The following is a 72089-nucleotide window of genomic DNA, read 5'->3' as shown; positions in this document are numbered from 1 at the left end:
GCCATTTCCAGCCCTTCTGCAGAATGGACAAAATGTGGGCCCTTTACAACTGTACATCTTGACCATTCCTTGTTGATTGGTCTTAATCTCTCACACAAATGACAGTTGAAGTCTCCTACAAGAATAATGTATGGGTTCCTAGCAGGTTTGTTGGAAGCTGACTGTGCCTGTAGCTGGGCGTCCAGTTCTTTTATGGTGTTTGTTCTGGTGTTTGTTCCCACAGCGTTATACCAGTTTACCACCATAATGTTTAGCCCTTTATTGCGAAAGCCTATTGCCTGCATATTCACTGAATCCCATTTAAGATTGGACCATGTCCCTTGTATCCGGAGATCTACGTAAGTGAGTAGCCCACCAATTGCTCTCCCTGATGCCCCCCTTACAGCTGATACAGCAAAGCATTTGAACCCATCCAATGTATACTGGGCGTGATCAATTGCCCAGGTCTCCTGGAGACATATAATTTGGAAGCTGTTTATATAATCCCTCCATTCCTGGCATTTGAACTTGGCCGCCACCCCAGCTATATTCCAGGATATAACTTTCAGACCATCTGGTTATCAAACCTTATTACGTTGCCCCCCATTACGTTAGGAGCCATAGGTTTTCCCGATGTTAATGGGCTATCGGATGTGTGTTACCTTCCTTTGGCTCTGCCCGGTTTTCTTTTCCCTTAATGTCTCCCAATTCCTCTGTTGTAGCGTTTAGGGTAAGATTCCTGGCGCTTCTGACCTCTAGCACTACAGTAGGTGTGGTGCTTGCTAATTGCGGGGATCCTTTCTCTGAGGGCGCACTGACAAGTTTGGATGGACTTTGTTGGTCCTGGACGAGCTAATCCGGTCCCTCTATTATTTATTAATGAAGTGAGTCTGTCAATTTTTGAAATCAAGGGTTTGATTTGAGAAATGATAGACTCTTCCAAGCCTGCCTTGAGGTCAGCAACCATATTGGCTATCCAACAGGGTATGCCCGGCGTGGTATTAGACATTGGGGTAATCAAATTATGATTAGTTTTATGATGAACCCCCCCCCCTTTTTGGACTTATTTCCATGGGCTTTATTCCTTCCTCTTGTAATAGAGTTATCCGGATTCGTCTTTTCTGGGTTAGGTGGCGAGGACACGTCCAAACTGAGCGCCTGTAGATCTCTGGGTGTGTTTGTGACTGCCTGTGCACATGGTAGCTCTACATAAGAAGAGGTTAGGGAAAAACTTGCTTCAGGTTCATCCGCTATTACTACCACGGGGCCATCCTCAGAGTCCTGGATCGCTATTGATGGTGCTAGTGAGAGCCGTCTTTCGGTATTTACTGGCAGATGCCACTACCCCTATGGTTTGCTGCAACATCCTATAAATCGAGGTTAGGGTCGGTAAAGGCTGTGGCGTGTTCACTTTTGGTCTTGTGTTAGACCTTAAGGTAGGCATCCTGGACGTTTTGGCCCCTTTCCTCATGCCTAAACAGTCTATACTTTTGTATCAAAATCCCCTTAAGCGGTATCAGTAGCTGCCTGGATCGAACATTAGGGCTTTAAGAGGGGTAAACAAAATCTGGGGATAGTTGTACAGTACCTTTGTATGAGCCGAGACTTTGTAGCTTCAGACCTGGAGTTAGAGGGGCGGCCCAGCCGAGCCTTGTCCGGCCTTGGAGGGCCGTAGAGGGCCTGCCCTTTGCCCGGGCTTAGCCCAGCGCTGCTCCCGCGCACTCCCGCGACGCGGAGTACACAGGTGATTTTAAGGCGCCTCCTGGCGCGTCATCCCCCGGCGTCAGCTGCTCAACGCAAGGGCACTTGGGAGATGCAGTCTCTCCGTGCCCCTCGATCTCCCTCCTCTGCTGTCGCGCCGAAGTTAGAGGAGCGCCGACAGCAGTCAACAAAGTCAGTCCAATCCTGAGCCTGAGTTTTCTGGGTGTCTCTGAACATCAACCTGTACTGTTCAGTTGTTAAGCCAAACCCATCAACCAGTGCATTTTTCAGGACTTGGTAGTCATTAGCATCCTCATCTCTAACAGTGAGGAGCTTATCTCTGCCTTTACCTTCAAAGGAGAGCCAGAATATAGCTGCCCACTGCCTGGGGTACCTGCTGTACTTTGCAGGCCCTTTCCAGAGCAGTCATCCATTTGTGGATGTCATCCCCTACCTTGTAGGGGGCACTATTTTACTAAGGTGTCTATTATCAATTTTTACCAATTTCAAATCTTTATTTCGATCATGAAAGATTATAAAAGATATACACAAGATAAAATAGTCGTAAAAATGCATGTAAAACACGATAAGAACAGTATACAAAATATACTATATAAAGTACAGTTCTAAAAAGTGGCTATGCCAAATACGAGGGAGGTGGAATAGGTGTTCAGAGTGTTGTAGTGTCCTTAATTATTCGTGTACGTTCCCACCACATTGCAGTCAAAAATGTTGCCATAGCAAACACTGTTGGCGAAGATAGATCCGACTTTAGGACTCTATAGGCCGGAGCGTATGTTCTGAAGCCCAAGTTTTTTAAATGAGGAACCAGCCAATGTCTCCTAATTCTAGTATAGGCTCCACAGAACAGAACCACATGCAAGTCGCTCTCCGATTTGTATGCACAGGCCGGGCATGCCCCTGTCTCTGATCCACCTGTCCAAGCCTTTGTAAAGGACCTTAAGGGGAGAGATCCATACCTCCACTGCAGGAAGATCTTCCTTGTGAACACTGGTGTCATGCCATCCAAAACACATTCATGACTATATGAGTCTTTGATTTTAATGAAGAGATCAGTTAAGGATCCTTCCCGAGTGGTATCCAGTGTTTTTTGGAGCATGTAGTTGTAGAACAAAGTGGACAATGTTTTTCTGGAAATCCTTGTGCACGCACTTTCCGGATCCGTCCATAAGTCAGGCACTCCGAGAGTCACACACATTCTCCTTATGTACTTTAGCCAAGGAATTTTGGTGGCATTAGGTAACATGAGAAATTCCTGGAGCTCTGCTCTGTAGTTGGCAAGATCCTGGCTACTCCACAGGCGACGCCAGTAGGTCAAGGGTTTGAGGCCCAGTTCTTCCGTGATAGGTCTCAGGGCCAGGTCTAGTCTTAATGGGAGATGTGGAGTACTTGGGGGGAGGGCAACCAACTGTCTGATGAATTTGGTTTCTATGGTTTGAATAATGTGTGTCGAGGTGTGACCCCACAGCTCGCTTCCTTAGATGATTCCCCCCGGGGCCTGAGCTTTATAAATATGAATGGCAGGTGCCAGCGGGCAAAGTGGGGATTTCCTAGCAATTCTCGTGATGCCTCCAGCCCTCTGCGCTAGTTTCATGCTAGCTTTTGTTATGTGGGCCGACCATGTTAAGTTCTGGTTTAGGGTTATCCCAAGATATTCTATTGTGTGCACCCTTTCTAGATACGTTGTGCCCAGGCGGGGATTTGGGCGATTGTTGGCCTTGGGGTTGAGAATCATGAATTTTGTCTTTGTGGGGTTGATTTCAAGGCCCCTTTCATTACATAAGCCCAGGAAGCCGTCTAGGACCCTCTGTAGCCCCATTATCAAAACTCCTGTCTTTATCCTTAGGGATACTGCTGCCATCAGTGGGTTCTAACTCACTCAATTTTTGCTCCCTGGCGAAAGCAAGTCTCTCCTTGGCAAGGGCTACTTCTTCCCTTTGGATCCTCAGATTAGCCTCTTTCATTCTTGCCTGGTGCTCTCTCCTCTTAGGGGAAGTCATCCTCCTTTGAGCAGAGCCCTGGGAGTTAACATAATACCTGGAGTCTCCAGAGTGAGACCTTTCTCTTCTGTTTCCAAAGTTAAATCCATTTGGGGGTAGGTTTGGGGCTCCCCCATTCCTAGCTCCATGTAGGCTTAAGTTGGCCTGACTAAGTCTCCTGACTTGGGTCTGGTCAGTTTCTACCTCTTCCTCAGATTCATCTCCTTCCTCATCTTCATCCTCATCCTCATCTACATTTTCTGTATTAGGGGGTTAGAGTCAGGGTTACCTTCTAAGGGGGGCAGGCTTCCATCTGCTGGGCCTGAGGAGCCTGGGTTAGAGGCCTTCTGGACATCATTGGCTTCTAGGAGTCCTAACAGATAAGGAAGGGTAGTGTTGGAACCCTGTTTCAATTTCCAGGAGGTACACAATTGTCTCATCTCCTGGAAACTGAGTGCTGCACATCTGGAAAGTGCCTGTGGAGGGTCACTAATCACAAGGGGAGTCACTGTGGATTCTCCTGTGATAGACATGCTTTCTAGTGAGGTGTGGCGTGTGCACCTACCTACACTATGGGTTTTCCTACTGATCCCTTGCTAAGAGTTGTAGCCAGGGTGTGCTAGGCCCTTTCTACTACAACAGCTGGTTCAGTAGAACTCAGAGTATTTCTAAGCTTGTTATATGTACCTATGGTACCTTATGTGATCTTTCAAATGATATCTCAAGATTATATCTGGTAAAAACAACAGCGAGCTCAAATCCCAACCGCTGCACATCAATGTGAGAGGTTGGTCTGATATATGATGCTCACTAGTTCTAGTGATCACCTTGTATCAGTCCAAACAACCCTTATGGTGATTGGTTGTAAGTCAACCTTATAGACCAGCTAGCCTAATGGTAGCATGGACAGAGCAGTCTTAGGCTAAACTCTTTTGGCATGTGAAGCCAGCTGTTTTACCACATATAACCCCTTGAATACCAGATGAAAGGACACCACACAGGTTGTTATGAAAATAAACAATATATTTATTACTAACAAACACCTCTGAACTCTTTATGAGATCAGAGGGCTAAGCACATAACAATACTCTTCAGAAAAATACAGTAAGTCGCACAATTACAATGGTGCCCTAGGGGCACGACAAACCATATACTAAGTAAATGGGTTAAGTAGAACGATAGAAGAAATGAGTATGCCCAGAGGCTGTAGAATCGCTGGGGCTACACTACCCTAACCATAGGTAAGGAGCAGGAGGCCCACGGGATGCGTGTACGGTGCTAGAACACACACGCGGGTTTCAATGCAAAGTCAATGGGCACAAACAATTTACAAAATAGGTAAGTAAGGACAGTTCCGACTGGTTGAGACTAAAACTAAAGGATACCTGGACACTAGGAGAGTCAATCTACCTATGAGCACCGAAATGCTCTCGTTACCTCACCCACGGGCTGCGGGTGCATAGGTGTGAAAGTGTGTCGGGTTTCCGCGTTGAAGTCAATAGAGCCTTGGAGAAAGATGCTGCAGGCGACCAGGATGGAGGTGTCCGGATGGATCCAAGGACGGATCGAGGAAGTTGGAGACCTGAAAGCAGAGGGGACAATGTTCACAGCCACTAGCCAGTGACCGGAGTTGGAACCAGGACGGAACCAGATGATGTCGCATGCAATCAGGTGAAAAGGAGACGCTTGACTCTGCAGCCACGTGGACCAAGAGGCGTGGAGGACGACCAGGAGGCAGGCATGAGCTGTCCCACGAAGGCTCTTGCTGTCGGCGGTGTCAGCTCCAAGATCGGAGACAACAGGCCTTGGCAAAGCCAACCCACATGAAAAGTGAAGATGGCGTCTGGTGCGGACCAGGAGGGTCCGGGGTGCTTCTCTCTTGGAAGGAAGCAAGGGCCAGTCTGGAGCAACCATACCAGTGGTGTAGAATTCAAAGGTCGTCGTCTAGGAGGCCACTAGCCAGCTGGCAAGTGAACAGACAACGCGTCGAGTAGCAAACAAGCAAAAGGGCCCCATGCAGATCTCGTGGATGCTGGAGGGCTGGTCTTTGGTGCAGGTGCTGCTCGGAGCTGGGGCTTCTCGATCCCCAAAGCACTTACTCGAGGGTGCCTCAGAGGTCGTGCTGGAAGCAAAGTGCAGGTCTTCAAAGATGGCCGGTCCCACGTGTCTCGTCGCACCCATGGATCTCGGCTGTGCTTCAGATGTAGGTAGAGGTCGGAGAGGTCTGGGAGTCCGGGTCAAGTCGAGCTCTGAGGTCTGGTTCCGGCAGGAAGGATGACAAAGTGAACCGCTAGGACGCTTGGTGGTGCCTGCTTGTGCAGGGTGGTCACTCCTTGGCCACAAGGGAGATTTCTTCAGTCTTCTGTGGAGCAGAACGTCGAAGTCCAGAGTTTCTTCTTTGTAGAGTTGTTCAGGATAATCAAATTTGGAATGGGACCAGCTCCTACCTTTTCTGCTGAAGGGGGCTGTACTATCGACTAGGTCCCTCCGATGAGTGGGACCAGGAAGGGGGGCGGTTACACCCCCTATCCTTTGTCAGGTTTCGCACCAGAGCTGGGGCTGGAGTGCACCAGCAACTGGTTTGAACCGGGGTACGCACAGGGACACCTTGTGTGCCCCAGGCATGTCTCATTCCTTTCAGCCCTTCCTACCTCAATACACAAAGTCCTGTCTGGGGTGGTGCTAGCACCTCCCAAGGCAGGAAACCCTTTGTCCAGGCCTTCCATGCTGGAAGGACTCCCAGCAGCAGGAGGTCAGACTTGTGTCTGTGGTGGCAGCATCCATTTTGTGATGCTGAGGCTCGGGTTAACTTTAACCGGGGTTACAGTTATGGACATGTTGTATCCCTCTAGAAGGGTGGCATGCTACCCCCGTCGCCAGAACTTGCGAGGGGGTAGTATTCCAAATCGTATGACACCTTACTCGGCATGTTTTGATAATGCTATGTCAAAGTTTGCAATAACCGCGAGGATTATAATGCACTTAAGAGTATATGGTATAGCGTTATCATGGAACAGCTACAAGGACATGGTTCAGAAAGCTGCAGACAGGCTCAGCTCATGCTAGAGCACCATCTCACATAATTCCAAGCACTCTGCCTCCTGAATTAATAAGCCCTGCCATATAAGTGACTTATAGGAATCTATGTGTACATTTTGTGGTTAGATATAGGGATACTATATCTACAGCAACGGGTGATTACACCACCTTGCCCCAGCTGTGTCACCAGCCAGTTGTGCCTCTTTGGATGGCCAGTCAGGGGTGGCATAATACATGCTTCAGCCCCTGGTAGGCCCAGGGTACACCTATGCCCTGGGTACCTAAGGTACACTGCACAGGGGCTGATAAGGTGACCCAATACCAATTGGTAAATGCACCTAGAGTACATGTGTGTCAATTTAGAGAGAGAACAGCTAGGCTGTGGGTCTGATTAGCAGGCCCACAGCCAGGGAAAGTCGTAAACCAGTGAAGCAAAAAGCAAAAATCTGGGGTGACCATAGGATTGCAGACCCTACTCTCCTACATACTATACCAAGGGACGGATACTTATTGATACATCATGCTAATAACATATATGGATATACCAAATATTATACTATGGGACTGGGAAATCGGATTTTTATCCCTCACGCACACACGTTCACTCTGGCTTGGCAGCCGCCCGCCGCCAATTCCCACATGGCACCTGACACGTGAATGTTTGGAGTGACTAAGTGTTTGCGCAAGAGCAAAAAACTCACATCAGATCTATTTCCACAAAAACACCAACAGAGCATCTACCAGGGCAGTAGAATGGGACACATTCAAGGTGGTGATTAGAGGGACATGTATTCAACACATCTCGTATGTAAAACACTAGAGCGGCGCATATTAGAAGAGGAACAGAAGCTAGCAGCATTGACACAAGCAGCAGATAAAACCGAAGAAACACTGATACAGGTAGCAGATGCCATTCCGCTTATACGGAGTGTTAGACCTGTCTGCCCTTTGGGTAGCCCGACCAATTAATTATTTATTTTGTCCCCTTTTTGCCCCTCAAACCTTTTTTTTACCTTTTTTGTCCACTGGATTTTTGTGGTATTGACTAGGGGTTAGATGCTCTTTCTGCCTCATAGTCCTTTTTCCTGAGGCCTAGGTGCCTCTTCTGACTAGAAATATGGGTCACGCAAAATGGTGGCTATTAACTGCCACAACTGCCAACTCAGGGACTGGGCCCATAGGGTAGAATAGGAACCTTCCAGAACCTTCTGGCCTGTTCTGGACCCCTGGAACTAGGGGTATAAATAGGACAACTGTAGGGCGACCATTTTGTCTTGTCAGGAGGGACAGCTGGAGTACAGGCTGTGGGTCTGGAAGGGGTAGGGCCTTCATAGGGTGGACTACTTTTCAAAGGTTGCCTCTCTACCGGGATCACCACCCCCATTCCTGTTGACCTGACCTAGTTAGTTACCGTCCTGTTGACCCTGGACAGGGAGTTACCTCAAGTTGGAAGTAGAAACTGACCCTAGCTTGAGGTGAGGCACAGGAGATCTCTGCTGAGGGGAGGGAAGTGAGAAGCAGCCCCCCTTTTCCCCCCTGTCCAGTATTGAGGGCTAGATTGACCCTTGAAGAAGTTGGAGGACTGGGTCCCTAGAGCGAGGGATTTCATCTCTACCCCCTTCTCTGACTGTTGTGCTACCTGCTGTCTACGCTTAGCTCCTGACCTCTCACCTTTGTCGAGAGGCGCTGCCAGGGATTACACCCCCCCCCCCCCCCCACCTTTGGAGTCCGAGGTGGGGAGAGTCGGAGCTCCGGTGGGGTGTTCCGCTCGTCCTGTGGCCCATTGTTGACGGGTCAGGCTGGGGACAGTTAGCGCTGCAGTGGTGAGGCCGAGCAGAGCGGGTGGCCAATCGAGCCTGAGGCAGCGCGCTTCTGCGCATTCTCCAAACGAAGTCCACTTTCCCTGTCGCGCAAAGGAGGGCCACTTCTTGTGCGAGTTGTGCGGAGCAGCCTCCGCTCGGGCCGCTACTCTTCCACTTGTGAAGAAAATGACGTAGGCGGCCTGAGGCGGAGTTCGGAAGGAGCGGGCCTCGAAGGCCGTCCCCGTGCGACCTCCCCTTGGGGCTGGCTTGGGTAATTTTCGGCCTGGCCCTCGAGGGAGGCGCTGCTGGGGAAGAAGGTGCCTACCGAGGAGAGCTGAACCTCAGGGCTGGAACAGTGTTGAGGGACAGACTTCATTACTGACTTCCACAAGTAAGGAGTGAATCGGGAGCTGTTGGGGGTCTGAGGCCTTTCGCCTAAAGAGGTTCCAGAAAGGAGAGTCTTCCCCCCCCATTTCTTCTAATTCCTGTCTGGGAGCACAGAGAATAGAGGCGGGAGAGAGTTCTTGGAACTCAGTGAGGAATTGTTGCATAACTTTTTCTTTGCAGAGTTAGGAGGGGAGAACCCCCCCCCCCCTGTATTATCCGTGACAGTAAACTGATATAGTCTAGTGAAGCAGGTTGAAGGATTTGTACCAATCTCTGGTCCCAAGGAGAACCATCTGTTTTTCTCTTCCTTTATAGTCAACAGACTCTGCTTTACATGGTGCCAGGTTAAATAATCCAGTAATGTCTGTATGAAAGTATCTAGCTTTGTGGTAGAGTACCCCTTGAATTAAGAAATAAGGAGTTACTGAAATCTGGTGAAGGAGCGCGGGGACACGCCGTGATGGCGTCACCAGGCGCTTTATAAACTCCTTTGTTGTTGTTGTTGTTGAGGGAGAAGTAATTAATGTAAATAGAGTAAAACTGTCAATGAGGTAAACCAGAGTATACAGTATCCTTGTATAACACAGCGGATGTAATCCTTTCTATTTGAAGAAATACCTGATTCACAACATCATAACCTGAGCTCAAAGAGAGAATTGTTTTTGAACCTGGTACCCCAGTTTCTCATGTGTTCCCAAAAATAAGTGTAACAGGAAATAGCCTGAAGGTTGTGTCATTTGAAGATTTGCAACAGTGGAACTAAATTTAAGGAAAGATAAAGCTTTTCTACTTTTATAAAAACTAAGGCGTAGTGTCATTTTTGGGTGGATGGGCACTGAGTTATTGAGTGGGTGTGGCGCAAATTTAACACATGTACCTCTGAGATAGGCCTTCCTACTTAGTGCCAAGCTACCCTATGTGACTTGGAGACCCCCAGGTCCAACATATTTGGTGTCCAGCGGTGGGATGAGAACTGTGTTTGCGTCCACTCTTTAGTAACAAAGTGTACTCCACAGGCCTACACCTGGAGTTTTCTCCTGGCGGACTTCCTAATTACTTCTTTTGTTTTTTCCAAATTTACTCCTGGTGGTGGGTGGAGGTAGCTTCGAATTGTCCCTTTTGAACCAATTCTTCCCGAGTGGTTGTCCCTATATCGCTCATTAGCAAAATGGAATTTGCTCTGGAGGAACTGGAGACCTATACTACAGCCCAGCTTAGAGACTTTTGCCAGAAGATGGGAGTGTTTTTTAAGCGTGGTGCCAAGAAGGGGGAACTCCAGACCAGCTTGAGAGCATGGGTGGCAGCGCACCCAGAGGGGAAGGAGGAGGAAGAGGGGGAGCGGGACGCGGTCATCGGGATAGATGAGTTGTATCAATCTGAGAGGGGAAACTTGTTGACAGGTCCCAGAATACTCTCAAGAAAGGGCAGCAGTGTCTCCGCGAGAAGTTTGACTGAAGCCGAACTAGCAGATAGGAGGGAGGAGAGACAGTTGAGATGGGAGTTGGCGAAATTGGAGAAGGCAAGAGAGGAGAGTAGGTTAGCTCACGAGTTGAACCTCAGAGAATTAGACTTTAAGGCCCGGCAAGTAGGGACTTCCAATTCTCAGAATGGTGGCAGCGAAACAAGAGAACTGACCAGGGAATCCAGACCCTACCTACCTAAAGATATAGTTGCCAGTTACAGCTCAGGGGATGACATCGCCAAGTGGCTGGCTGCCTATGAGGTCTCCTTAAGAGCCCATGGGATCCAGGAAAAACACTGGGGGGGTGGTTTATACAAATACATGCCTCCTACTGGACGGGATACACTATTGGCCCTAGAGCAGGATGAGCAGACCCACTACCCCACCATGAAAGTGGCGCTGATCAAAAAGTTTGGACTGACCCCCGAGAAGTACAGGCAGAAGTTATGGGGAAGTCAAGAATTAGGCACATAAAATTGGGTGGATTTCCTGGACTATGCAAGGAAGGCCCTAGAGGGTTGGATACAAGGCAGCGAGGTGAGGGACTATGAGGGGTTGTACGACCTATTTCTCAAAGAGCACCTACTCGAGAAATGTTTTCCCGAGCTGCGTCAACACCTGGTGGACAGCAAGCTGACTAACCCCAGAAAGCTTGCAGAGGAGGCGGACATCTGGGCAAGTACCCGGGTGTCATCAAAGGGGACTGGAGGGGAGTCCCAAAGGGCCGGACAGGGCGCCCCCCAGAAGAAGGAGGGGGGGAGATAAAAAGCGGGAGTTCTCTAAAGGTCCCCAAAACAGTTTCCAGAGTAAGGGAACAGGATTCACCCCTAAGGCTAACCCGCCCAGAAACCCTCATCCTGGCCAAAGTCAGCAGCCTAGGGTTGTCCACTGCTTTGAGTGTGGTGGTGTTGGACATTACAAGGGAGATGTCAAGTGCCCGAAGAGACCACCCCCTCCCACTGGAGGAAAAGCCCCAGGAGTAGCTAGTGTAGTGCTCGGGGAGGAGTTGCCCTTAAATAAGGGGGTGAGTGGGCGGGTGTCACCTTAGTGTCCCTGGGAGATCGGGAGATGGTTCCTAAGATCCAGGTGCCCTCAAATACTGTAAAGTATGGGCAATGGGTCACCATCAATGGCCAAAGAGGGGAGGCTCTGAGAGACACAGGAGCCAGTATGACTATGGTAAGGAGTCAACTGGTGTCTTCAGAGCAGGTGATTCCACATGTACTCCATCCCGCCGCGATGGCTGACGGCAGATTGGGCTACTACCCTGTGGCCGAGGTTCCCTTTGAGTGGGAAGGGGTTGCAGGTTCACTTCGAGTTGCCGTAAGCCCTGCCGTGCCAGTCGATTGTTTGCTGGGAAATGACATGGAGCACAATGCTTGGAGAGAGGTGGAATACCGGACTCATTCGGAGATGCTGGGTACACCTGACTGGGCCTGTGCAAGCACCAGGTCTGAGACTGCCCAGAGAGGGAGTTCACCTGGGCTGGAGCCTGGAACAATGGCCCAGCCTGCTGCCAGAAAGGGACAGACCCGAAGACAGGAGAAGCCTGCTTCGGCTTCCACGCCCCATTAGACAGATCGTCCACCTGCGGTGGTGGACCAGGAGTCCGTGGAGGGGGAAGTAGTCTCCCTAGAGGACCTACCCATCCCTGCTGAGTGGCATGTGGAGGGAGGGCCTACCACGGAGGAGTTCTGTAAGGGCCAGAAGGAGTGCCCTACCCTTGAGGGACTGAGGCGACAGGCCGAAGCCCAGGCAGCAGGGAACGTTGCGGGACACTACCATATTTACTGGGAGGACGGACTTCTCTACAGTGAACCCAAAGTACCTTTGCCCGGTTCATCACGGGCCTTGGTAGTCCCTCAACGATACCGAGCCTTTCTTCTAGAACTGGCTCATGAGATTCCCTTGGCAGGACACTTAGGTCAGGACAAGACCTTTGCCCGGCTTGTTCCCTACTTTTACTGGCCTCAGATGAAAGTGGCTTCTGACACATACTGTCGGACGTGTGTATCCTGTCAAGCCAATGGGAAGACAGGAGTGAAGCTGAAAGCTTCCCTGGAACCACTTCCTGTCGTTAGCACCCCCTTTGAAAGGGTGGGCATCGACATTGTGGGGCCATTGGATCCACCAACTACAGCTGGTCACAGGTTTATCCTGGTTCTGGTGGATCACGCCACGCGGTACCCAGAGGCAATTCCTCTGAGGACTGTCACTGCACCTGTTGTGGCTAGGGCCCTGATGGGGATCTTTACCCGAGTGGGTTTCCCCAAGGAAGTTGTGTCCGACAGGGGGACCAACTTTATGTCAGCATACATGCGGGCAATATGGAAGGAGTGTGGAGTGACCTACCGGTTCACCACTCCGTACCACCCCCAGTCCAATGGACTGGTAGAGAGGTTCAACAAGACCTTGAAAGGCATTATAAGAAGTCTGCCTGAGAGCCTGCGGAGGAAATGGGACGTCCTCCTACCCTGTTTGCTATTCTCCTACAGGGAAGTGCCGCAGAAGGGAGTGAGCTTCAGGCCCTTCGAGCTTCTGTATGGGCACCCTGTGCGTGGACCTCTCAGCCTGGTGAAGGATGGATGGGAAAAGTCTCCCAGGAAGCCCCCCCAGGACGTGGTGAGCTACATGCTGGCTTTCCGGAGCCAAATGGCAAAGTTGTGGAAGCAAGCTTCTGACAACTTGGAAGCCAGCCAAGCAGTAATGAAAGAGTGGTATGACCACAACGCTCACCCAGTGGAGTTGGAGCCTGGCCAGAAAGTGTGGGTGATGGAACCTGGAGAGTTGAGCGCTCTCCAGGATCGCTGGACAGGCCCCTTTGAGGTATTGGAGAAGAAGGGTAAGGCCACCTACTTGGTGGATCTTAAGACCCCTTGACAGCCCCTACGGGTGCTGTATGCCAATCGCCTCAAACCCCACCATGAGAGGCCCGTGGTCATCTTGATGATGGTGACTGATGGAGGAGAGGAAGAGGAAAGCGAGCCTCTCCCTGGCCTGTTTTCGTCTCAGGAAAAGGATGGGTTGGTGGAGGGAGTGATTCTCTCCCCATCCCTAACTCCTGAGAAGCGGGAGGACTGCCGCCAGATATTGGAGCAGTACTCTACGTTGTTCTCCCTTGTCCCGGGAAGGACCCACCTGTGTACCCATGATGTGGACACAGGAGACAGCCCACCAGTGAAGTCAAAAACCTACCGGCTGCCAGACAAGGTGAAGGCCAACATCCACGGTGAGATTACCAAGATGCTGGAGCTAGGAGTTATTGAACCTTCCAGTAGCCCCTGGTCCAGTCCGGTGGTTTTGGTACCAAAAGCTGCCCCACCAGGCACCACTCCGGAACTGAGGTTCTGTGTGGATTACCGGGGACTGAACTAAGTGACCAAGACTGATGCTCATCTGATCCCTAGGGCGGATGAATTGATTGACCGGCTGGGAGCTGCCCAATATCTGAGTACCTTTGACCTTACTTCAGGGTACTGGCAGATCTCCCTTACAGATGGAGCAAAAGAAAGGTCAGCTTTCTCCACGCCTGAGGGACACTTCCAGTTCTGCGTGATGCCCTTTGGGCTCAAGAACGCCCCTGCCACTTTTCAGCGGCTGATGAACCAGGTCCTCTCCGGAATGGAGGCTTTCTCCGCTGCTTACCTGGATGACATTTCCGTCTTCAGCAGCAGTTGGGAGGACCATTTGCGTCACCTGCAAGCTGTTCTCCAAGCCCTGAAACAGGCTGGCTTGACAATCAAGGCCAGCAAATGTCAGATTGGGCAGGGGTCGGTTGTGTACCTAGGTCACTTGGTGGGTAGGGGAACAGTGCAGCCCCTTCAGGCAAAGATTGAGGCAATCATGGCCTGGGAACCCCCCAAGACCCAGACTGAGGTCCGAGCTTTCCTGGGCCTCACAGGTTACTACCGTCGCTTTGTGAAGGGGTATGGCACTATTGTAGCGCCCCTCACAGAGCTCACAACCAAGAAACAACCTCGACGGGTAGTCTGGACAGAGACTTGTCAGCAAGCCTTTGTGAAACTGAAACAGGCAATGTGTGCAGCACCGGTCCTGAGGGCCCCAGACTTCTCCAAGGAGTTCATTGTCCAGACAGACGCATCAGAGCATGGCATTGGGGCAGTGTTATCGCAACTCAATGAAGAGGGCCTGGATCAGCCTGTAGTCTTCCTGTCCAGGAGACTACTTCCCCGGGAACAGAAGTGGAGTGCAATTGAGCGGGAAGCTTTTGCGGTGGTATGGGCTCTGAAGAAGCTGCGGCCATACCTGTTTGGCTCGCACTTCCTGGTTCAGACTGACCACCGACCCCTCCGTTGGCTGATGCAAATGAAGGGGGAAAATCCCAAGTTGTTGAGATGGTCCATCTCCCTACAGGGAATGGACTTCCGGTTGGAACATCAGCCTGGAGTGGACCATGCCAATGCAGACGGTCTCTCTAGGTATTTCCGCCTTAGTGATGAGGACTCCCAAGGGGTTGGGTAGCTCTCCCCACTTTCAGCTGGGGGAGACGCGTGTTAGACCTGTCTGCCCTTTGGGTAGCCCCACCAATTAATTATTTATTTTGTCCCCTTTTCGCCCCTCAAAACCTTTTTTTTACCTTTTTTGTCCACTGGATTTTTGTGGTATTGACTAGGGGTTAGATGCTCTTTCTGCCTCATAGTCCTTTTTCCTGAGGCCTAGGTGCCTCTTCTGACTAGAAATATGGGTCACGCAAAATGGTGGCTATTAACTGCCACAACTGCCAACTCAGGGACTGGGCCCATAGGGTAGAATAGGAACCTTCCAGAACCTTCTGGCCTGTTCTGGACCCCTGGAACTAGGGGTATAAATAGGACAACTGTAGGGCGACCGTTTTGTCTTGTCAGGAGGGACAGCTGGAGTACAGGCTGTGGGTCTGGAAGGGGTAGGGCCTTCATAGGGTGGACTACTTTTCAAAGGTTGCCTCTCTACCGGGATCACCACCCCCATTCCTGTTGACCTGACCTAGTTAGTTACCGTCCTGTTGACCCTGGACAGGGAGTTACCTCAAGTTGGAAGTAGAAACTGACCCTAGCTTGAGGTGAGGCACAGGAGATCTCTGCTGAGGGGAGGGAAGTGAGAAGCAGCCCCCCTTTTCCCCCCTGTCCAGTATTGAGGGCTAGATTGACCCTTGAAGAAGTTGGAGGACTGGGTCCCTAGAGCGAGGGATTTCATCTCTACCCCCTTCTCTGACTGTTGTGCTACCTGCTGTCTACGCTTAGCTCCTGACTTCTCACCTTTGTCGAGAGGCGCCACCAGGGATTACACCCCCCCCCCCCCACCTTTGGAGTCCGAGGTGAGGAGAGTCGGAGCTCCGGTGGGGTGTTCCGCTCGTCCTGTGGCCCATTGTTGACGGGTGAGGCTGGGGACAGTTAGCGCTGCAGTGGTGAGGCCGAGCAGAGCGGGTGGCCAATCGAGCCTGAGGCAGAGCGCTTCTGCGCATTCTCCAAACGAAGTCCACTTTCCCTGTCAGGAGGGGCCTAGGATCGCGCAGGCCCAAAGGAGGGCCACTTCTTGTGCGAGCTGTGCGGAGCAGCCTCCGCTCGGGGCAGCTACTCTTCCACGCATGCGCAGGAGCGCCGCTTGTGAAGAATACGACGTAGGCGGCCTGAGGCGGAGTTCGGAAGGAGCGGGCCTCGAAGGCCGTCCCCGTGCGACCTCCCCTTGGGGCTGGCTTGGGTAATTTTCGGCCTGGCCCTCGAGGGAGGCGCTGCTGGGGAAGAAGGTGCCTACCGAGGAGAGCTGAACCTCGGGGCTGGAACAGTGTTGAGGGACAGACTTCATTACTGACTTCCACAAGTAAGGAGTGAATCGGGAGCTGTTGGGGGTCTGAGGCCTTTCGCCTAGAGAGGTTCCAGAAAGGAGAGTCTTTCCCCCCCCCATTTCTTCTAATTCCTGTCTGGGAGCACAGAGAATAGAGGCGGTAGAGAGTTTTTGAAACCCAGTGAAGAATTGTTGCATAACTTTTTCTTTGCAGAGTTAGGAGGGGAGAACCCCCCCTCCCTGTATTATCCGTGACAGTAAACTGATATAGTCTAGTGAAGCAGGTTGAAGGATTTGTACCAATCTCTGGTCCCAAGGAGAACCATCTGTTTTTCTCTTCCTTTATAGTCAACAGACTCTGCTTTACATGGTGCCAGGTTAAATAATCCAGTAATGTCTGTATGAAAGTATCTAGCTTTGTTGTAGAGTACCCCTTGAATTAAGAAATAAGGAGTTACTGAAATCTGGTGAAGGAGGGAAAAGTAATTAATGTAAATAGAGTAAAACTGTCGGTGAGGTAAACCAGAGTATACAGTATCCTTGTATAACACAGCGGATGTAATCCTTTCTATTTGAAGAAATACCTGATTCACAACATCATAACCTGAGCTCAAAGAGAGAATTGTTTTTGAAGCTGGTACCCCAGTTTCTCATGTGTTCCCAAAAATAAGTGTAACTGAAAATAGCCTGAAGGTTGTGTCATTTGAAGATTTGCAACAGTGGAACTAAATTTAAGGAAAGATAAAGCTTTTCTACTTTTATAAAAACTAAGGTGTAGTGTCATTTTTGGGTGGATGGGCACTGAGTTATTGAGTGGGTGTGGCGCAAACTTAACACATGTACCTCTGAGATAGGCCTTCCTACTTAGTGCCAAGCTAGCCTATGTGACTTGGAGACCCCCAGGTCCAACACGGAGGTACCTGCAAACCTCCGACAATATAACTTTAGAGCGCATGCTGCATATACATTCAAAAACACATATAACACCACAAAACAGAAAAAATACAACTGTTTTGGAAAACTGCCCTCACTCACACACCGAAGCGTGTGACATGCTTCATCATCGGGTCTGCTTACAAAACGCCCTGGTGTAGCCACACTCAGGACGGAGCATAAGGGAGGGGGTAAACATAAAAGACCAGAAGTCACAATACAAAAACAAACAACATATATATAGAGAGTGATCACTGAGTGTTACCCTGTGACTAGGACTAGTGATGAGACAAAGTGCAGTTGATAGGAAAGTGCTTTAAAACTGGTTTGAGGATACCAAATAAACCTTTATTAGTGGGTTCCACAACTAGGATTAAAAGAAAAATAGGATGGGAAGTGTTTGAAAGAGAAGATTTAAGTTCTCAAAACACCACTCCTGGTACTGCTTGTGCCAACATGTTTCGACCGACTTACTGTGCCTCAAGAGATCACCCCGGTCTTCTTCAGGACGTATGTCGTTCCCAGTCCTGATAATGGCCTACCCGCAGTTCGGTCAAAGTGCCAAAAGACTGATCACACAAGGTTTCAACGAAATCATCACGTGTGGCGGGAATTCACAACAACAGTTGTATTTTTTCTGTTTTGTGGTGTTATATGTGTTTTTGAGTCTCTCCACCCCTCCTTGTGTGTATAACGTGACTTAGGGGGTTTGGGGTGGTAGAGTTGTAGATACGGTTGACCCTCTCCCCTTATTTGTGGTTAGTGCATATACATTCAACCCAGGAGCAGAGGACTAACTGTGGTATTGTATGCAGATTGATGCCCAGTTAGTGGTGGCACTATCAGACGACTCAATGCAGGACGCGCTTAAGTTCAGGGATGATTTAACAGCTATAGCAGATTGGATGACCGCCAACAGCCTCTAACTGAATGCAAGTGTTAGACTAGGCGTCATTGGCGTGGGTCTTCCTTCCCCTCTACTCTTCCTATCGCACAAGTTACTACTTACATTAGTTAGTGATAGATTCCTTACCTTAGAATATTCCCCAGGCGTCAGCCTGGATCCAGAAAGTTTTGCTTAGCAGTACCCCTGCGCGTCAGTAGGTGGCGTCGTGCGGCTCCGCGTCCGTCGCTGGCATCATATGCGCCAAGATGATGTCACGGAGACTACTTAGGCACCACCCATGCGTGCTGTACACGACTTTCCATGCCGAAAGCAGAGCCATGCAAGAAACTGACCATTGGTGCATAAAACTAGGGACCTAAAAGGGGATGACCTTAACCCTAGTAATCAGTTCGCAGAACAGGGAGGATGGGTGGGGTGGTAAGGAATCTATCACTAACTAATGTCTCTTACAGATATATTGTTACACAAGTAGTAACTTGCGCATCTGAAAGAGACACGTTAGTGATAGATTCCTTACCTTAGAATAGATACCCCAGCAATACCAACTCCAGTGGTGGGTCTGCAAACGAGATTACACCAGAAAGTCACAGAGCACGGAACGACCAAAGAAGCCGTCTCTCCGGACTTGACTTTCAAGGCAGTAGTGCTTGGTAAACGTGTGCAGCGAGGCCGCCGTAGCTGCCTGACAAATGTCCTGCAAGGGAATGACACGTCCCATGGCAGTAGTGGCTGCAGTTGCCCAGGTCGAATGGGAGCGCAGCCCTAGAGGAGGCCCCTTTTCGGCCAAGGAGTAACATGCACAGAACGACCCACCAGGAGATGGTTCGTTTGTGCACAGCCCGACCTTTTTGGCACCCACGTAGCCAACACAGAGCTGATCATCCACCCGGAACTGCTGTGTATGCTGCAGATAGAATGCTAGCACAGGTTTTGGGTCCAGACGGTGGAGCCTCTCCTCTTCCCTGGAAGGATGCGGAGGTGGAAAGAAGGTGGGCAAGAGATGGTCTGCCCGATGTGAAAGGGCGTGACAACCTTTGACAAGAAAGAAGGACGGGTCCGCAAAACCACCTTGTCCGGATGAACAGAAAGGAAGGGAGGTTTGGAAGAAAGAGCCTGGAGCTCACTCACTCTTCTGGCGGAGTTGATAGCTACCAGGAAAGCCGTCTTTAAGGAGAGAAGACGTAAGGGACAGTTATGAAGGGCCTCAAAAGGAGCGCACATCAGAAAGGTCAAGACAAGATTCAAGTCCCACTGAGGCATTATGAAGGGTACAGGTGGGAACGTATGCGAAATGCGTTAAGGAAACGGTTAACAACCGGGGACTTAAACAAAAAAGGCTGATCTGGAAGCCGCAGAAAGGCGGAGATGGCAGAAAGATAACCTTTGGGAGTGCCCAGAGCAGAGCCCTGCTGGGCTAAAGAGAGAAGGAACAGAAGAACCGCAGAAAGAGGGGCAGAGAGATGATCCACAGCCTTCGCTGTGCACCATGCTACAAACTTGTTCCACCTGCAGGCGTACACCATCTTGGTGGAGGGATGCCTGGCTGCTAGAATGACATCACAGAATTCGGGAGGAAGATCAAAAGGTGTCAACTGTCGCCGCTCAATCTCCACGCATGGAGGTTGAGACTGGTCAGGTTCGGGTGGAGGACCGTCCCCTGCTGCTGCGACAGAAGATCCTCCCGAAGAGGCAGACGGATCGGGGGATCGATGCTCATATTGAGTAGCACGGGATACCATACTCTTTGAGCCCAGTCCTGAGCCACAAGAATGACTTGGGCCCGGTCGCGCCTGATCTTCTTCAGCACTCTGGGCAGAAATGGTATAGGCGGAAAGGCATACAACAGACGGCAGCTCCACTCGTGACGAAAAGCGTCTCCGAGCGAGTGCCGCCTTGGAAATTCCAACACGCAGAACTGATGACATTGCGCATTCTCTTCGGTGACGAATAGATCTAACCAAGGCTCTCCCCACTGCAGAAAGGGACCTTGCGCCACGTCCGAGTTCAGACAACACTCGTGATCCATCATGCACCGGCGGCTGAGTTCGTCCGCCCTGGCGTTCAGAGAACCTGCCAGGTGTTGAACCACCAAGGTTATGCCTTGATGTTCCAGCCATGTCCAGAGGTGCAGAGCCTCTTGACATAAGGTCCAGGACCCCCATCGCCCTGTTTGTTGCAGTACCACATGGCTGTGGTGTTGTCCGTGAACACCTGCACTACACTTCCCCGGACAGAGTGAAGGAATGCCTTCAGTGCAAGTCGGATCGCCTGCAGCTCCAGAAGGTTGTTATGGAGCCGGGACTCCGCCGGAGACCAGAGGCCTCTGATCTCCGCCTTCCAAAAGTGGCCTCCCCATCCCAGGAGCGACGCATCCGTCACCATTGAGTTCTCCGGTTGGGGAAGGGAGAGTGATCTGCCACTAACCCAATCGCGATTCGTGGGCCACCACTGCAACTGTCGTGCAGCGCCCTCTGAGATCTGGACGTGATCGGACTGGTTGCCCTGATGCTGTGCCCACTGGAACTTCAGGTCCCACTGCAGAGCCCTCATGTGCCATCTGGCATGTGTCACCAGCAGGATGCAGGAGGCCATCAGGCCCAGAAGCCGGAGGGTCATCCTGACTGAAACCTGGGATAGGGGCTAAAAGAGCGGAATCATAGCCTGAATATCCCAGACTCGCTGTTCGGGAGGATAAACCCGAAACTGCGTAGAATCCAGAACCGCTCCGATGAAGGGGAGCTTCTGAGAGGGACTCAGGTGCGACTTCAGCACGTTGATTAAGAACCCCAGCAAATGCAGGAGGTCGGCCGTAGTCTGGAGGTGGTCGACAACCGCCTGGGACGAGCCCGCCTTCAACAGCCAGTCGTCGATGTAGGGGAAGACTGACACCTCTGACCTGCGCAGATGAGCCGCGAACACCGCCATCACCTTCGTGAACACCCGAGGGGCACTGGTAAGGCCGAAGGGGAGCACAGCAAACTGAAAATGCTCCCGGCCTACCGTGAACTGCAGGTAACGCCGGTGGGCCGGCAGGACGGGGATGTGAAAATAAGCATCCTGCAAGTCCAACTCTACCATCCAGTCTCCAGGGTCCAGGGCAGACAGGACCTGAGCCAGAGTCAGCATCTTAAACTTCTCCTTCTGGAGGAAGCGATTGAGGACCCGGAGGTCCAAGATGGGGCGCAAGCCCCCCTTGTACTTTTTGGGACCAGGAAGTAGTGGGAATAACAACCACTCCCTACTTCCTGACCGGGAACGCACTTGATGGCCCCCTTGGCCAGGAGGGCTGTGACTCTCTGACGGAGAAGAGCCAAATCATCCCCCGACTTGCGAAGGTACCGAGGTGACATGTCTGGAGGGGAGAACAGAAAGGGGAGAGAATAACCTTGGCAGATTATCTGTAGCACCCACTTGTCCGATGTAATTTCTTGCCAGTGGTGGAGGTGATGGCAAACCCTGCCACCCTTGTGGGGTGGGGTGCTCCCTGAAGCTCGGATTAGGAAGGTTTGGAGGCTGAAGCAGCGGGGGTGGACTGACCCGCGCGCTGGTTCCCCGACCCACCCCTGAGGAATCCACAGCAGCGGCCGCGCTGGGGCTGGTTCTGCACCGGCTTGGTAGAGGAGCAAGCTTGAAAGCCACTGCCCTGGCCACGAAAGGAACGAAATACAGGAGCGGCAGGGGTCTTTGTAGAAAGACCCAAGGACTTGGCCGTGGCCCGTGAGTCTTTAATGCGCACCAGGGCATTGTCGGCCTATTCGCATATCCATGAGCGAGCCCTGGTCATCGGGCAAGAACCCAATCGAACGCAGCCAAGCGTGGCGCCGCGATGCTACAGTCGTGGAAACTGCCCTGCCTAAGGAATCAGTTGTGTCCAGACCACACCTGATGGCAAGCTTCGCTGCGTCCTTGCCCTCCGCAATCGCTTGGGAAAGGACAGCTTGGACCTCCTCAGAACAAGGAGGCAAAACCTCAGCCACTGAATCCCACACTGCGTGGGAGTAATGGCCCAATAAGCAGGTGGTGTTAACTGACCGCAACCCCAAACAGGGCGAGTAGAATAACCTCTTGCCAAATTGGTCTAGCCTCTTAGAGTCCTTATCCGGTGGCGCTGTGGGAAAGGCACTCAGCGACGTTGAGGCCTGAATGACCAGGCTCTCAGGTGTGGGGTGAGTGGGATCACCAGGCGCTGGGCAATGACGCCTGGCGACGTTCTTATCCACCGGCGCCCCCAAGTGCCCAAGAGGACTTCGGTAAGAGCCTCTTAAAAGAGAGCAGTGGCTTCGACGATGTAGACCCCATCTGGAGCAGCTCCGTAAGGAGATTAGTCTTAAGGGCCACCGTGGGGAGGTCGAGATGAAGAGCCTCTGCAGCACGACGCAGCCCCATGGTGTAGGAAGCACCCGCCTCCATCGTAGGTGGTGGAGAGGCAAACGCCAGGTCAGAAGACACATGAAGCTCGCCCGCATCCTGAAGGTCGTCCACACAATCCTGCTCGGAGTCACACTGCCGGGCAAGGGGTCCTAAAAAGGCTGTCCATAGCAGCAGGAAACTCTTGCATCTGTTTGGGAGTCGCCAACGGACCCGGGTATGGCGGGTAGGCTATGGGACTCCCAGGCTCCAGAGGAGCCGCAGGGGCAGAGCCCCTGTCCCCCTCGCCCACCTCTGAGGAGCGACGGGGTGACGTCGGAGAGCCAACACGCTTCTTCGACTTCTTTTTATGGTGTCGCTTACAGGAATCTGAAGGCAAAGATAGATCCCGAAGAGTGATGGCTCAGGACCCGCGAACGGCCCCTAGACCCATAGCGGCGATGAGGAGTGCCGGACCTCCAGCAACTTCCGGCGCCGCACTCGCAAGGCCTTCGGGGCCATGGCTCGACAGCCTAGACAGTCCCGGGCGTCATGGTCGGTCTCCAGGCAGTAGAGGCACACATCGTGGGGGTCAGGCCACCGACATGTTACGGCGGCACATCCCACAAGATTTAAATCCGGGCATCCCTATGTGCACCAGGAGGTAAGAGGGGGAGACAAAAGTCTCAAAAAGGTAGTCAAAAATTGACTGGGTACGTGCTCAATCCTGATCTGCGCTTTCGGCGCGGAAAAAGAAAGAACTGACGTCAGTGGTGGCGCCTAAGTAGTCTCTGTGATGTCATCTTGGTGCATACAACGCCAGCGACGGACGCGGAGCCGCACTACGCCAACTACTGACGCGCAGGGATACTGCTAAGCAAAACATTCCGGATCCAGTCTGAAGCCTGGGGAATATTATAAGGCAAGGAATCTATCACTAACGTGTCTCTTTCAGATTTTTATATTGGCTGGATTTAGATGTCCTGGGCGCCGTGCCACTGCTACTCAGTGCCACAGCACGAATTCTCCCTGTAAATAAATTACTGTATGAATAAGGATAACCATAATGCCTACATCTGTGTAGCCTGTTTAAATATTGAGTTCCCCTCTATTTCTCTGTCGCTACCTTGAAACAATCCATTCTCATAGGCTAGGATGGGCCGGTTAAGGATTACTTTCTATCATCCTATCTGGCTCTAAGAACCTGATATGAACTTCGAGTTTGATATGTTTATGCTCAGGACATTGAGGGACACCTTTTAGTAAGGACCATTTATATATAACATGTTTTGAAATGCCTTTATTGGAAACACTGTAGTTTCTTGCCTAAGCTTTACTGCTATGGCGAGGTTGTGTATTAGTCGTCTGGTTTTGGAGCAGTAGGGTCAGCTGGGTATGACCTGGCTGGAGAGAGAGATCGGTATTCAGAGCGTGGGGAGGGGTGACTCTTTGATCCGAGCAGGGCCATGCCCGGCAAGGTGAATAATGGCACCACCTCCCACTGGGTGTCTGATAGCAGACGCCCTCATTCTGAAAGGGCAGGATGTCGCCTCGTCAACCAAGTGCTCCCCGACCCCACCGAACCGGTTCTGACTGGAGTTTGGTTAATTTGCGACCTTAGAGAACAAAGACTTTATAGGTATAAAATGCTGCGCTGGAACTTTGTCCAGGTGTGTTCCTTGAGGATGTCAAGACAAAACTCTGTCCAAGTGAACAGAGGAAAGGACTTTGAAACTTTCACCAAGCTTGCCGAAGAAACTACCCGAGGGTCTAATTCGAGAGCGGCTCCTGCAGAAGTCTCAGGGACATTAGACTTCACCCCGTCAGCCGTCGGAATTCCTGTGCAAGGAATTCTCCCTGCAGGTGAGGCCTCCGTCGAGTAATCCGGAGCCTCTAGTTCTACTGCGAGAACCGCAGACTGGGTACCTTGGATACTTTCTCTGATCCTGTGTGGGCCACTGCAGCTAAGAGAGAGCTGCCGCCGCTGACAGCCCGCCTGAATCTAAACCTTTGAATCTTTTTCTAAACCTGTGTGGGCTGCTGCAGCTAAGAGAGAGCTGCCACCGCTGAGAGCCCACCTGAATCTGAACCTTTGAATCTTTTGCTGAACCTGTGTGGGCCACTGCAGCTAAGAGAGAGCTAAGAGAGAGAGCCCGCCTAAATCTGAACCTTTGAACCCTTCTGCTAAACCTGTGTGGGCCACTGCAGTTAAGAGAGAGCTGCCGCCGCTGAGAGCCCGCCTAAATCTGCATCTTCATCTCTTCCGCTGGATCCGTGTGGGCCACTGCAGCTGAGAGAGAGTTGCCGCCACTGAGAGCCCGCTGGAATCTGCACCTTCGAGCCCTTTGCTGAATCTGTGTGGACCACTGCAACTAAGAGAGAGCTGTAGCCCCTGAGCGTTCACCATTGTGCCAGCCTGGCCGAGACCATTCTCTGTCGCGTGGGCTGCCGCAGCTGAGAGAGCGCTGCTGCTGCTCAGTGCCCGCACCCTTTTCAACTTTGGCATCATTGTGGCTCGTCCTGTGGGCCGCCACAGCTAAGAGAGAGCTGCTGGTGCTGAGTGCCCGCACCCTTTGACACTTTGCATCATCGTGATTTGTCCTGTGGGTCACCGCAGCTAAGAGAGAGCTGTGGCCGCTGAATGCCCCCATATTTAGCAACTTTGCATCATCGTGATTTGTCCCATGGGCCACTGCAGGTAAGAGAGAGCTGTGGCCGCTCAGCACCCGTAACTTTGCATTATCATGGTTTGTCCCGTGGGCCGCCGCAGCTAAGAGAGAGCTGTGGCCGCTGAGTGCCCGCTCCTTGGGCAACTTTGCATCCTTGGGATTTGTCCTGTGGGCCACCACAGCTAAGAGAGAGCTGCTGCTGCTGTGTACCCGCAACTTGTTCACCCTTGTGGAGTACTGTCGTTATCGTCTTGTGGGCCTCAGCAGCTAAGAGAGAGAGCTGCTGCAACTGTGACTCCACCACGGAGCTGCACGACGAGAGTCATCGTAACCACCAGCCCGGGCCGCCGCAGCTGCGGGCTGCTGCCGCGGGCTGCCGCCGCTGAGATCCCGCCTGTCCCCGAGTGCCCGAATCATTGTGGGTGCACGCTGAGTACCTCAGCATCCAAGACTTGTGTAGTGTCGTTCCTATATCCCTAATAGGCTCTGCGCATTGGAATAACATACACTATAGATTTGACACAGGACGAAGGTCAGTATGTCTCTGTTGAGTATATTAAACTTAATTGTGTGTGTGCCAGCTAACTCAGAGGTCACTAGAAACTTTCTTGAATAATCAAGAAGGGATTAGTCTCTGACAACTCAATAAACATGACAACTTTGTTTCCCCTAGAACCGGAACAATATCTTCAGAGTCGTGGAAACAATAGATAACTAGTCAATCGTGCATGCTTCATTTCTACAGAGTTGCATAGAAATAGAGAGACAGGCGTTTCAATAAAAAGGGTTTATTGAACAATCTTATTTCTCATGCGAGACATATGAACTGCTACAATGGTTAGACAAAGTGCGAAGTATAATGCATACAGCGTAAACAGTAATATAAAATAATACTGTGACAGCATTGTCTGTTGCTAATACATATATAAAAATACTTACATAAATAACACAGGCTAAAATACTCAACTAGTGCTTCTAAATATTCCTACCCCAGTGTACTTAACCTAAGGCTAGTACGAGGGAAGAAGTAGATGCTGTTTTAGCATAGATTTGGTTTTTGCCAAGATTTGCCAAAGGTTTCTCTAAGTTCTAATCAGCTCCATACCTTAGAATGAGAGGTTGGTATCTCTTTCCTGGGAATCGATTTCCCAACACCCCGCAAGGGGAGTCAGAAACACTGGAGCTGGATTCTCGGCAGGAGGATGACAGCGTCTAGTCAGTGCGTCAGCTGGGGAGTTGGCTTCATTCGGTACTTGCTGTGGTGAGCCGTGTCGTGCAAGTAGGTAGTCGAACTGCACCGAACAACACCGTGCTTTGCGATAGCAAGTGAAGGTATATTTATACTGCGAAGGTGTTTAGGAATGCCAGTATTGACGTAAAAGTCAGGAATATGAACGTCATGAATGAACCACTAAGGAATAGATGTTCATGCATAATAAATGAGTTCTTGGAGAAATCAATATCCAAGCAAGGGGAAGTCCCTAACGGCTTAAGAGTCTGGTTTTCCAAGAACTCGTTGTGACCTAGATGAACGGATGGAAGTAGCCATGCCTGTATTTGGGTAGCATGGACTATGCCTAAATAAGGACTGGATTTCTATGCCTATATAAGGGCAATGTGAAGAATACTTATATAAGGGCATGAATCGCGAAATGTATACATATTCTAAATTGATACACAACACCCACTCCACTTTCTTATGTACGACGTTACTAAATTCTAAACATGACAACATATCTAAAATATATCTATACACAAAGTGCTAAAAACATGTCCAAAATACATAAAAAAAATGCATTAGAACTGGTCATAGGCATAAAAATGCATTGGTGCTGTACACATTAAAGCAATGTATCATTCCAAGCATATATCTACATTTTGAATGCTAATTGAATAAATCATGAAAATATACATTTATGAAATGGCTCGTAAATACAGAAGAAAAGGTGCTGAAACCATTTTCATGGAAGATTACATAATCATTTGTTTATGGACAGGGTCAAATATTGTCTCTGCAAGTTTTCAAATAATTCTTGTTCTCTATGAATAGTTCTACTATAAGCAGATTACTTGTGCCAAAATATGAAAAGTACAAATTTGGAGAAAAAAAATGTATCATAGGAAAAAGTTCCAAAGTTAGTACCTTGTTTTGAAACAATTGATGGTCATATTCAAAGTCTCTCCAACACTGTGTGCCAAATTCAAAAGTCAGTGTTAGGGCTTGGAGAAAACATGAAATCTTCTATGTCTGTTGACAAAAAGTCATCTACCATTGTAGGTGAAAGTTGGATTACCTTGTTTAGAAGATTAACCGCACATGGATGGGAAGCATCGCCTTCAGCATTGGTCGCATCAGCAATGTTCGAATCAGTTGTTACCTGCGCGGCTGTTGTTTCCTCTTGTACCTCAGCATCAGCATTTGCGTCTGTGAGATCTTAATGAATGCGGTCATCAGAATTGGTTGATGCTGCGGACAACACAGAGCATGGGCCGTTACCGGTCCAGCAAAGTATCAACATCCGTTGGCATGACTGATGGGGGTGTCAGACAGGTGTCTAGCACGCATTCTTCTCCGCATAGCAGGCAGCGTAGAACAGGTAAGATGAAATCTTGCCAGATTGGTCTGAATGACAGAAACCATGTGGCATTTAATTCTCGTAGACGAGGTAGTCCCAAAATGTGGACGATGCGCTCACAACACTTCATCGCCAGTAGACTTGTCTCCATGGAGAACTGGGAGTCGCTGGTGAATTGGCTTGCCATATTGTAGCAGTTGGAGCAAAAATAGTATCCCTGCAACGAGTCCCAAAAGGAGGGGCAATCCGCCAAACACAGAGTGCACGAAGTCCGAGGACTGCTTGAAATGGTGCTAACAGTCCGGAAAATACGGTCTTAAATACGTTTATAATACCGCTAGTATCAGACATGTTTAAGATACGACTTAACATTTCTGAGAAATGTATAGGGCCGTTTGTATTCAAAAGGGCATGTATCTCGACAGAAGTCCGTGTGACTTGTAGATCATAGGTTTCTTTGGCCGAGGTCAGTGCCACTGTTTTTTGCAAAAGAATGGCTTTCATTCTGCTTAGAGTATCAATTCGTATAGAAGAGATGTTCAGTGAAGGCCAAAGTGGCGAATCCCTGGTTGTCTTGATTTTTGGAAACAATACTTGCATAAAGCAAGTGAACCTGGCTGACACAGTTACTAGATATGGTATACCTGGCAACATGCCACAGCAGCTGTGATCGTTCAACATGAGGTAACTCCCATACAAAAGTTGTCCAAAAATTTGATCAATCACTGCCGCTGGTGAACTTTGCAGGTGACAGGATAAGTTGTTAGAGGAACCATCGCAGCCCCCGTGTAAATTATTACCCTGACAAAGGAGAGAACCGCTTAGTGCATTTTCACAGTTTGAACCGCTAATAAACACTTCACACCCCCCACTCCAACATCTGTGTGTGTATGGTAAATCCCAGGATGTCTTGATGTACTCTTTACCCAACCTTTCATATGTGGCTGCTGGTATGACTTTTAGGCAATACTGAAAATGGAAAATTGTAACAGGAAGAGTGATTGTTCCATGTATAATCCATTCAGTAGCTGGTTTTTCTGCTACCGTAAAAGGCAATCTTTCCAGTTTTTCAATGCTCAGCACTGCATAGTCTGCTCTCCTCTGTGCCAGTTTGATCTGTTTAGCAGTGAGATTAAATTCTGAAAACAGTGACGTAGTATTCATTAAACGCCAAGGCACATAGCCTGAACGAAGGTTTTGTAATGTCCAGTATGATAGAACGTAGCTGAGTTTGACCATGTTGCAACATTACCAAGTCTTGTTCCATGATGTCCATGGCAGAAGACACTATGCTGTCCAATGAATATACCCTGGATGAAAGAGTCGTTAACCCATTGTCAACTACAGAGAGAGATTTCTCTAAATTAATATGATCAATTTCTCGTATTCGTTCTGTGGTAAATAAAATATTACCCTGGCATAATTTCTATGCATTAACAATTATCATGCATCAAGTGAGAAGCAGAGTCCGTGGTATCTGAGTTAAAATGGGCTTTATTCCAATAACTCGAGTTAGGGGAGAAACTGTTCCATCACCTCTGAGGTTCAGGAAGGGTCTTCTAACAATTATTTACAGAACATGTTATATATTCATTTTCTCTTGTACATAGGAGCAGGCGCAAGACAGAAAATGTGATAAGAGCATGTAGGCGTGCATGAGGGTGTGTACTTGATGAGTCACAGGTGTGTGATAGGTAGGTGTCATAGGTGGGTGGGTACTTAGAGGAGGAGTTTGCATGACCAGCTCGAACTTTGTCCTACTTGTGTGCAACTTGGGCATGACGTGCAATTGACGTGTAACTGGGAGGAGGCTGACTTTCAGTCTAGAAGAGAGATCTCTTGTGTCAGGGTGACTAGCACATCTTGTACAATCTGATATGATAGGGGATGTATTATCTGAAGCAAAAGGTTGCTCACCACTAAGAATCAGAAAAAGCATATATTTCTCCGTTCATTGCATGGGGGCTGAGACAGAGGGCTAGGCCCTATCTGTCGCGGACGGGTTCTGTTTACTTTTCCTCACCGGGCAGGGATGCCACTCTGTACAGCAAACAGATAACTGTTATCCATAATACTGTCTTGGCAGGCTTCTTGCTGACGTGACTGCAGCTCAGTATGCCAAGAGTCATGAAAACATTAATTCAGAAAGTGGTTTCAGGCTCAACCACAAAAAAGGGTTAGTACGATATTTATTTAAAAGTGCACAATGCAAAATGCAAATACATGGGCCTTCATTTTAGCTTAACGTTTGGGAGACTTGATGACTTGACTTGGAGGACATGAGTGCAGAGGCCTAGTGATTCAGGCCACTACAAGGAAATGCATGGATGGCATGCACATACATGTAACATAGGGTATACGTAGGGGACATCTTGGTAAGGCAAAATTTCATTTTCCTCATTCCCTCCTTGTCCCCTACTTAACCCTTCAGGATACATCTATATTCATGAGACCGTATAGTTGATCATACAGAATCATTTGTTCATCTTTTATCCTTTGTTTACGTGGATGTGGAATACAGGCAGTAGCACACAGGCCGCAAATGGCCAGGCCACACTGCAGACAGAGACAGCAACCAAATACCATAAGTAGGGCCATTCCTAGGAAGGACATAACTTTCCATCCCCATGCCGATATTACACCCCAGAACCAACTGGACCAAGTCCATGTGCCTGGGTCTTGATGTATGACATTAGCAATTTTGTGGAGTCTTGTTATCGCTGCGTACACGGATGGCGCGTTATTTGGGATGAAAACGCAACAACTAGATCGGATCACCCTACAAGCTCCGCCTCTATCCGCCAGGATGACGTCAAGAACGAGGCGATTTTGTAAAACGACAAGTCTCATAGCAGATTGCTCCTGGGTTAAGTTCGCCAGGGCAGATGCAGTCACATTCACTACTGCTTCCAGGGTTCTTGTTAATTTGCGTATCAGCTTACTATTTTGGACGGGGCCAACGAAGAAAAAGAAACCTTTGTTGAAGTCTGTATATTGCTCCCAAGCTGTTTCAGTCTGATCAATCCCTGCAGAATCTGTCTCTCTCTTTTGTCTAACATGTTCTAGTTGTGAATCTCTGTGATAATGGGATGGGGCCAAGAAAACAGGTGGCAATAGGAATGCTATATAACAAGTCCCACCCCAGTCTAAGGGCAGATGTACATAGGCTGTCTGACCCCAAATGAAATAGGTATGGCGTGATGTTTTGAAAGAAGAAAGTCCTTTATCATTAAACTCTACTACAGTGTTACACTCGCTGTGTCCCATTTGTACTGAGCCTTTCTTTTTAACACATAAATCACCTTTTGCTGGCAGGACTGAAATAAACGGTGGACCTGTATTTTGCTTGGGCTGAACATTTAACATTATAAAGTTAACGGATGCATTTCCCTGCTCATACTCTTCATTTTCTAGATCAGTTCCCTTCCTTTGGGGGAATCCGTCTTTGTCTGGAAAACATGCTTCATTCATTACTTTATTCAGGTTTCCATATATCCAGCCACCTGGATAAGCTATGTACTTTCTATCAATTGAGGTCATTAAAGCAAACCATGCTCCACATGAACCATTGTGTGAGAACGATAAAGGGTAGAAGGGCAAGACTCCCTTCGTCTCTTGATAAGGTGGCATTTAGCCACATACCCAGCAATCTGTCGCATTGCTGGTCTGGTGAGAATGGTGTAACATACGAATGAAAGTATTGTTACGTAGTGCTAGTCGATATGACAATTCATGAGGTGGCAGTTCACTAAATGTATGCTCTGCGGTGCTATTACTGGAAGAATGTATATGTGAGGAAATAGGGAAAAAAACATGTAGCAATATACTGACACAGATTATAACAATGCACAGAATAAAAAGAATGATCAAGGTAACTATACATCTACTGCGTAATATCTTGCAGTATTTTTCCTTCTTATCTCTCTTCTTGCTATTCTCGTATGTGATCTTATACATGTCAGAAATCTAGTCTAACCGATTCACCACCGAGTGGACTTAGACAATTAAACTACGTCTGACTTACTAGATCTTAATTTAGATTTATACTCCTGCTGAGGGGTCTTTTCTAGCAAAGGTCAGTGTTCTTTATAAAAGTTCCAAAGTTCCAAATAGTCCAAAGTATCTTTTGTAGTGATGAAGGTGAGTTCGGCCTTTACGTCCTTCCACCAACTTCGGCGTCTTCCAACGTGGCTCAAGGGGGCTTGAACGATCAAAATTCCGGACACAAGTATAGAATCTTCTGGTGCTTATGGCATGTTCCTTGACCTGGGTGTTGTCAGGGAAGGCGGCAGCAACCTGTGAACAACAAGAGAGTAGTGCAGACATCAAGGAAGCCAGGTAATCTGTCAGCATGTTACTGTCAACATCAGTTATTTACTTAAGCATAGGTGTACCCCACATATTTGGCGGTCTACCGAAAACTACTTCATAAGGAGATAGGCCTGTTCTGGAATGAGCTACCATTCGCATGTAAAAGAGGGCAACCGGCAAGGCCACCATCCAATCCACGCCTTTTTCTGTACAGATCTGAGCAACATTTTTCTTAATTGTCTGATTATGTCTTTCTACAAGGCCTGCTGCTTCTGGGTGTCGGACACAATGGAACTTCCAGGTATATCCTAACAGAAGAGACACTTGTTTCATTAGTTCAGAGGAGAATGGCTGGCCGTTATCTGAATAGATCACACGCGGCAATCCATACCTGGGGAAGTACTCGCGCACTAACTGTCTGGCTGTTGTTACAGCAGTATAATCTGGAACTGGATAAGCTTCTGTCCATCTAGACAGTGCACACACAACGACCAAGACATACTTGTAACCTCTACATCTGTCCATTTGGATATAATCCATCTGGAGAACCTGAAAAGGGTGGTCAGGAGGATGAAATCCGCCTTGTTCCACCGGAATGCCTTTACCTGGATTGAACTGGCAACAGATCATACATGTTCGCACTTTGTTTCGCTGCTGCACGCATGTGCTTGTTAAACCAGATGTTCTGTAAGCTGTCTAGCATTGCCTTTTCTCCTAAGTGTGCTGGACTATGAGCTGTGTTTATGATTACTTGTACCATAGAATCTGGGAGAAACCATGTAGCTTTTCCCTTAGTCATCCAACCTTGGTCAGTCTGAACCCCTCCTTGTTCAGTCCACTTCTTTATCTCATCTGTAGTGGCATGTGTCTGTATGTCGAGTACATCTTGTGTATGGTCCCTGACTGTCATACTTTATGTCAGTAATGGTACCTCTGTCCTTGTCGTGTCTGTTGGTGTCTGTGCTGTAAGTTTAGCTGTTCGGTCTGCCAGGTCATTACTCTGGGAAATGGTGTCTGTAACTTTGGTGTGAGCTTTATATTTCAGGATAGAAATGGCTGTAGGTAAATGTATCGCTTCCAACAGGGCTTGAATAAGCTGGCCATGCTGAATCTTGGCACCATGAGAGGTCAAGAAACCTCTCTCTTGCCACAGGACCCCAAAATCATGAACTACGCCAAAAGCGTATTGTGAGTCAGTATAAATGTTTACTCTCAAGTGCTTAGCTCTTATGCAGGCTTGTGTCAGAGCAATGAGCTCTGCTGCTTGTGCTGACAATGTGTCTATTTTCTGTGTCTCTATGACCTCTGTAGCAGTGGTCACAGCATAGGCTGCTACTAATTCTCCTGCACTCGTTCTCATGCATGATCCATCTACATACATGCTTTCTACAAGAAGATGGCCGCCGAATAAGAGCTCTGGGAGAGAGCTCCTGGGGTAGGGATCACCGCAACCGGTATAAATCCCAAAATACCCTGAAGAAAAAGACGAACAAAAATCTCCCTTGCCAAACTAAGGGATGAGGAGCTGAAGCAAGTGGCTACAATAGCGGAACAAGCAGTGTAGCGAGCGCACCAGACGACAACCCAAGAAGACCGGTCAGCAAATGGCGGACACACACTGACCTGAAGGACGGAGAGCCGCCGGAGAGGAACTGCCCATCCGTGGAGACCGCCGATGTAAGAAGACGACCCCCGGGTAGGCGTTGAGGCGGGAGTCTCCTACGAGGACCATCTCATGCAGGAGGAACGTCTTGTAGCAAGCTAGCCCCAGCCGGAGCCTGTCAGCGCATGCGGAGACGAGCGTCTTCGGGAGAGACGTCGGAAATTGCGGCAAAGGGACAGGAGCAAGTCGGCAATACGGGGCGGGGGCCCGCGGAGGTCCTTGCGCTCGGCGGTGAGTGTGGCGGGTCTTTACTTTTACTAAATCAGGAAGAGGGAGTCAACCGGGAGCCTGTACTGTGCCTTGCCTGACTTTAAAATGGCGCCCAAAGTCAGACCGGACCTACAATAACGCAGCGATCGAAGTACTCGAGTGCTCCAAGTGGGGCTGAGCAGACAAGGAAATAATATAATTTAATTTATCCAATTAAATTATCACCTCCTGAACAGGGAAACACTAACACCTCAGCGAAACAACAAGCAAGGAATAAGATCAATCGACCAGGGAAGAAGGACTAATTGGAGTAGTGGAAAGAGAGAAAGTCCCAGTAGTGGAAAGAGAGAAAGTCCCCCTCTGCTCCTACAAGAACCAGCCCGACAGCAGCCATCTTACACTGTCTGGCTGCTTTATCTCATAACCCAATGACAATAAAACTTGGAAGGTAACGAGAGAACTAAGAGCTCTCTAACTGTGTCCAGCTGGAACTATAACTGACTATACGGATACCAGGAGTAAACTGAGTTAATATCTTCACACAGCAAGCCTTTATATAAGACAAGACAAGACTCAGAAAGTAAGCACAGAAGGGGAACAAAGCACCATCAGCAGCTCTTCCTACCCGGAAGCTAGCTGAGGAAAGAATCACTTGAAGACGTGTTACATAGAGCTAGTATGAGTGGGCGAGACCAAGAGACGGTAGGCTTGAAAGCTCAGACTATAAAATACCCACCTAATCTATCTAAGAATGCAGCTAAAAAGTTTAAACACGACACCCTGAGAAAAAACCAAGATATACTATTTACAGACCTTTATTTTAATATCACCAATGGCGCCTCAATGAATGACCTCATATTCTACACGAACAAAACAACAAAATGGCGCAACACCTTCTCAAGGATGCTTGCCATAATAACGACTAAAAACATCCCTTATGGCATAAAAATGATGACTGCACCATCCTACAGATGCAGAGCAGAACTAAGTATCACCATCTACAAATCGGGCATAGTACTGATACAAGCGGCAAACAGAGAACTGGAGAAATTTGCCAAGATATTCCAAATACTGAAAGATTCAATAGAAGACACAAGACACCAACTACACCAGATCCCACCAGGAGACACTCCTGTCTCTGATGATAACAACAGTGGAGTCATTAGATATAGGGGACACCATGATCAAAGCTCGACACGAGATGATAGTCCTGACATAGCAAGATCCAAAGAGGTGAACACGACAGAAAGAATGGATAGATCTATCAATCAGACAAACAATGAACAGAACGGACCCCAAAGAGAAGAGCCGTCCTCGCTCAGGAACGAAGAAGCACCCATGGTAGAACATAAATCAAGCTCGAGAATAATGCCGTATGACAGCCAAGAAGTGGACGAGGGAGAAGATATCAGCCCCCCGACACCACCCTTGAGTAGAACACCACCACCATGCAGACGCTCACCCATAAACGCACCCTTGACAACACACTACGGAGCGATCAATGACGACACCCCCAATAGTAACGGAAGGAATAATCAAACAGGGGTTACAAATGAAAGGGATACTGAGAAAAGAACAGATCCAATAAAAAGAAGAACAAAATACAAGCTCCGGAACAATAGATCTGCCTACCCTAAGAAATCACACCAGAACAGGAAAGATGTTATTATGCTCCAGAATCTGGTAAACAAGATGGCACAAATCACTATAAATACCTCACAGACAATGGTTAAAATTGAGGAGACAATGATGAGCATTCACTCCAAGGTCACGCACATCCAAAACGTGATACACCGCTCACAAAGAAAGAGTAACGAAACGATCTGGCAGTTGAAACACAATGACAACAGACCGAATAGGGCAAAACCTTTATCAAAGGAGGAAACTCTGGCCTTAACACGATCGTATGGAATACCGGAACATGAGAGAGAGGAAAGAATCGAAACAGTACCACTTGACTCAAACAGAGCAACGAGAAAGAAGGATAGAACATCTAACCCCCATAATCTACGACAGGTACAATTAACAGCCACAGAGAATAGGAATGGAGACCTCAGCAACATAGAAAAACCATTGACATGTCTACTACTCAATTGTCGGTCGGCAACAAAACATGCGTCGGATATAGCTGACCTCATCATCAACAAGGATATTGATGTAGCAGTCCTTACTGAAACATGGCTTACGGAATCCTCATCCCCGATCATGGATCTCCTAGTACCACCCCAATTCAACATTCTGAGACTCGATAGACCCATAAAGTTAGGAGGAGGCATAGCCTGCATTCACAGATCCGATATTGAGGTCAAACAAATCCAAGCTGACCCCTTAGAATCAAGCGAATACCTAGGTCTTAATCTCAGAACAACTACCAAACAAAGATTTAACCTCCATTCTTTTTATCATCCACCAGGAGACAGCGAAAAGTTTACAGAGGAGCTAATGGAGATCATAACGACCAACTCTAATGACGGCATCAATAATATATTTCTTGGCGACTTCAACTTACACTGGGAAGACCACAACGACAAACTGGTCAAATCGCTGAAAGATTTCCTTGCTGAACTGAACCTTACTCAACTATGCACACAACCCACACATTCGAAAGGAGCGACATTAGACTGGGTTATTGCGCGAAACAAAGATACAACAATCCTCGCTATAACACCATGCGACTGGTCGGATCATCATGCCATAACTTTCACGATACCTATAATGGTAAAAGGCACAACCAGACAACCCCTCAAGACCAAAAAATGGGTTAGAGACACAAGAGATGCAAACTTAGAGCTACTAGTGGAAAGCTGTGTAAGAGATCTAAAACCTCATAACAACCTGCAGAACGTAAACGAACTGACCGAACATTATATAACAACGGTCGAAAATATTGTCAATAACACCATGCCACTAAAACTGAAAAATATCTCGGAGAAGACAAAAAATCCATGGTTTAATGAATCGCTAAATGAAGAAAGACGTAAATTGAGAATGGCCGAAAGGAAATGGAGACAACACCCTTCATCCCCAGAGCTGAAAGCACTCAGAAATATCAGAGGCCAATACAATAAAATGATCATCAAATCAAAACAGGAATTCATTCGGTCTGAACTGGACAGTGCTAAAAACAGACCACGAAAGCTCTTTGAAATCCTAAAGCAACAATCAAACAAATTAGCCAAATCTGCCCATGAGAACTCAAAAACACCCTTAACTTGTGAAGAATTCTCTACATTTTTCACAGAAAAGGCGAAATCACTAGAAGTAGAGCTCAAGGACGCCGTGACAAACACTCCCACTGAACAAATACCTACCGCCGTTACAACGGAGAGCACCATAACAACAAAAAATGAGGCAAGCTGGGATACGTTCGAACTATATGATCAGCACAGTATCGCCAAAACGCTGTCCAAAATAAAACCAAACAATCACTATCAAGATCCCCTTCCCGCAAAATGTGTAAATGAAATCAACCACGTTGTGATTCCAATATGGACCGAAATTGTAAATGCCTCACTATCACAAGGGATCCTCCCAGACTGCCTAAAAACGGGTCAAGTTGCCCCCATAATCAAAAAACCCACAGCAGATAGATCAGACCCAAACAACTTTCGCCCAGTGACCAACATCCCACTACTGGCCAAACTAATAGAAAAATGCGTACAGAACCAACTAAGCCAACACATCACCAAGTTCTCATTGCTTGACGAATGCCAATCAGGATTCAGAGCCGGACACAGTACGGAAACAGCGATCCTTCATATTGTCGACGATGCGCTACAGGCACTTGACCAAAACAGAGCATGCCTACTGATTCTCCTCGATCTATCGTCGGCCTTCGACACCGTAAATCACGAAGCATTATTGTCCAGGTTACGGGACAGGATGGGTCTGACAGGAATTGTGCTGAAATGGTTCATCTCTTTTCTACAGAACAGATCACAACGATTCCTGGTCAACCAGTCACTTTCACCTCCATGCCCTATTTCAATCGGAGTCCCTCAAGGATCAACGTTATCCCCAGATCTGTTTAACCTTTACGTTGAACCGCTCACAGAAATTCTCCAACAAGCACAGATATCGTATCACATGTATGCAGATGACACGCAAATATATCTAAAGATCTCTTCCCTAAAAGATCTGGAACGAGTGAACAAGGCTTTAAAAATGGCTCTGCAATGGTTAATCACCAACCAACTGAAACTCAACGCCAACAAAACGGAGTTCCTACTAATCTCACCAGCAAGGAGCCGTACGGAAATAAAGGAGTGGACGAAAGTGGTAACTGCACTAAACTGCACCCCAACATTAATCAAGTCAGCGAAATCTCTAGGAATCACTCTGGACGAGAATTTAGATATGAAAGCCCACATCAACTCAATGGCCAAGAATGCCCGATTCCACCTGAACTACTTAAGGAAACTGAAACCATTCATCTCAGAGGCGGATCTCAAATTAGCTATCCAATCCTTAGTTATTTCTAGGATTGAATACGGCTGCACCACCTTAGCGGGATTACCAAAAATGTCCACAGCACCACTGAAAGCATGCCTAAACGCTGCGGCAAGAATTATCACCGGATCCAGGAAATATGACCATATATCGCCACACCTGAAAGCTTTAAATTGGCTACCCTATGAAGCAAGAATCCAAATGAAGATAGCTTGTATCACCCATAAAGCGCTACACCACAACACTCCAGGATACCTAGCGAAGAAAATCGAGCTATCGGGAGGGAATCGACCAGCGAGGAGTACTGGAGAATTTCTATTACGGCCAGCCTTTTTCCACAAGAAAAAAACTTATGATAGAGCGTTCTCAGGAGCTGCCCCCAGAATATGGAATTCAATTCCTCCTATCATCAGGAAGATCCAAAATGTGGCATCATTTAAGCGAGAAGTAAAGAGCTTTCTGATGAAGAAATACACTACCTAGAATAGATCAGTCATGATCTGACAATTGACCTAAATTTCATACTTGTTTACACATTCTTTCTCTGATAGAAATAGTTCCACCTCTCCCTTTATTTATCATTTACCTCTTATTATCTACCTCATACTTGTTTTCCGTATAACTGTCTGATATATATGTCTACCTAGAATAGATTGATCACGAAATGTCAATGACCCAACTATTGTGATAGAAGTATACCCACCATTGACTATATTCATCATCTACCTCTTATCATCTACCTCATATTTGTTGTCTGTATAACTGTTGATATATATGTCTTTCCCTACGCCTTCATATGTTATTCGTTTTTATGCCCATATAACTGTTTTAGATACATGTCTGTTGCATACGCCTATATGTTAAGCGCTCTGATACCCACGGGTCTTGTTCGCGCTATACAAAACTTTCTAATAAATAAATAAATAATAATAATAAATAGAGCGTCAGGTCAGGGTCTGGGAGTACAATATCTGTCAGGTCTTGTTTTGGTCTTGTCACTATATTCATTACTTCCACACAGTCATGTGGTGGTGCATTTACTGTACTTGAGGGCAAAAGTGTTGCAGGATTCAGAATGTTACAACGTCTGATCTCTATGTGTGGCTGAAATAATGTCAGTTCATATCCTGTCAGTCTCGCTACAGTCAAATGTAAAAATAAATAAAAATATGGCGCGTGACATAATGCTCTTTTTAATTCCTCAAATGCCAAGGTGTGTTCTTGTGTCCAAGGGAGGACAGTCAAAATGGCTGCCTCCTGTGTAGTTAACTGTATGAGTGGTTTGGCTAGATATGCGTACTGGGGAAGTGAGGCCAATAAATGCACGAACTTCCTTTTGTGTCCTGGGCTGTGAAAGGTTAGAAAGTAACTGAATACGTTCTTGTGTTAGCTGTCTACAACTGACTACCCTCCTTGGAAAGCAAGTGTGACACCACTTGCTTTTCACAGAACTGCAACTTGGAAGGGGACACCTTGTGCATCAGTGCTGTGTTGATAGGCATATAAATACTGTCTAGCTGTCTCTTCAGTGCTTGACTGTAAATACTAGGGCTCACTGTCATCAATCTAGCAAAAATAAATTATATAGAAATAAATAAACAAATAAAAATGAATTTTCAATTCAAAAGCACAATTTTTATTTTGGGGAAACCTCCTTCCAAAAGCTCCATAGTTTATAAAAATCCTACTCTAAATCTTGGGAACAGTATGACCATACTACCTACAATATGTTCTCTAAATGTATTTGAATAAAATCCAAATTATTCTAGCATAGACAGAAGGCTGGAGCCTCGCTACTCCTCACTCCTTTGAGAAGCAGCCCCTCCCTCTAGAAAGATGTTCGCGCTCGGAGTTTTGAATCAACTCCAAGCCGGGCTTCACTGTGACCTAAAATTGAATGACTGCCAGATGCTTAACACATTGCAAGAGCAAAACTCCTGCCAATTATTCTGTTTACACTACTGAGGGACAAACTATTCATTTGCAAGCGTGACTTATCTGAAGTCAATGAAGCTTTTAGTGTTGACTGTAAGGAAGAACAATTTTTTGTACACAAGTCAGAGGGGCTGGGGAGGTAACTTCGCTACGAACTCACTCCTTGCTCACCTACCCCTCCCCTCAGAGCCAGGAACTGGCTCAGTGTCAAACATCACTAAGAGGAGACAAGCCTCTCACTCGTCTCTGCTTCTCTAAAATTGGGTCGCTGCCAACGCTGACCTCACTGAAAGAGTCAAGCGTCTGCCAAGAAAGCTAGTGTCAGTCGGAGGAGTGGCCCTCCCTTTACATAAACAAAGGGATCGCGGAAAGAATTGGGTTATGGCCAATAATAACAAGACAGGCACGGCAAGAGGGAAAAACCCTCCCTCTACATAAACATATACTGGGAGCCAGGACCTTCAAGGTCGAAAAACACATTCTGAGTAATTCAAAACATATCTGATCCCCCAGGCCAGAGAGCTAAACCAACATTCTCTAATTTCACTGAAGCCAATTTAAAACGTGGTAAAAAGCTTTCTAAAATCAGTAATTAATAAGGACATATTTTCTGTAACTAAGTGACATGCTAGCACTTTAAAATAATTCTGTACTGCTACTTAAAAGCTCCACTTTCTAATAAACACTTTTGTCTAACTAATTCAGCTAGAAGGCAAGACATTTGAAACATGGGCATTTGTTTAGCATGCAAATTAACACACAAAAAAAAGGGACAATTTGCTTCTGCACACAAGGCTATGCATTTTGCAGTTGAGAGAAAAAAACGAATTATCATGGACTGTTAGGTTGGGACTGTTCTCTGCATATATCAATGAAGCTTCTCCACTAAATGTTTATCTGAAACCATCTGTGTAAGCATTGTAGCCTAACTGACCTCTGAATCAGACATAATAAATCCTATTTTCCAAGTCTTGTTTAATGAATACTGCTTTTACCGTGCAAGATTATACCTTTCTATCAGCAGCCTGTCAAAGTACATAGGTGAGCCTTGAAACTAAATGAATGCAAATTAAACTAATGTAGGGGACACTTAGCAATGCATTAAGATGGTAGTGTATTATAGCTATCAAAAAGGGCCACGTTCATTAATTTACAAATAGCCACTTTCCTAAGTGAGTGGGATAACTGTCACACGCTATTCTAAAGGGCAGCTTGCATTGGGAAAAATAATAATTAATATTTTGCAGAAACATTCCTATTTAAAAAACACACGGGTGTATTACACTAATTACACTAATTTTCTTCTCAACCGTGAAAACATTAAAGCACTCTCCGACTGGTTTATTTACAACTACCAACCTCTGAGCCAAACACATTAAATCAAGTGTTCCAAGGCAAACCCTTTACAAATACACTTCTTTACTCTCCATGCAAGATTTTACCATTCAATCTGCAAACTGACAAAGCACATAGGCAGACCCAGAATGAAAAAGTCAAAGAAACCTTTTTCTCAATTTTCAGAAATACGCCCATTGGATAACATGGCAAATCGCACCTCCACACAAAACATGCTTTTTCCACCACTTCCACAGCTCAGATCCCTTTCAAATTTGGCATCACAGTAGTCCACGCTATTCCCTAAATCCCTCCACTGGAAGGGGTACGAATTTCCGCTCAAAAACACGCCCCCCGCAAACACCAAAAAACGCCAAAATCCCTCAACACCTTGTTAAACAGCATGTTAAAACAAATACTGCCTTCTCAATATAAGATATTAACTCTTTGGCAGCTGAAGCACAATCATTCCCCAATGACTGCAGTACATGGGAAAGTCATGAACTCATCTCTCCACGTTATCACATAACACGTACGCACATCTTCAAAACATTTTCTCTAAGCACTTGAAAGAGATCCAGCTCTCTCCTGACTAACGTAATGATAACAAGCTCTGCACAAAACATAACCACATGGCGCTATTCACAAGCCATATTCACAAGAAACTCAACAAGTCATAATAATGACATGCTCTTCCTAACCATATTTACAAGGAGCTATTTACAAGGAACTCCACAGTAAACTTATTTCTACATACTCTAAAGGGTACAGGTGGTGGAACAGCGTTCGCGACCTACTGGGTCTTTCTGAGGTGGTCACTTGAGCTAGTTCTTCTGACAGGGCGGGATAAATACCAGTAACAATGGCATTTCTTTCTCTAACAGTCTGTTCTGTCTTGACCCGTTCCCCCTTATCCCGTAGTTCTTTTTCTTTGGCTTTTTTTTTCTCTGCTTGTTTAGTTCTCTCTGCTTTATTGAATTCTTTCTCTGATCTCCTGTGTCACTCTTTGCGCCATAACTCAATAGCGTCTTTCTGAGAGGGTCTTGACTTCTTTTTCCAAATGGCGTCTAGCCCATGCTTATTATACATAAAATGACCAGGTGTGTCTCTAGGCGGGATGTTAACTGATTCTTCTAGTATACCTTTCCTGGTCCCTATCTGACGTAATTTTGAGAACAATACACAAAAAATAGACTGTAACAATCAACAATCATTCACACTAAAACAACATAACATTGAAACACTAAAACAGATACCATTACAGAGAGTTAAACATGTACTTGAAAAACTATTTTGTGCACTGGAAATACAGTACAACCATACCGGTCCCAAAAAATCGAGACACGTCTTTACCGGGCCCACGTATAACCGTGGACCCGTCTTGACCGTGCCCACGTTTTACCGTGGACCCGTCTTGACCGCGCTCGTGTGAACGAACCCGTCTTAACCGTTCTCATTTAAAATGAGCCCGTCTTGAAACTTGATACATTCCCCATAGTGGTACTCACCGGGAAAGCAGAAACTTGAAACTTGAAGGCCTCGGAAACTTGACTTGACTACGCTTGCGCCTTGGAACAGGTGGACCTCTGGAGACCTTGGACCTTGCTCTCTCACGGGTTGGGCTCTGGTTGAGACGATCCGCGTTCCTCACCGCCTCGTATGGATGCCTGGTCACAGTCCGTCCTCCTCCGTGGGCCCGAGGGAGTAGCGGGAAAACCCGATGGCGTGCGCACTATGAAGTCCGTCACGGCTGTAGAAGGGGGCAAAGCTGGACCTACACCTCCGGCGCGTGGGGAAAGGGATAGTACCTGTTCGGGCGCCAAATTAATGTGGTAAATAAAATATTACCCTGGCATAATTTCTATGCATTAACAATTATCATGCATCAAGTGAGAAGCAGAGTCCGTGGTATCTGAGTTATAATGGGCTTTATTCCAATAACTCGAGTTAGGGGAGAAACTGTTCCATCACCTCTGAGGTTCAGGAAGGGTCTTCTAACAATTATTTACAGAACATGTTATATATTCATTTTCTCTTGTACATAGGAGCAGGCGCAAGACAGAAAATGTGATAAGAGCATGTAGGCGTGCATGAGGGTGTGTACTTGATGAGTCACAGGTGTGTGATAGGTAGGTGTCATAGGTGGGTGGGTACTTAGAGGAGGAGTTTGCATGACCAGCTCGAACTTTGTCCTACTTGTGTGCAACTTGGGCATGACGTGCAATTGACGTGTAACTGGGAGGAGGCTGACTTTCAGTCTAGAAGAGAGATCTCTTGTGTCAGGGTGACTAGCACATCTTGTACAATCTGATATGATAGGGGATGTATTATCTGAAGCAAAAGGTTGCTCACCACTAAGAATCAGAAAAAGCATATATTTCTCCGTTCATTGCATGGGGGTGAGACAGAGGGCTAGGCCCTATCTGTCGCGGACGGGTTCTGTTTACTTTTCCTCACCGGGCAGGGATGCCACTCTGTACAGCAAACAGATAACTGTTATCCATAATACTGTCTTGGCAGGCTTCTTGCTGACGTGACTGCAGCTCAGTATGCCAAGAGTCATGAAAACATTAATTCAGAAAGTGGTTTCAGGCTCAACCACAAAAAAGGGTTCAGTACGATATTTATTTAAAAGTGCACAATGCAAAATGCAAATACATGGGCCTTCATTTTAGCTTAACGTTTGGGAGACTTGATGACTTGACTTGCAGGACATGAGTGCAGAGGCCTAGTGATTCAGGCCACTACAAGGAAATGCATAGATGGCATGCACATACATGTAACATAGGGTATACGTAGGGGACATCTTGGTCAGGCAAAATTTCATTTTCCTCAGTTCTGCAGTCTCTGCTTGCTTAATCTTTCATATTTAGTTATATGCAGCATATATACCGGCATATATGAAACGTTTTTGACGCGGTTTTCTTTGTCCTAGCAAGAATTCCCTAAGATCTGCGCCATCTTTAAGTAAAGATAAGTGTTTACACCCTTAAGTGTAGCTGTCTGTAGCCATCCCTACACTGTATGTTGTTACTATTACAGGATGCTGTCTTTGAACGTATCTTGGGTCTGGCCTATTGAATGTGAAACCATGTGTTTTGTTCAGGAATCTATCTTGACAGTTGTTTGTGTCTGTGGGCCAGATCAACAATTTATTCCAATCTGGATATGTTCTGTTGCGATGCAAAAAAGTATGTACGTCGACCTCCCCCTCTGAAGTGCCATCACTTTTAGGTGTAGGTGTAGGTATGGACAGATTGTTCATGTCTTTGATCTTGGCTAACCCAAGGCAAGACATCTGTTGGACAGTGTCATTCCAAATCATAATTTGCTCAGGGATGATACAGGCTCTAAACAAAACTTCTACCCCCTGCACTTGCCAATCTTTTGTACCCCAGGCAGTTTTTGTTTCAATGTTGTCTTTTCAAAAGTCGAAACCTAGTCTAGACATTTGGGCATAAAAGGCTGCAGCATAAATCTGTTTGGTATTTGTTAACATACTTTTCATTCCTGTTTTGTTTACATTTTCTGGATTGGATACATTGAACCCTGAAAAGAATGGAAATTTCATAGGAAATATTTTTGAGCTACCCTTTGGTGGTGTAGGACAATGTTCCCATTGGTTATACATTAATACATTTCTAGGATTTGCAGATTTGTGCAAGAAATGATGACCATAATGGTTATAACAATACATTTGTTCATAGTCTGAAGAACCTTCTAAATATGTATCATTTGTAAATACTGCAGACATTTCTAAATCTGACATCATATTATTAACAGTTTCGAAGTCCCAATCATCAGAAAAGGTGCTAGATGAAACAAAGTCACTCAATGAAATCTTGAATAAGTGTAGAATCTTCAACAGCTCCGACGGGGCAAAAATGTCATATTCTGTTTTGTCCCAAGCTATACCATCTGGAATAGGAACGGCTCTGATGATTACTGTTGACAAGTCTCGTTGTTCACGATGGGATGATTTGTGTGGCTTGAGGAGTAAGATGACTTTCTTACTTGCTGTGTCCATTTCTACATATCTTCCATTTATCAGCATACCCAGAGTTATTACCAGAGTCAACCATAGTAGAAAAAAAAAAATACCCAACACAATCTAAAGTTCAATCCATGGTGAAATCAGATAAGTCTTTTTCAGGTGCTGAAAAAGGTCAGTTGCTTGGTCTTTGAAAGTTTTTTTCGCGGGTGTCGTTTCAGGTTCGCTGGGATCCTCAGAAAACGTATCAAAGTTAATTAAATAGCCAGAGGCAGTTCTGTCAATGGTTGGGATTGCATCCGGATTTGTTGAAATCGCTGGAACCACTTGATCACTTGTTTATTCTTGGTAGACAGGTGTTTCTTGACAAACTGTCATTTGGGCCTCAAGAGGAACGAGTGTTGCTCAGTCCTTCTTTTCTTACTGTAGATTCCTCAATGGTGATGAGTCTCTCAGATTAAACCTCTTGGATCGTAGCTAGAGGAATGTGTCTGCAACTTGGTTGGAGTCCACATGGCCTACTGTTTAGTATCGACCACATAGTATGGTTTGATCAGGTCGATAGACACAAACCCGTTCTCCTTGTTACTAGCAAGGGACGGCAGTAAAACTGTTCTTGATCCGTGGATTGCTAGGACAGGTACTGGTTGTCTGTAAGAAGGCCCAAATTCCTTCTTGTCCGCAATCTTTTCTCTGACCAGATCACCAAGCTTTGGGATCCATACAGGCCTTGCTGGGACGGTTGTTTTTTCCCCAGTGGTGGTTAGCTTCATTCTTAATTTATATAAGTCCTGTAAAACAGCCAAACGATCTTTGATATCAAATGTCTTAGGTTCCACCACTGATGTGTAACAATCAAGGTCCGGGACCAACATTCTTGTACTAAAAAGGAACTCATATGGAGTGATACCCCCTTCGAGAACTTCTTGGCAGATTGTTAGGACTACGTTGGACACTTATTAGATGTTTGACCCACCCCTCGCCCGAACCGAATACCCTAGCTGTTATAGATTGTGTTATGTCCCGGTTTTTTCTCTCCACAACCAAATTTCCCTCAGGATGGAATGGACTAGAATACCACAATACAACGCCCAAACTGGTCATGGCCTCTTTGTAAGCTCGAGAGCTAAAAGTAGGACCCTGGTCAGAATATAGCGTGCCTATTACGTATGTGCCGATAAAGACTCGCAAATCTTTTATAACAGTTCGAGCGTCAGCCAAGCGCTGAGGCCACATCCAAATGAACCTAGAACACAAATCCACTGCAACCATGATATATTTATAGTTACCATCCCTTTGTAAGGGACCGCAGTGGTCCAGGTAAACGCAGGCTAATGGTTTATCTGAGATTAACACTGGCGTCTGCGCAGGACTTTTTACAGTAGAGACTTTCATCTTTTGACATATTTCACAGTCCAGAACATAGTTCCTGGTCTGTTTCCTAATGCCTGGCCACCAGTACCTCTGTTTTAATAACGATACTGCGGCAGAAATACCTGCGTGAGCAGAGGCGAGCCCTTCATGTGCTGCTAGGATTAGTCCTAATCTATGTTCCATGTTTGGAATTACCCAATCCCCCACTCCAGGGATTCGAGCAAATGGAACATTATTTGTATCAGTTACATATGAGTATTTGAGTGGAAACCCTTTAGGTAACACTGCACCGCTGCCTTTGCTTGCAGCATTGACAGCCAGCATTATTTCGCTGTCTATTTTCATTTTTTAACAAGTCATTGCAGCTATGGAAGCTGATGGCAAAGCCCCCTTCACGGCTTCATCAGCCAATGAATTCCCTTCAACGTGAAGGCCATCACGTTGATGACTCAGCGTGTGTATCACATGAGTGTTTTGTAGTCCTTCTCGTAACTGAACTACTTGTTTCCAAAGCGTTTTATGCTTAATTGTGCCACCTTTTGCATCTTTGAAACCATTTTGAACCCAATTCTGTAAATATTCATTGTAGGATTGAACATAGTAGAAAGAATTGCACACTATGAGTGTGGGGAATTCGCGATCTGTATTCTCAAGTGCCATTTTGAATGCTTGTAGTTCAGCTTGCTGAGCTGTACAATCTCCTAGAGATTAAGTTTTTGTGACCATAGGTCTGAATTTACCATCGCGCATACAACCTTTAACAATCGCGCATGCTGCACTATAAGCCAGCTTACCCCCCATAGCGAGGTTTCACAGATCCGTCAGTGTAAATTATATATTCATACTGATCAAGAGGGAGAATTTCAGTAGGCAGTGGACATTCTTGTTCGTATTGCAAGAATGTTTGTGTTTTCAAATAGGGATCAAAAACATATTCAACATCAGTTGCAGCAAGAGAATTAACCCATTGTATCCATCTCGGATGCAAAGCTTTTGCATTTGGAATGCTTGCTTTTGTCACTGCTTCCAAGCAGGTACAGGTGTCACGACCATAATGCGTTTCCCCTGTGCTAGGGCTCTTTCTTTTGCTACAGCTGTCAGAATTTTTTCTGTTGATGTAAATTTCATTTCTGCTTGTGTGTATAAATGTGATTTGTATGCAATTGGTACTTTTTCACCTTTGTTAAAAGTTAAGTAGGTGAATCCTCATTGACCCGGAATGATTCGGATTACTAAGTGGCGTACGTTTACGCGTGTTTGTAAATGTTTTGTTGCTAACATGTCTGTTTGAAGTGAACGCAAAATTTCTGTGTGTTTTTGTGTCCAATTTACTGTTTTAAAATCAGGTTTGATTAATTCGTAGAGAGGTTTAACCCTTTCTGCGTAATTTAGAATGTAAGTTCTTCCGAAATACAGGAAACCTATAATTGACTGTACGTTTTTCAGTGTTTTCGGAGGTTGGAGCAGCGCACACTTTTCCAAAAAGTTGGCTGCCAGGCTTTTGCCTTCACTTGATAGCTCATATCCTAGGAAAAGGACGTTGAGATGGGCAATTCTTAATGTCTTAAAATTGAATTTGTACCCTTCAGAGGCGAAGCACAGTATAATGGTTTTTACCCTGTTCAAGTGCCTGTCCAAGTCATCGTCTGTCAGATAGATGTCATCGACATATGACAATGCTTCGTCATCATAAGTTTGTAGTAACTCTGTTACTCTTGCTGAGAATAACCCCAGACTATTCTTGAATCCTTGAGGTAGACGACAGAAGTGACTTTGTGTCCCCATTATTGAGAAAGCAGTCAAATACTTGCTTTCTGGTGCATTGTTTTGACAAAAGAAACCATTTAATATGTCTAATGTGGTTTTATATTTGTTACGCACAATGTTATTCATTAATGCTGTACTCTGTGCATTTTGCACTGCAAATGTTTTGCAACAAGAGTTTAAGTATCTATAATCCAAAACTAGACGATATGTATTGTCTGGTTTGGAGACAGGAAACAAAGGATTGTTCATTGATGAGGTGCATGTTTCAATCATCCCCGGAATTCAAGTTGATCTAAAATCTCCCTGACCTGTTTTTTAGCTTGTTGCTTAACTAGGATCTGCCTTTGTGCAGTTGGTTGATTTTTTTACTAGATTTTGTGGTGAGATGAGTCCTCATCCCATCCTACATGATTTGTGTATAATGCTGGGCTTGGGCAACTGCCCATTTCCTGGCATAAGTATATTTTAAATGTACTGGAATTTGGTTAGAGAAGGCTGGCATAATGATGTCTTCGCCATGTGGGCACTCCCTGACAAATTCTGGTGGCCAGTCTTTTTCTGCTAGACGTGTGTCATAACCCCTTCGAAAGTCGCTCCCAAAAGAGTGCTTTCACTTTTCTTGGTATGTCTCCCTCCATCTGGAGTGTTATTTCATATAACCTTTGTGGAGAGCTAACCCTGGTATCTGCAGTTTCAACTTGAATGTCCTCATTCAAGTCCACTGTCTCCAGAAGTCCCTTCAGATTCTAGCGAGCTATTGTCACTTCTGCTGCGCTGTCCAACATTGTCTGAGCCCATTCTTCATTTTTGAGCTGTGTCCTCAAGATCCTCGGCATGTCTGAATTTTAGACCTGCTACCTACCTCTTGGTGAATTGAGGTTTTTCTTGTTCTTTTGAACGTGTTGATCGTCTTTGGATTTCACGCTTTCTTCCTTTTTTTCTGACTGTCCTCTTGTTTTGGATTTCTGTGACGAAGTCTGAAAGGTAAGAGAGAAACGTGTATCAGTATCTTCATATCTATCAGATTTTTTCAAATTATCCCTATTCCTGAGGTTGTACCTCCTTTCAGAGGGCTCCTTTTGAGGAGACCTACCTCTGCAATGAGAACGCTTCTCTTTGGAAGGTTGTTTATTATACTTACTTGCCTACTTTGTGAATTTCTTAAGCGCAAACGAATCATCCCCAAGGGGATCCCTCGGGGCTACAGGAGAAGACACGTAGGGCAGGAACGCCTAAAACAACCAAGTTTTCAAAAGTTTCTTAAAGCTAGGTAAATTACTCCAGGACCTGATATTTACTGGCAGTTTATTCCAGTATCTGGGCGCCAGGTGGCAAAAGGCTTTGCCGCCCCTTCTTACTCTGTGTATTTTCTGGATACACAGAAGGTTGGCATTACTAGATCTTAGCTGTCATGCCGGCTTATACCACCTGAGTTTATTTCTAAGATATACAGGTACCTTCCCCTGTAGTTATTTGAAGGCCACACATAGCATCTTAAAGATGGCTCGTTTCCTCACTGGGAGTCAGTGCAATTGGTTCAGCAGAGTGGCCGATGGAGTTCGTGGCGGCTTGTTTAGGCCAGGCGGGCTGCAGTATTCTGCACCACCTGCAAACGCGTTAGTAGGTCCTCACGGGCACCCACCAGCAGCGCATTACCGTAGTCCAGTCAACTCACCAAGAGGGACTGGATTAGGGTCTTCCTTGCTGACAAAGGAATCCAGGGAAAAATTTTCCTAAGCATCCTCATTGTGCCAAAGCACGTGCCGGAAACTGTCTTGACCTGTTCCTCCATGGATAATTCATCATCAATCCTCACACCCAGATTCTTTGCCCACCTCCTGGGTGGTGGGGGCTCATCCAACTCGGGAGGCCACCACTCAGGGGTCCACATTGTCTCAGCCTTTCCGAAAAGCAGAATTTCGGTTTTTGAGGAGTTAAGTAAGAAATTCCTCCTCATCCAGACGGCAATACTGGACATGCAGCTTCTGAATTTCCGTTGAGTTGATGTAATATCATCCTCAATAGGGACAATTAGCTGTGTGTCGTCCGCATAGGAGATGGTCTTAAAGCCGTGGCCTCTGATGATATCCGCATGGGGTGTTACATAGGCGTTGAACAAAGCAGGGCTCAGTACTGAGCCATGCGGAACACCCCTATCCATCCCCGTTGCCTGTGATACGAATGACCCTAGCTGGATACTCTTTGTACGTCCCAGTAGAAAGCTCTGGATCCACTCGAGAGCTTTACCCCTCACCCAAATCGCCCTCAATCTGTCTAGCAGCAGCCGATGTGAAATGGTGACAAATGCCGCTGACAGATCGACGAGGACACGGATGACTGGACTGCCTCTGTCTAGTGTCATCCTGATGGTATCTGTTACTTCAAGCAACGCAGCCTCTGTACTGTGGGATGCACGAAATCCAGACTGAGATGGATCCAGGAGGTGGTTTTGTTCCAAATAATGGGACAGTTGTTTGTTCACCAGAGTTTCCAAAACCTTCGCAAAGCAGGGGAGGAGCGATATTGGCCTATAGTTCTGCAGCTCGGATGGATCCGCCGACGCCTTCTTTAGGAAAGGCTTGACCAGCGCTTCTTTCCATTCATTTGGAAATGTGGCTGTTTCCAGCGAGATGTTATAAATTTCCGAAAGAGCATCTGCTAGGATCGGGCTGAGAATTGACATTACTGCTGGTGGCACCGGGTCAGATGGTGAACCCAACTTTACACGGCTTAGTAGGGTTCCAACTTGCATACTGGTCATAGCGGCAAAAGAGTCCAACCTATGGGGGGACCCTCTTCCAACAAGGGTTCTTCAGGAGCGTTTCCCTCTTATTGTTCCCCCATAGTCGTCTTAAAGGACTGATAATCAGGTCAATCTTATTAGTAAAGTGCCTGGCTAAGTCTTCACATAGTTCTTGTGTGGAAGGAGGAGCCACATTGTTCACCTTAGGGTTTGTAAATTCCTTCAGTATCCTATAAAGTTCCCAGGATGAATTTTTGGCCTCAATAATGCGTATACCCAGGTGTAACCTTCTTGCTGTTTTACAGCTACTTAGGTAATCTCTGTGTGATTTCCGGTATAGCAATTCGTCATGCTCCCTCTTTGACTTTCTCCATCTCCTCTTCAAAACTCTACTCTTAGATTTTTTCTTTGTAAGAGTATCCGAATACCAGGGGGCCGGAGCTGCCCTCTTCTGGGTACTAACTCTTTTCAGTGGGGCTATGATGTCTAAGGCTACCTGAATTGCTCACTTCAATTTTTCCCAGGCCACATTAGGGTCCACTTCCAAGTTAAGCAGGGGAGCCACATATGCCTGTCCAAAAGCGGAGGCGGTTACCCTCGACCAAGGTCTCCGATGGCTCCTCTGACCTTGTCCCGTCTGTACTGAATGGGCAGACATCACTGAAAAACTCAGTGCCATGTGGTCAGTCCAACCAAGTACCTGCGGAGGCTCAGTAGCCAGATCTGTTATGTTGGAAAATATGGCATCCAATGTGTGTCCTGCACTATGAGTAGAACCGATAGTTCTCAAAGATAGCCCAAGAGATTCCATTGTGGCAATCAAGCTAGCTGAGTCCGAATTAGAAGGCATTTCTAAATGATGATTAAAATCCCCTAACAGTAGGAACTTTTTAGTATTAATAATATGGGGGACCAAACTCTCTAGTAGTATAGAGCCAAATTCCTTGTTACTGCTCCCTGGCGGATGGTATATCAGTGCTCCAGTCCATTCTATAACCAGGTTGGACTCTACTCTAAAAATAAGGAGCTCCATATTAACCAAAGAGATTCTATCAATCGTCCTAATGTAATAGGGGAGCCGCGTAGCAATGGCTAATCCTCCTCCTCGTTTCCCCGTCCTATCCAGTCTAGTGACTGCATAGTCATCCGGAAAGGCCAGGCTAAGACGGATGTAGCATCAATTTTGACCCATGTTTCTGTAAAAAAAAATATATATATTGGGCTTCCGGTCTTCTAGTAGGTCCCAGGTTTCCATTGCATGTTTGGGAATGGACCTGGCATTCAGGTATAATCCCTGGATGGAAGGTCTCTGTCCGTCCTGCCCAGTCGCACTACTCCCCCCCTGGCTTTCCCAGTAATTCTCCTGTCTCCCAGACTGAATGTTAGAAGAGGGAGATAGCTGTTTAACCGGGAGCAACTGACAGTTGGTGCATCCCTCAATCTCAGACCTCTTACCCTCATCTATCCACTGCTCTGGGTCCCTGGGGCAATATGAAAGGGGATTATGAGCCAGAAGAGTCTCCCGCGTGTAGGTCACTCTGCTCTCCCCGAGATCCTGCTGTTGGGGTATCAGCATTTCCTCCCACTTCTTTTTAGGAGTAGTGGTGTTTTTAGTAAAGACCTTTTCAGGACCTTCAGACAGTTGGGGTTTCCTGGTTTCCCACCCAGACTGTCTCTGCCTAATTCTTCATAGGATTTCTCAATTATTCTGGCTAGTTCTTGTGGTTGCTCTGTTACATCAAATTCCCTTAATTTTTGGCGGATCGCCACTTATGCTGCTTCTCCTTTAATATTAGATAATATTATTGTAGAGACCTGTTTAAAATCTTTCAGTAGTTTCATACCTTGTATACGTTTTGAAACTGTTTCAGGACATCAGGTATTACCGCCATAGACGGGACACCGTGTGTTTTAGTGTAGATTGCAGACCGTACCCCAAGGGGTGTAGTCTTCCAGATGTGGCGTGATCCCCATTGGTAAGCAGATTGTTAAAATTCTGTGTTTTTCATGAGGGCTAGTATTACGAAATACTGCTTCGATCTGAGTAATTTTTTGAGCTATCCAGAATGGAAATGTGTTCACGTTTTGTGGGTAATTTACACAGGACTGCGTGTAAAGTCGGTGGTGTAATTTTTTGTGTATTCTCCTGTTGAGAGGTTTGTAGTGGAATAACGATTGTAGGTTGGACTGTAAGAGTCTGCATGACATAGTTGACCAATTGTCTGTAGATTTTGATTAACTCTTTGAGTTGAGCAAGTAATTCTACGGCTGTCATGTCTTCGATTTCAGGATGAGGTGTAACCTGCTAAAACCAGCCCTGTTGCTCCTGGTCTACCTAGTGGACCGAGCCTGGTAATGTGATTTAAATGTTTTAGGGCGTCGTTAAACCAGAGCTCATGCTCCTGGTATGTGAGTGGAATTTCAATACCCTCGAAAGGAATATATTCATTCGGTAGACCATCTTCTTTGTAGAAGTGAAACATACGAGTTATTGGATTTGCTTCTGGGAAGACTATCCATGAATAGAATACCTCGGTTTGGTGATATTCATGTGCCTCTGTCACAAAAACTGCTCTACCACCTCTTGATGTTAGGCCATGTTTTATAAGTTTTATAGTGATGGCCTTCCTTAAATTTTGAGGAATTATTACAGCATTTGCATCAGTTTCTTGAACACCTGTAAAGTTAAAAGCTGTTTCGGCGTTGTTGTCTGCAGGTACAGTCGAGGCGTTATCCTCGTCAGCCATTTCAATGAAAGTTACAGAGCAAGCTTCAAGGAAACAAAGATAAGGTGCACAATATTTTGGAACACTGTATCCTTCAACGTTGAACAAACCAAAGATGTAATACATAGGATTTTTTGTCCTACTCAGCTATGGCGGATATTATCCTTTTACCCACTCCAGACATCTATTGGAGTATTACGGGAAAAAGGAGTCTCTGAGAAAAGCATGACTGAGTTACTTCAGTATCTAGCATTAAATTAGTGCCTTACCAAACCGATGGGCACCATGTAGTGTAGTTCCTATATCCCTAAAAGGCTCTGCGCATTGGAATAATATACACTATAGATTTGACATAGGACTGAGGTCAGTATTTCTCTATCGAGTATATTAAACTTAATTGTGTGTGTGCCAGCTAACTCAGAGGTCACTAGAAACTTTCTCGAATAAACAAGAAGGGATTAGTCTCTGACAACCGCATAAACATGACAACTTTGTTTCCCCTAGAACCGGAACAATATCTCAGAGTTGTGGAAACAATAGATAACTAGTTCACTCAGTCAATCGTGCATGTTTCGTTTCTACAGAGTTGCAAAGAAATAGAGAGACGGGCGTTTCAATAAATAGAGTCTTATTTCTCGTGCAAGAGATATGAACTGCTACAATCATTAGACAAATTGCGAAGTATAATGCGTACAGCGTAAACAGTAATATAAAATAATACTGTAATAGCATTGTCCGTTGCTATGACATATATAAAAATACATACATAAATAACACAGGCTAAAATACTCAACTAGTGCTTCTAAATAATCCTTTATTTATTTATTTATTTATTTTTTAACAAAGAGGGGGACGAAGGGGGACAGTGTTTAGAGGGGTCCAGTGTACCTGTCCAAAGAACATGTAGCAAGAGAGGTTGTACAAAGTTCCCCTAGAATGAAGCCTGTAATAGAGTCTCTCTCTCAGAGGAGGTAGTGGAGGGAAAGGGAGTTTGGGAAGTCAACAGGTCCCTTGTCGGAACTAAGAAGCCTCACACAATTAATGGGCTGGATGACATGTCTCATTCAGCCCTTTGTGATGTTGTTTGCATCATCGGCTTCCTGCTCCTACGTCAAGCCGGAGCTGCAATGCCTGACGGGTAACAACGCGTGTTACTCTTTAACGGAGATCTTTTGTTCCTTGCCGTGATTTTCTGACGTATGAGGTACATAGAAAAGTGAGGTAGTGAGCAAAATGTGAGTTTAAAAAAAGTTGGATAGTCCACTAAGAGACCTTTATTCGTGTGGCTAGCCACTTTGTTAAAAAGTGCAAAGAGGGGTATAGAGGACCAAAATAACCATTAGTATGGCCTCATTTCAACCCTCAGACATGGTCAACATGTTTCATGCCCTAAAGGCAATTCTTCAGGACCAGATAGTGCTCATAAACTCATTGGGTGCCCTAAGGTGAGCTCAGGAGTATGGTTTATACAACCTGGTTGGTCTATGACTGGAGCTAGCTAGAAGTACTGCCACACCGTCAGACCTAAGGATTAAAAACAGAAAACATCAACATTGTATGCAAAAAACGCTTATATGTTATGCGTCTAAAGTATCCCAAGTTTTAATGAAGCACCCAGGCATCAGTGATTCACTCGGTGTTGAAACCATTATTTATGTGTAAATTCGTGCAGAGCGAGAGAGAGAGACTCTCATTACGATATGGTCCAAAGTATTATTTGGAACACGTGCGAATGAAATTCTTAACAGGAGGTATGTTACTTGTTAGCACTGGAGCCTATCGTGTCAACAATTGATAACTAATATTGAACAGCCGGTGGCCGCCGTGGGGGAAGACATGGACTGGAAGGGAAGACTCCCAGCAAGTGTAACTGCCAGCAATAACCGGGGCTTACCATTGCAAAACCTGTATCAATCTGCGCGGCTGGTTCAGGTGGGGCGTGCGCTAGTGATAGCTCCCTGCAAAAACAATCAACAGGGGAGGGAGGGAGACAAGGAGTCATGACCAGATCATAGTCGGGGGAAGAATTTGGATGACGGGATAGCCAGTAGGTCACATGGGGTCCCGTCACGTCAGGCTGTGCCGCACGGTAAGACTGGTTCCCAGTCACAGTCCGCGACTCCGCCCGTGGGCGCCGAGCGAGTGCGCCGGTGGTCGGAAGTGCAACCAGCGGTCTGGTGGGCCGTGGATGTGGGAGTCAGAGTAGCGGCCCCGGCCGCCACATCAGGCGGAGCCGTAGGACCGGGCGAGGGCAGTCGCCATTAACCGCAGCCCGGCGGTACAAGAAGCCCCACGTGGTCTCTTTGGGGGGTCCGTTACAGACGCAGCGTCGGAGCAGGGTTGGAGGCCCTGATTGCTTACCTTAGCGACGAGGTGTCGGCGCCATTCGTAACCTACCCCCACTCACTCAGGCGTGTAAGGACACGCGAACCAGCCGGTAGCGCGCTGTAACCCAGTCGCCGTTAAATGCCGGGCTTGCGAGTATCAGTGGGGGCGTGTCTCGTGATGTGTGTGCCAGGGCAGCCAATCAGGGGCCTCTCATGTCAGAGGACGGGAAATGTAGTTGACTGAACAGACAGTAAGGTTCAGGGAATACGAGGGAAGTGTCTTAGCCTTACGAAGCCCCCGTGTCCTATTAGAGTGTGTTATGTGCTCTCAAGGCGGGACAGCCCTCTGCAGAGAATTGCAATGAACCCTAAAGGAGATCTTCGAATGTGGAGGTGGCTACGTCAGGGAGCGTCCCAAAACTGGTGAGGCCATCCAAATCGTAAGGGAGCGTCCCACAACTAGCGTCGCCTTAGGGGGGCGGGGAAACCAGATCGGTCCTCTGTGCATCTTCCAGTGGTTGGTATTAACCCCCCGTGCAGATGATGCTATGAAGGGTTATACGGGCTGTGGGTGATCGGGTACGACAGGGATGATGGGAGGTGTGAGGGCACCAGGGTGTGTAAGGGGACTAGTTAAGTCTGTCTTCTGTGGGTGTCCAATCTCAACATCATCCCTGGCTGGGCAGAGTAATAAGGGAGAGACATAAGAGTTATTTTGCTAGCTGATTCCAAGGGACAGAATCATTCAATCCACAGGTGTCTAATTGTAATCGGTGCACCCACCTCTGTTCCAATCTATGTAGCGCTTGCTGACTGATGGAGGGATGCCATTCTAGGACTACCCATTTCATGTTTTCTGCTGAGTGGCCGGCTTCTTTACAATGTTCATAAAGCCTTGTATGAGTCTTAGTACAGCGAATGTTGCTGTTGTGTTCAATTATGCGTGTTTTCACAGTGCGCATTGTCATGCCTATGTATTTGAGTCCACAGGGGCATGTGAGCATATATATACATCTACTGCTGTTGCAGTTGGTATGTTTGTTCATATGCCAAGTGAAAGATGGTGATAGAGTAATCTCTTTGCTTTGTATTGACTGCGGACAGACGATACAGTTACCACATCTGAAATGGCCAACCACTGGTGGTAAATCCCAGCGTGTGTTCTGGTGGTGAGTACTAGACTTCTTCGGTCGAGTATGGGTCAGGGTATCCTTGAGGTTGGCAGTTCTTTTAAAGGCAAAGCGTGGACGTGGGATGTCCAAGCCAGCAGAGTTCAGAGTGCCCCAATGGGAATTGATTATCTTCCTAATGAAGGTGGAATTCTTGGTGTAAGTGGTTACACATGTGATGGCATCATCTACTGGCTTAGTATGTGTCTCCAACAGGGCTTCTCTATTGTTGTTGAGTGCTCGTTTGGCTGATTGTTTCAGAAGTCTAGTAGGGTAGCCCCTCTCCTGGAGTTTATGTTGTAAGGTAGAGGCTTCGCGTTTGTAATCAGTCACTGACGTGCAATTTCTGCGAATCCGAAGGAATTGCCCGAAGGGTAAATTCTCCCTCAGGGCCCTAGTATGGTGGCTCTGGTACAGGAGGAGACTGTTCCTGTCGGTCTCTTTCCTGTAGAGGGTGGTGGTGATCTCCGTGGGGTCCAACCTGATTGTCAGGTCGAGGAAGGGGAGTGATAGTTCAGAGATGGTGCCCGTAAATTTGAGAAACGGGTTTTGGAGATTAATCCATGAGCAAAATGCCTCACAACTCGTCCGATCCCCCTTCCAAAGGATCAAAATGTCGTCGATGTAGCGACGCCAAAGGGACAAGTGTTCGAGGAATGGGTTGGTGTCGGCTGGGTAGATGAAATGTTCCTCGAAGGTAGCCATGTAAATACAGGCCAGGCTCGGCGCGAAGGTAGAACCCATAGAAGTGCCACGGATCTGGTGGTACAATTGCGATTCATATCTGAAGAAGTTCTCTGTTAGGGCTATACTCGCAAGAGCCATGATGAAAGAGATAGGGGTGGGGGATGTCCATTCCTCCGACCTCAAAGCAGACTCTACTGCCTCAAGGGTGGCTTGCTGGGGGATATTTGTGTAGAGGGCTTCTACGTCCAATGTCAGTATGAGGTCAACATTTTCCCTCCCATCCATATCATCAATAAGGCGTAGGACGTCTCTGGTATCCTGAAGAAAAGAAGGAATTTTCTTGACTATAAGTTGCAGGAAGGCGTCGCAAAATTGGGATAGAGGTTCCAGGAGGGACCCTATTCCAGACACGATGGGCCTACCAGGCACCGGGGAAACCCCCTTGTGAATTTTAGGCAGCGTGTAGAAGTAGGGCGTGACTGGTTCGGTGGTGATGAGGAATTCTGCTTCCTTTTTAGATAGCCATTCATTGGTTTCTCCCTCTAACACAAGACTCATGATGGTAGTTGTCAGGCGTTTAGTAGGGTCTACGTTAAGGGGTCTATAGTGGGTACTGTTTGAAAGTTGTCGTCTACATTCCAGGTCATATTCAACATAATCCTGGATGACTGTGGCACCCCCTTTGTCCGCTAGTTTAATGACAATTGTGTTGTCATTACCTAGGGCCTGGGAGGCCTGTCTCTCGGCCTTGGTCAAGTTATTGAATTGATGACATTGTGGTTTGTTGGTAAGGCTGGTTAGGACCGCTCTCTCAAAGGCCAGGATCTCCGGGGGGACCATCCCATCAGTGGGTGTAAAAGTAGAGGGTTTCCGTAGTCCTCTATCTGGATTGTCTTGTTCTGGTTGGCCATCGAAGAAGGCTCTCAGGCGTATCTTCCTGAAGAGTTGTTTAATTTCAATCATTTCCTGAAAACTGTCAGGAACGGGAGTGGGGACGAATCCAAGTCCCTTTTCTAGAACTTTATTTTCCGCGGGTGTCAGCACTCTTTTCGAGAGGTTCACCGTCAGACTCTTCACCCCCTGGTTGTGCTCCTGGTTTCTACCGTGGTCTGTGGTGTTGGTTGATCTTGCCACTGGACCCCTTTCTGTCCACCTCGCTTTCGCCCTCTTCCTCTGCCCCAACCTCTGCCTTGAAAAGGTGGCGGGTTTGAGGGGGAAAATTGTGGTGGACCCTGTTGGTAGAAGGGGTATTGCCACGGGGGTGCCATATGTTGGGGTCCATGGAACACTGGTCCTTGGTGATACCCTGGTGGACTCGATTTCCCAACACCCTGCAAGTGGAGTCAGAAACTCTGGAGCTGGATTCTCGGCAGCTGGATGACAGCGTCTAGTCAGTGTGTCAGCTGGTGAATTGGCTTCCTTCAGTACTTGCTGTGGTGAGCTGCGTCATGCAAGTAGGTAGTCGTACTGCACCGAACTACACCGTGCTTTGCCATAGCAAGTGAAGGTATATTTATACCTTGAAGGTGTTTAGGAATGCCAGTATTGATGTAAAAGTTGGGCATATGAACGTCATGAATGAACCCCTAGGGAATAGATGTTCATGCATAATAAATGAGTTCTTGGAGAAATCAATATCCAAGCAAGGGGAAGTCCCTAACAGCTTAAAAGTCTGATTTTCCAAGACCTCATTGTGACGTAGATGAACGGATGGAAGTAGCCATGCCTGTATTTGGGTAGCATGGACTATGCCTAAATAATAACTGGATTTCTATGCCTATATAAGGGCAATGTGAAGTATACATATATAAGGGTGTAGGAGAGTAGGGTCTGCAATCCTATGATCACCCAGATTTTTGCTTTTTGCTGCACTGGTTTACGACTTTCCCTGGCTGTGGGCCTGCTAATCAGACCCACAGCATAGCTGTTCTCTCTATCCAAATTGTACTCAGGTACTGAATTGGCACTGGGCCCTCTCCAAGTCCCTGTACCCAGGGCTGAGGTGCACCCAGAAGTCTCCCAGGGGCTGAAGCATGTATTGTGCCACCCCTGGATTGACTAACTACAACTGACACAACTGGCTGCACGACAGCTGGGGCAAGGTGGTGTACTCACCCTTTGCTTTAGATATAGTATACCTATATCTAACCCTAAATGGACACACAGATCTCCTATCAGTCACTCCTATGGCAGGCCTTAACAATCCTGAAGGCAGAGTGCTGGGAATCGTGTGAGATGGTGCTCTGGCATGAGCTGAGCCTGTCTGCGGCTTTCGGGATCCATCCCTTAGCCGTTTCCATGATATCGCATACCATATACTCTTAAGTGCATTATAATCCTCGCGGTTATATGCCAACTCTGGTATCGCTTTATCAAAACATGTCGAGTAAGGTGTCATACGAATTGGAATACTAACCCCTCGCCAATTCTGGCGACGGGGTTAGCATTCCACCCTTCTAGAGGCACACGATATGCATGTAACCTATAACCCGGTTAAAAGTCAGACAGAGCCTTAGCATCCACAAAATGGATGCTGCCACCGAGACACAAGTCTGCCCTCCTGCTGCTGGGAGTCCTCCCAGAGCAGGAGATAAGGACAAAGGGTTTCCTGCCAGGGGCGGTGCCAGCACCGTCCCAGACAGGGTTTTGTGTATTGTAGGTAGGCAGGGCTTTAGAGGAAGGTGACTGCACGTGGCACCCCGGGGCTCACTGTGCATAGGCTGGCTGGAACCAGTTCCAGGGTCACTCCAGACCCTGTGCTGGGGAAAAGCCCGCCAAGGAAGTGGGTGTAACCACCCCCCTCCTAGTCCCACCCATAGGGCAGGACTTAGTCGCGGGCCAGCCCCTTTTTACAGGATAAAGGTAGAGACTGGCCCCCTTCCAAATCAGATCATCTTTGAATCCTGAAACTACTTTCCACGAAAGGAACTCAAGACTTCTTCCTAAGATTTCTCCCTTGTGACTAAGGAGTAGTCACCCTGCATCCGCAGGCACCATCTTAAGAACACTGCGGTCTGCTGCAAGTCTCTCCTCCGGATCAAGACTGCCCAGCTCGACGAGAACCGGCTTCCCTGGCACCTCTGACCTCTACCTGCATCATCAGTCACGCTGAGATTCGTGGGTGTGACGAGACCTCGAGGGACCGGCCATCTTCAAGACTGCACGACTTCTTTCCAGCAAGCCCGCCGAGTGAATTCCTGGTGAGTGCTTTGGGGTCCGAGAAGCCCCCACCCTGAGCAGCTCCAGCACCGAAGAGCAGCCCCCCAGCATCTCCACGATCTGCGTGGGGCCCTTCTGCTTTTTGCTGCTCACCGCGTTGTTTGGCTACTAGCCCGCTGGCTTGTGGCCTTCCTGACGACGCCCGACGACATTTCTGCTGCTAGTCTGGTTGCTCCAGACTGGCCCTTGCTCCCTTCCAGAAGAGGAGCACCCCGGACCCTCCTGGTCCACTCAAGACGCCATTTTGAGTCCACCGCGTGGGCTTGAATTAGCCAAGGCTTGTTGCCCACTCCTGGGTAACTTCGACGCCGACGACTTCATCCTTCGTGGGACAGCTCGCCCCTCCATCCTGGTCGCCGACAACGCCTCCTGGTCCGAGAGACTGCAGAGCCCAGCAGCGCCCACTCACCTGACTGCGGTGACTTCGCCCGGTGCCATCCTGGTGCCCACTTAATCACTGGCTAGTGATTCAAGAACTTGGTCCCCTCTGCTTTCAGGTTTCTTCTTCCTTGATCCAGGCTTGGATCCATCGAACTTTTCTTCACTGGTCGCCTGCCAGCAACTTCTTCCTTCCAGGCTCCTGGTCCGGCAACGAGATCCCCGACGTCTTTTCAGACCTATGCAGCTGCAGCCCCTGGGCTAGGTAACTTCGGCACTTCGGTGTCCCAGCATAGCCTCACTATCCTAGGGTCAGGATCCACTGTCGTTTTCTTCCCACCAGGTCGGGTTCGCCCGTGAACACTAACTTTGCCTTACTAGCCTCCATAGACTTTGTCCCGCATCCCGCGTGAGAGTGCACACTCTGCACCCGAGTCCCCTAGGTCTCCTAGTAGTAATCTAACGATTCCCTAGTCCAGTCCTAGCGATCCCAAAGCCTATTAGAACTGTTACTTACCTGCTAGTAATTCGCATTCCACTTTTAAAGTATATGGTTTTTCGTGCCCCTCGGGCATTTGTGTATAACGTGCTAACTTAAGTATTTTCGTAAGAGTTTTGTTGTGTGCTTAGCTCCCTGTCTCATAAAGAGCCAGGGTAGTCTTGTTATAAATAAATACACTGTTTATTTTCATAACAACTTGTGTGGTGTCCTTTCACTGGGTGTTCAAGGGGTAATGTGATGGTAAAACAGCTGGCTTAACACGCCCTCTAGAGTCTTAGCCTTAGACTGCTCGTATCCATGCTACTAGGATAGCTGGTCTATAAGGTTGACTTACAACCAATCATCAATAAGGGTTGTTTGGACTGATATATAGTGATCACTAGAATAGTGAGCACTGCACATCAGGCCAACTTCTCACATTGGTGAGCAGCGGTTGGGATTTGAGCTTGCTGTTGTTTTACCACACATGCCCTAAGAATATCTTGTGAAAGATCACATAAGTACTAAAGGTACATATAACTTAGCTTAGAATACTCTGAGTTCTACTGAACCAGCTGTTGTAGCTCCTAGGGCCTAGCACACCCTAAACTACAACTCTAGCAAGGGATCAGTAGGCAAACATATAGTGTAGGTAAGTGCACCACTTACACCTCACTAGAAAAGCATGTCGACTCAGGAGGACTCTACTGAGACTCCCCTGGTCAGTGTTGACCCTCCACAGGTCACTTCAAGATATGCAGCTCTCAGCTTTCATGAGATGAGACAGATCTGTGTCTCCAGAAAACTGAAGCAGGGGTCTAACCCCACCACTTCCTTTCTGATAGGTCTCCTAGAGACATATGATGCCAGAAAGCTTTCTCAGTTACATGAGAACATGCCAGCCTTAGAAGGAACCTCTGGGGATCCAGATCTCCACAACACTGATTCAGCAGTTGAGGAGGAGGATCAGGAGGTACTCTCTGGGGATGAGGTAGACAAGGGTCTTGAGGTAGTCAGAAGGCTAACTAGGACCAACTTAGACTTACTTGGGCTAGGATCTGGGGGCCCCCCAGTACTGACCCGAAGTGGGCCTAACCTTGGAGTTAGGAGAGATAGATCTCTTTCTAGGGACTCCAATAGATCTCTGCACTCTAATGCCTCTTCTCAGGGGAGAAGGAATCCTCCACAGAGGAGATTTACTTCCCCTCAGAGAAAGGAGCATGAAGCTAGGATGAGACAAGCTGAACTGAGGATTGAAAGGGAAGAAATTGCCCTGGCCAAAGAGAAGCTTGCCCTGGCAAGAGAGCAGCAGATGAGTGGGCTAGCTCCCACTGGTGGCAGCAATCTCCCAAGAGATAGAGAGAAGGGTTTAGATACTAAACACCTGACTAAAATAGTGCCCCCCTTTAAGCAAGGGGATGACATCCAGAAATGGATGGCTGCTCTGGAGAGGGCCTGCACTGTGCAGGGCATTCCCCAGAGTCAGTGGGCAGCTATACTGTGGCTCTCCTTTGATGGTAAAGGTAGAGATAAGCTCCTCACTACAAGAGTGGAGGATGCTAACAATTACCAGGTCCTGAAGAATACACTGGTTGATGGGTTTGGTTTAACCACTGAGCAGTACAGGTTGCTGTTCAGAGACACCCAGAAAACTCAGTCTCAGGACTGGTCTGATTTTGTGGATTGTGCCACTAAGGCTTTGGAGGGCTGGTTGCTGGGTAGCAAGGTTACAGATTACACAGGATTGTATAATCTAATGATGAGAGAACAAATTTTGAACAATTGTCAGAACCAGTTGCTGCACCAGCACCTTGTTGATTCAGATCTGACCTCTCCCCAAGAATTGGGAAAGAAGGCAGACAAATGGGTCAGGACAAGGATCAAGCAGACCCAGAACCAGAACCAGGGTGGTCAGAAGAAAGCAGACCAGAAGGGTAATGTTAAGAATGAGCAAAATGACCAGAAGTCTTCACCAGGTCCCCAACAAACCAAAGAGGGTGGGGGTCAGGCTTCCCAGAAGAAGAAGACTCAAGAAGGCCAGTCAAAAAGGTGGTGCCAGTACTGCAAAAGTAAATCTCACTGGTTTAGTGAGTGCACCAAAAGAGGAGGAGGACAAACTCCTGCCACTACAGCTCCTAAAGCAACTGCAACCCCTAGTACAGTCAGTAGTGGTAGTGTCACTCCCAAGGCATTAGTTGGGTTAACCTTGGGTACTGAGGGGTCTGACAACTTAGTTGGCACACTCACTCAGGCTGTCCTTGTCTGTACAGGGGATATGGATATGTCCCCTGAGATAAGTCCCAATACTTTGGGCAAATACAGGCAGACACCTTTGATTAATGGCAAAATGGCTCAGGCCTATAGGGACACTTGTGCCAGTGTCACCATGGTGACACCTAACTTTGTGGACCCTGGACAGATCATGCCAGGTACTGATTTCCTGGTGACCAATGCCAGCAATGTCACTACTAGTCATCGTGTGGCAATTGTGGCTTTCTCCTGGGGTGGAGTGAAGGGACAAAAGAAAGTTGTAGTCAGTTCAGACCTCCCAGTTGATTGTTTGTTGGGCAATGATTTGGAGTCATCACAATGGTCAGAAGTGGAGCAGAGGACTCACATGGAGATGTTAGGCTTGCCAGCACATGTGCTTGCTGTGACTAGGTCACAGGCCAGAAGATGCCCCACTGAACAGGTGCTGGATCCTGAAATTATGGACCAGACACCTTCCAAGAAGAAGAGCAGTAAGGGTAAGGCTTTGCCTTCCCCCTTGCCCCAGGTTGAGGATCAAGTCTCTGAGGAGGCTGATCTAGAAGAGCTGAGGGAAACTGAGCCTAAAGAGCTTGAACTTGATCAAGTTGAGTTTCTGGGCTCAGGGGGACCCTCCAGAGCAGACCTGGGGAAGGAACAGTTGAGCTGCCCTTCCCTTGAACCCCTCAGACAGCAGGCTGCTGCTGAGGCTGCAGGGAATGCCACAGGTGCCCACAGGGTATACTGGGAAGATGGACTCCTGTACTCTGAGTCAAGAGACCCCAAGCCTGGTGCAACCAGGAGGCTGGTCATCCCCTTGTCTCTGAGAGGTTTCCTTCTCACCTTGGCCCATGAGATTCCCCTTGCAGGTCATTTAGGTCAGACAAAGACTTGGGACAGGCTTGTCTCACACTTTCACTGGCCCCATATGAATGAGAATACCAAGGAGTTTTGTCGCTCATGTGTCACTTGCCAAGCCAGTGGTAAGTCAGGTGGCACAACAAAGGCCCCCCTCATACCACTACCTGTGGTGGGGGTTCCCTTTGAAAGAGTGGGGATTGACATTGTTGGTCCAATGGAACCCCAGACAGCATCAGGACACAAGTTTATACTGGTGGTGGTGGACCATGCCACCAGGTATCCTGAGGCTATTCCCCTTAGGACCACTACAGCCCCTGTAGTGGCAAGAGCCCTAGTTGGAGTGTTCTCCAGAGTGGGTTTCCCTAAGGAGGTCGTTTCTGACAGAGGTACAAACTTCATGTCAGGATATCTGACTGCTATGTGGAAAGAGTGTGGTGTGAACTACAAGTTCACCACACCCTATCATCCACAATGCAATGGGCTTGTTGAGAGATTCAACAGGACCCTGAAAGGGATGATTCATGGACTACCTGAACCTCTTAGGAGAAGATGGGATGTCCTGATCCCCTGCCTTTTGTTTGCTTACAGAGAGGTCCCACAGAAGGGGGTTGGCTACAGCCCTTTTGAGCTTCTGTATGGGCACCCTGTAAGAGGACCCCTGTGTTTGGTGAAGGAAGGATGGGAGAGACCTCTCAAAAAGCCTGCAACCAACATAGTGGACTATGTACTTGGTCTCCGCTCCAGGATGGCTGAGTATATGGAAAAGGCATCTAAAAACCTTGAGGCCAGCCAGGAACTTCAAAAAGCTTGGCATGACCAAAAGGCTGTACTGAATGTGTACCAGCCAGGACAGAAGGTGTGGGTGCTGGAGCCAGTGGCCCCAGCAGCTCTGAAAGACAAATGGTCTGGGCCCCACACCATCATTGAGCAAAAGGGAGAGGTTACCTACTTGGTGGACCTTGGAACTCCCAGGAGCCCTCTCAGAGTGCTCCATGTTAACAGGCTCAAGGCATATGTTGACAGGAAGGACATGAGCTTGCTCATGGCCACAGATGAGGGACAGGAGGAAGAGAGTGACCCTCTCCCAGACCTGCTCACTCAGAATCCTGATGATGGGTCAGTTGATGGTGTTGTCTTTTGTGGCAGCCTCACTGAACATCAGCAACAGGATTGCAGGCAAGTTCTGCAATCCTTTCGACATATGTTCTCTCTGACACCCAGCCAAACTGATTGGTGTACCCATGATGTTGACACTGGAGACAGTCTGCCTGTCAAGAGTAAAATCTACAGACAGCCTGATCATGTTAGAGACTGCATCAGAACTGAAGTGCAGAAAATGTTGGAACTGGGAGTCATTGAGCCCTCAGATAGCCCTTGGGCTAGCCCAGTAGTTCTAGTGCCAAAGCCTCACACCCAGGGTGGTAAGAGAGAGATGAGGTTTTGCGTAGACTACAGAGGCCTCAATGCAGTCACTAAGACTGATGCCCACCCAATACCAAGAGCAGATGAGCTTATAGATAGATTGGCTTCTGCCAACTTCTTAAGCACATTTGATTTGACAGCTGGGTATTGGCAAATCAGGTTAGCTGAGGAAGCCAAACCCAAGACAGCATTTTCTACCCCTGGAGGGCATTGTCAATTTGTGGTATTGCCCTTTGGACTGAAAAATGCACCTGCCACCTTCCAAAGGTTGGTGAATCAAGTCCTCACTGGGCTGGATGGCTTCTGTGCAGCTTATCTTGACGATATTGCTGTCTTTAGCTCCACCTGGGAGGATCACCTGGTCCACCTGAGGAAAGTGTTAGAGGCCCTGCAAAAGGCAGGCCTCACTATCAAGGCCACAAAGTGCCAGATAGGGCAGACACAGGTTGTGTACCTGGGCCACCTTGTGGGTGGAGGCCAGGTTCAGCCACTGGAGAGTAAGATACAGGCCATCAAGGACTGGACTCCTCCAATCACCCAGACTCAGGTTCGAGCTTTCTTGGGCCTGACTGGGTACTATAGGAAGTTTGTCAGAAATTATGGGTCCATAGTGACCCCCCTTAATGACCTGACAAGCAAAAAGATGCCAAAGAAAGTTCAGTGGACAGCAAGCTGTCAGAAAGCATTCAATGACCTAAAGCAGGCCATGTGCACAGCACCTATCCTCAAGAGTCCAGATTACTCCAAGCCATTCATTGTCCAAACAGATGCTTCTGAGTTGGGTGTGGGAGCTGTTCTGTCTCAACTGAATTTTGATGGTAATGATCAGCCTATTGCTTTCATTAGTAGAAGGTTGACACCCAGAGAGAAAAATTGGTCAGCTATTGAGAGGGAGGCCTTTGCTGTGGTCTGGGCCCTGAAGAAGCTGAGGGCCTACTTGTTTGGCACTCACTTCACCATTCAGACAGACCATAAGCCCCTCTTGTGGCTAAATCAGATGAAGGGTGAAAACCCCAAACTGCTTAGGTGGTCCATTTCCCTACAGGGGATGGATTTTACAGTGGAGCATAGACCTGGGACTGATCACAGCAATGCTGATGGGCTCTCCAGGTATTTCCACTTAGAGCAAGAAGACTCACCTGGTCAAGGTTAGTTTATTGTCCCAAAGTTTGGGGGGGGGGTCATGTAGGAGAGTAGGGTCTGCAATCCTATGATCACCCAGATTTTTGCTTTTTGCTGCACTGGTTTACGACTTTCCCTGGCTGTGGGCCTGCTAATCAGACCCACAGCCTAGCTGTTCTCTCTATCCAAATTGTACTCAGGTACTGAATTGGCACTGGGCCCTCTCCAAGTCCCTGTACCCAGGGCTGAGGTGCACCCAGAAGTCTCCCAGGGGCTGAAGCATGTATTGTGCCACCCCTGGATTGACTAACTAAAACTGACACAACTGGCTGCACGACAGCTGGGGCAAGGTGGTGTACTCACCCTTTGCTTTAGATATAGTATACCTATATCTAACCCTAAATGGACACACAGATCTCCTATCAGTCACTCCTATGGCAGGCCTTAACAATCCTGAAGGCAGAGTGCTGGGAATCGTGTGAGATGGTGCTCTGGCATGAGCTGAGCCTGTCTGCGGCTTTCGGGATCCATCCCTTAGCCGTTTCCATGATATCGCATACCATATACTCTTAAGTGCATTATAATCCTCGCGGTTATATGCCAACTCTGGTATCGCTTTATCAAAACATGTCGAGTAAGGTGTCATACGAATTGGAATACTAACCCCTCGCCAATTCTGGCGACGGGGTTAGCATTCCACCCTTCTAGAGGGACACGACATGCATGTAACCTATAACCCGGTTAAAAGTCAGACAGAGCCTTAGCATCCACAAAATGGATGCTGCCACCGAGACACAAGTCTGCCCTCCTGCTGCTGGGAGTCCTCCCAGAGCAGGAGATAAGGACAAAGGGTTTCCTGCCAGGGGCGGTGCCAGCACCGTCCCAGACAGGGTTTTGTGTATTGTAGGTAGGCAGGGCTTTAGAGGAAGGTGACTGCACGTGGCACCCCGGGGCTCACTGTGCATAGGCTGGCTGGAACCAGTTCCAGGGTCACTCCAGACCCTGTGCTGGGGAAAAGCCCGCCAAGGAAGTGGGTGTAACCACCCCCCTCCTAGTCCCACCCATAGGGCAGGACTTAGTCGCGTGCCAGCCCCTTTTTACAGGATAAAGGTAGAGACTGGCCCCCTTCCAAATCAGATCATCTTTGAATCCTGAAACTACTTTCCACGAAAGGAACTCAAGACTTCTTCCTAAGATTTCTCCCTTGTGACTAAGGAGTAGTCACCCTGCATCCGCAGGCACCATCTTAAGAACACTGCGGTCTGCTGCAAGTCTCTCCTCCGGATCAAGACTGCCCAGCTCGACGAGAACCGGCTTCCCTGGCACCTCTGACCTCTACCTGCATCATCAGTCACGCTGAGATTCGTGGGTGTGACGAGACCTCGAGGGACCGGCCATCTTCAAGACTGCACGACTTCTTTCCAGCAAGCCTGCCGAGTGAATTCCTGGTGAGTGCTTTGGGGTCCGAGAAGCCCCCACCCTGAGCAGCTCCAGCACCGAAGAGCAGCCCCCCAGCATCTCCACGATCTGCGTGGGGCCCTTCTGCTTTTTGCTGCTCACCGCGTTGTTTGGCTACTAGCCCGCTGGCTTGTGGCCTTCCTGACGACGCCCGACGACATTTCTGCTGCTAGTCTGGTTGCTCCAGACTGGCCCTTGCTCCCTTCCAGAAGAGGAGCACCCCGGACCCTCCTGGTCCACTCAAGACGCCATTTTGAGTCCACCGCGTGGGCTTGAATTAGCCAAGGCTTGTTGCCCACTCCTGGGTAACTTCGACGCCGACGACTTCATCCTTCGTGGGACAGCTCGCCCCTCCATCCTGGTCGCCGACAACGCCTCCGGGTCCGAGAGACTGCAGAGCCCAGCAGCGCCCACTCACCTGACTGCGGTGACTTCGCCCGGTGCCATCCTGGTGCCCACTTAATCACTGGCTAGTGATTCAAGAACTTGGTCCCCTCTGCTTTCAGGTTTCTTCTTCCTTGATCCAGGCTTGGATCCATCGAACTTTTCTTCACTGGTCGCCTGCCAGCAACTTCTTCCTTCCAGGCTCCTGGTCCGGCAACGAGATCCCCGACGTCTTTTCAGACCTATGCAGCTGCAGCCCCTGGGCTAGGTAACTTCGGCACTTCGGTGTCCCAGCATAGCCTCACTATCCTAGGGTCAGGATCCACTGTCGTTTTCTTCCCACCAGGTCGGGTTCGCCCGTGAACACTAACTTTGCCTTTACTAGCCTCCATAGACTTTGTCCCGCATCCCGCGTGAGAGTGCACACTCTGCACCCGAGTCCCCTAGGTCTCCTAGTAGTAATCTAACGATTCCCTAGTCCAGTCCTAGCGATCCCAAAGCCTATTAGAACTGTTACTTACCTGCTAGTAATTCGCATTCCACTTTTAAAGTATATGGTTTTTCGTGCCCCTCGGGCATTTGTGTATAACGTGCTAACTTAAGTATTTTCGTAAGAGTTTTGTTGTGTGCTTAGCTCCCTGTCTCATAAAGAGCCAGGGTAGTCTTGTTATAAATAAATACACTGTTTATTTTCATAACAACTTGTGTGGTGTCCTTTCACTGGGTGTTCAAGGGGTAATGTGATGGTAAAACAGCTGGCTTAACACGCCCTCTAGAGTCTTAGCCTTAGACTGCTCGTATCCATGCTACTAGGATAGCTGGTCTATAAGGTTGACTTACAACCAATCATCAATAAGGGTTGTTTGGACTGATATATAGTGATCACTAGAATAGTGAGCACTGCACATCAGGCCAACTTCTCACAAAGGGCATGAATCGGGAAATTCATACGGAATCTAAAAAGATACACAACACTTGTGGTCGCTGGGAGTCCGCCTGTCATCGTCTCCGCTTCTTGGAGAAGCTGTGTGCTGTGTCCCCTTTCGACAACAGATATCTGGTACGCAACGGGTCGCGTAGGCCCTGGCCCTGAACTCGGTCACTGTCACGCTTTGCTGAACACATTATTGTCTTTTTGAGTCCCTACGGGTTGATGTGAATTGTAGTTGAAACGCTTTGAGAGTTTTGAGTTAAACTGTTAGATAAAGATATTATTTTTCTATATCTACCTGAGTGGTGTCCTTTTGTGGTGTCATTACTGCCTTGTTGTACGTGGTCATAAACGTTTCACACACTGCCTCTGAGATAGGCCTAACTCCTCGTGCTAAGTTACCACAGGGTTGAGCAGGGATTGTCAAAGGGGGTAGCCAACTTGCCCTGACTTAGGTAGAAGGATCCCTATATGGACAGTGGCGCCAGCCATTGCAACTAGAGACCCCCCTTTCTAACAGCAAGCAAATCTAAGATCCTACTAGTGGGGAGAGACACTGAGCTGAGGAGTGAGCGCCGGTGGCCATTGACTCTGGGCTATCCGCCCATCCCTAAACAGGCGGTCAAAAACATGGGAGTATTGGCTGACTCCGCCCTTACCTTTCAGGCCCTAACTAAAATGGTAGCTGGGAACTGTTTCAGAGTCCTGCGTAGCCTCAAACCACTGTCAGAGGTCACTAGAAACTTTCTCGAATAAACAAGAAGGGATTAGTCTCTGACAACCGCATAAACATGACAACTTTGTTTCCCCTAGAACCGGAACAATATCTTAGAGTTGTGGAAACAATAGATAACTAGTTCACTCAGTCAATCGTGCATGTTTCGTTTCTACAGAGTTGCAAAGAAATAGAGAGACGGGCGTTTCAATAAATAGAGTCTTATTTCTCGTGCAAGAGATATGAACTGCTACAATCATTAGACAAATTGCGAAGTATAATGCGTACAGCGTAAACAGTAATATAAAATAATACTGTCATAGCATTGTCCGTTGCTATGACATATATAAAAATACATACATAAATAACACAGGCTAAAATACTCAACTAGTGCTTCTAAATAATCCTACCATAGTGTACCTAACCCTAAGTCTAGTACGAGGGTAGAAGTAGGTGCTGTTTTAGCATAGATTTAGTTTTTGCCAAGATTTGCCAAAGGTTTCTCTAGGTTCTAATCAGCTCCATACCTTAGAATGAGAGAGGTTGGTATCTCTTTCCCGGGACTCGATTTCCCAACACCCTGCAAGTGGAGTCAGAAACT

Source organism: Lissotriton helveticus, chromosome 1_2 (assembly GCF_964261635.1).
Source record: "Lissotriton helveticus chromosome 1_2, aLisHel1.1, whole genome shotgun sequence".
NCBI lineage: Eukaryota > Metazoa > Chordata > Amphibia > Caudata > Salamandridae > Lissotriton > Lissotriton helveticus.
Note: the sequence above shows the minus strand (reverse complement) of the source record.